This window comes from Sebastes umbrosus, chromosome 21 (genome assembly GCF_015220745.1).
Source record: "Sebastes umbrosus isolate fSebUmb1 chromosome 21, fSebUmb1.pri, whole genome shotgun sequence".
NCBI lineage: Eukaryota > Metazoa > Chordata > Actinopteri > Perciformes > Sebastidae > Sebastes > Sebastes umbrosus.
Genome location: NC_051289.1, coordinates 7,684,826 through 7,755,236, shown reverse-complemented (window position 1 = coordinate 7,755,236; position 70,411 = coordinate 7,684,826). Strand labels below are relative to the sequence as shown.

The window sequence follows — 70,411 nt, the reverse complement described above, 5'->3', positions numbered from 1 at the left end:
TAGGAATTTCCTGGGAAATATATGTAATTTAATACAAATTATAGGGAAAGTATGGATAATTTTCTTAGACAGTTATTTGTGTTTAATTAGCGTTTACAAAAGAGACTTTCTAGGAAATCACAAGAAACTGTGGGATCTGTAAAATAAAGTTTTACCAAATTAATTAAATTATCTCCATCTCAACCAACTACAGCAGTAAAATGTTTCACATTTATGCATCAACAGTAACAAGCAATCTAACATTTCTAATGCAAGAATCGTAATGGTTTATTTTACAGTGCAGTATTGCTACTTTTACTTCAGTAAAGGACATAAGTACTTCTTCCACTACTGCTCTACATTTCTATATAGTTGAAGATAAAAGTCTGTAATGAATAAAACTTTATTTTAAAGTTCACATCCTTGTCGCCGTTACACATATGAATGTGTTTCTTTTGATCCAGTGGACATACGACAAGGACATGATGAAAACGATTTTAACACCCATCAAATCTCCAGTCGGTGAATAGTTTTCATACTTTCATAATGTATTTAATAGTTACAGTTTGTATAGCTCTGCGCTTGTAGCTTGTAAAAGATATTATGGCTCTCCTTGTGTTGACCTTGAGCATCAGACTATTATTTCATGTGTTTTATACGACTCATTACATCACGTCCTCGGGTTCATTTCAAAGTGTATCTATATGTCTGCCACTTGAAATTCATAAGGTTGGAAAATGTAAATGAGTTAAGTCCTCAAAAAGAAACTTTTATCATGAATACATTTTTAAACATGAATCCTGACTTCACCACAAACTCATTTTGTTCCAACTTTCACACCAGCAGTCTATACTGCTTTATGTGAAGTATATAAAGTAGCCTACGGTATATGAAGGTGACTAAAGGTAAAGTGATTAAAGAAGATTATCTGCATTTTTTTTGGTCTTACGTTGGATCTTAATCATCTTAAACAGGCCTGAAAACTTTTCTAACTCCATTTTTTTTCTCCACTTTACTGCTTCTGTAGTTCCTCTGCTTTTGCAGCGCAGCCAAGTGGACATTTTCTATGTAAGAGGTCACAAGGTCGCAAGCAACAAAGGTTGGGAATCAGTCTACTGTAGTATTTTGTGTGTCAGTGGATCTGTTGTGGCAAGGAGAAGGATTGAAACAGTGAGTTAGAGTTATGGTAAACCTGCAGGATACCACAGAAATAAATGCAAAATGACCATAAATGATGCCGGGGTTGCACTCAGGGGTCCATCCTCTCTAGATCTCTCCGTGGTTACGGCCCTGCCCGTGTATAATAATGCGCTACTTAACCTAAAACATGACCAAACAGAAGCATCGCACCCCTTTTTTTTTGCCTGAAATGGCCGATTATGAGTTAAAAGCAGCAGATGAAAACTGAAATTGTTTCCCCTCCTGTCAGGTAGTTTGTAAGCAGCACATGGAAAACCCTTTGGCAAAGTGCAACTCTCACTGCTCATGGGTCATCGCAGCTTTAAGAGCTGGCGGGAAAATAGCCAGCCCTGCCCTCCATCATCCTCTCATCCTGCTGACCTCTATACGTATACGGTATAGTATACTTACAGCACACAGAGAACGGAGAGAGAAGAGGGGGAGAAAAGAGAATGATTGCATATCTGAAGGCACGGAGAGAGCAGATATGGATGGGAGAGGAGTGACATGGTCGGACACATCTTTGCTTTCTTATTAGTGAGGGTCTGCGCCGACACTTTGGGCCCTTTTTATGGGGCCATGATGAAACCCCTCTTCGCACATCTGCGGAAAATGGCCGGGGGAAATCACAGATGAGAATCACTCAAAGACAGGGAGATGTCAACAGGCACATAATGATAGCTGATGGCCCCAGAACACTCTCCCCTTCTCCCTCTCAGCCTTATACCTGCCCAAGTCGCACTATACTAGAAAACATAATTAGAGGTAAAACAGAGAGACGGAAGCTTTATCTCTGTGTTTTCTGTAAGCAATGCTCTTTGTTTTATACATCAGGGAGTCCCTTTTTTCCTCCTTCTCAATCTCTCTTTCACTTCATGGAGGAGGAGGAGGATGAGAAGGAGGAGGAGGAGGGCTCCCTCTGTGAGATGCCAAGGTGCTCCCAGTCCATTGTGCTGCTGGCTGTCAGGTTAAATTAGGGAGTACAGGCTCCGTGAGTGTAAAAAAATCAATACTTGATGGAAGATTGCTCCCCGGAAAATCTGTTTTGATTCCAGGATTAATTCTTGACCAAAGGCTCCAGCAAAATGACATGCCATTAGCCTGAAAATGAACACATTCTGCAGTGGAAATTGGATGGAAATGTGTCAGGTGATTGCCCCGGTTTGTTGTTTTGACTCTTTTGAGCGAGGGGGGACTGAAGGTGTGGCTGCCCATGAATGAGGCCTCCATTTCCAGAGCAGGAGACAACTCCACCGTGGCCTCGGAGTAGTCTCAAGGCCATTGTTGTCCGCCGCCTGCAAATGTCTTCCACCAGGCTAAAAGGCATGCGTTCCGCTTTCTCTCCTGTGTTTCCCATAAAGCATAAAGAATGAGGAAACCTGAAAATAAAACATCTCTCTACTCAACAGTGAGGGGGAAAAAGGGGGAGGTGAGGTGCATTATTGATGAGTGGATAATGTGTTTGTCATGACGGATGACATTTTCTTGTTTGAAAACTTAAACAGGAAGCTGTAAAGATGCACTGGACAGTGATTTGAAACAGCCGGTGCGTTCAGGCTGCACTAAGTGTTTCATGGAAGAAGAAAGAAAAACAACAACAGCAGACATGCTTTTTGACACTCTGACAATATGTTTCTGACCAAAACCTATACGATGTATTTATTCGTCAGTAATGTTAAATTAGATGTTTACAGAAAGAGAAAACATTTTTAAAACACAGATATCTCTTTATAAATAATATGCAAAAATGTCTCATTTTTATTGAGATTTTTTGTTTTCTTCCACAGAAACATTGAGTTAAATGCTACTTACTTAAATCATGAACAACCGTGTGAAATTAATGTCTAATTTGATTTGATCTGTCTCAACGCAACTTGCATAAACATATCACATATATGTGCAACTTTATTTTCCATTATTTTGAGGTGCAAATTGTCAACTTTTAAAGAAATAAGAAAAACAGCCTTGACATGCCGCCACTGTAAATTACATTTTGCTCCTAATTGACTTGCCTGGTTAAATAAAGGTTAAATACAATAATAAATAAGCTTTGAGACAATGCATTTTTTCAATAATTAATTTCAGACATTTTTAGGAGAATTGTCTGAGCCCAAATTTAATTCTTCAATTTATCAGAAATCCTATAAAAATCACAAAAATATACAGATACATGTTTTTCACTGAACAACGATACATTTTCTATTTTTTCATTTAAAAATTGTTCAAACTTTCCTTGGCATCGTGAAGTTAGAGTTTTTGCATCCATAGCCATCCAAATAGAGCCTAGAATTAAAATAATGTGTGTTTTATTATATTAATTGTTTAGCTCTCTATTTGATTAAAAACAAAAATTACAATATTGATAGTCACAGTGCTGTTAGACTGATAAATATAAAGAGTAAGACAGAAATAAAAGACATAAGGAGACAAAATCTGTGAGGTGACTAAACTAAAAAATAAAATAGGAAATATGTTTAGGGGTTAAATTGTTCTCCCATCACCTGTAAACACAGTTGATGCCTGAGGATGTTTGGTGGTTATGAGTACTCTCAGTTATCTGTGTAAACCTCAGTCAGTTTTACAGTGAGACACTAGCGCCCCCTGCAGGATTTAACATGTTATTATCTGATGGGTGACGTCACTAGATGGCAGTGTGCACCACAGCTTCACCAGCTTCACAATCTTTGGTTAAACACCACAGAAGAAGTGTGTGTTAAAGGAAAAGTAGCCTACACCCTTGGGAGGAAACATAAATAGTACAAAAAATGGCAAGACTTAAAAATGCATAATAACACAATCAAATAAAATAAGAACAAACATCTCATTTACATATTTAAATTGTATTGTGCATTGTGTTAATAGAAAAGCCTTTAATGAAATAGTTAGTTTTATGTCTTTTACTGATATTTTTTCAGGGATTTTAAATTTTTTTAACAAATGAATGTAAGAAAATGCAAAATGGATTATTTATCCATTTATCTCTGCTTCTGCCTGAGTCTGATATCATTCAATTGAATGTTATCAAGCTTCAAAGAGATCCATTTATGAATGTCAAACCAAAACATTTTTGGTATGGGAGCATGAAAAAATAATCAGAATCAGGTTTATATTGAAACATAAGGTTTGGTGTTTTGGTGCTTGACAATAAACACAGTAAGAGAAAATAAAGAGATAAATAGCAAAGTACTGCAAAAGTAAAAAACAAAACAAAAAATAAATATATATATATATATATATATATATATATATATATATATATATATACATATATATGTATATATATGTATATATATAATACTTTTCATATTTTTATGGTACATTTTTCCATTTTATATATAAAATGGAAAAATGTACCATAAAAAAAAAAAAAAAATATATATATATATATATATATATATATATATAAAATAGTTTTCATATTTTTATGGTAATTTTTTCCATTTTATATATATAAAATGAATTTACCATAAAAATATGAAAACTACTATAATGTTTTCAAGTTTTATTTTATGGTAATTTTTATATATATATATTCAAGTTTTATTTTATGGTAATTTTTATATATATATATTCAAGTTTTATTTTATGCTAATTTTAATATATATATATATAAAATAGTTTTCATATTTTTATGGTAATTTTTTCCATTTTATATATATAAAATGAATTTACCATAAAAATATGAAAACTACTATAATGTTTTCAAGTTTTATTTTATGGTAATTTTTTTTAGATATATATATTCAAGTTTTATTTTATGGTAATTTATATATATATATATGTATATATATACATAATAGTTTTCATATTTTTATGGTAATTTTTTCCATTTTATATATATAAAATAAATTTACCATAAAAATATGAAAACTACTATAATGTTTTCAAGTTTTATTTTATGGTAATTTTTTTTAGATATATATATTCAAGTTTTATTTTATGGTAATTTTTTTTAGATATATATATTCAAGTTTTATTTTATGGTAATTTTTATATATATATATATTCAAGTTTTATTTTATGGTAATTTTTATATATATATATATGTATATATATATATATATATAATAGTTTTCATATTTTTATGGTAATTTTTTTCCATTTTATATATATAAAATAAATTTACCATAAAAATATGAAAATTACTATAATGTTTTCAAGTTTTTAAGCTACCACGTCAATTAAACAAAAAGTATTAATGTCACTATTTCTATGTTGTTTTTTTATGTGTACCATCAAAGGGTGTATTTCCTCTCAGTCGCGAGCTGATGACGCAGTTTAGCTAGAAGTTTCTGCTGAGGCAACACATGAGTTTGTCTGTCAGAGTCGTTCAGCTGCTAGTGAAACATTACCAGTCTATTTTAATATCATAACAATAGCTCTCATGATGTCTTGGGTTAACGCAGCTACAAAGAGTGAAGATGTGTTCGACGAGGATGGAGACGAATTCAGTTTGATGGAAAAGGATTGGGCATCTAACAAGAAGAAGAGAACCAGGGTAAACAATAACTAACCTTTAACACGTGTTGTACTAACTCTGTTTCACTCCTAATGTTTACCTGAGTGGGTGTGTTGCAGTGGTAACTCTCAGTCTGTCATGTAGTGTTTGTATTCCTGTCATTAGTGTTGTGTAACAGAGTCGTAAAGCTGAGTTTAGCATGTGATGTGTGTTTCCTCTCCTGCCTGGTGCTGTGTTCAGGATGGGTTTGTGGATGGAGCTGATCACGGAGAGGATGCGGCGCTGCTGCCCGGATTCAACATCGGCTTCCATGAGGGAGCAGCTCAGACTGTAGCTACAGGAAGGCTCAAAGGAGTTGTGAGGTAAATCATCATATTATTTATCTCATAGGAAATATAGCTTCAGATTGCCATACATATACTCTAATTACATTTTCCTAAATTTAACTATAATTATTATTATTTATAATTATTCTAACTATAATTATTACCTTTAATCTGTGTCATACAGATATATAAATTAATTATTGATATAATTATCCTTATCAAAATATAAATTTATTATCAATCCAGAATACCAATTCATTACTTATAATATAACTTAATCACAATACCATTTCATTACTTACATATTTAAATAAATCATATTGACTATTTGTTATCTTTTCTTATATGTGCAAATTATTATTTAGAATATACAATTTATAATATACAATATGCACATGCAATACAACCTGCAATATATACATACATACACATACACATACATACACATATACATATATATATATATATATATATAAGCATATACATACACATATACATACATACACATATACATACATATATATATATATATATATATATATATATATATATATAAGCATATACATACACATATAAGCATATACATACACATATACATACACATATACACATACATACATCCACTGTCCTAAACTCTGATTGGGTTAGAACAGTGAATAAAACTGGGCTCCCAACATGATTACAGGTTTAAGAAATTATATATATTTGTTTGTTGTTTTGTTTATTTATTTTTGCACAATTTAAGACTATACAACATAACAAAAATAGATAATAAATGAATAATATACATTGAAAACAATGTGTTAATGTAGGGCCGGGCAGTTCCATATATTGTTTGATGTATATGTGTGTCACTTTTTAAATATTAAAAATCATTCTGCAGGATTTTGTTGTAATAAACAGCAACCATTTTTTTTTACCCATAATCATATATACAGTATATATTGGAAAAGGGTATTTTGTTATTCTTTTCTTTTTTTCTCCTGCCTCTCAATTTCTTTTTTTTTTTTTTAAAAACACTCTTTTATAAAACACTGTTTCAGTCTCTTTTTTTGCACAGAAACATCATGAGCCTCTTTTGTTCTGGTCATTATAGAAGACTCTTTTCTGTCCAGCTGTTGTCCGTCCCAGTCTCTTCTCTGTGCCATTGTATCTGACACTGTTGCCTCTTTGTGTCTCCGTCACAGTGCTATATCGTGCTGGTGCCAGATCCAGCATCCGGAAAGCCCCGTCCCGGCCTCGGTGACCGACCTCCTGCAGCGGGTTTCGAAGCATGAAGACGCAATCAGGGAGGGCATCAGGAGGGCTATGGAGGATCCTCCTCCCAGCGTGAGCTCCGTCTCTGAGAGCATGGAGGATCTTGAGGTGAAGCCGGTAGATCCAGGCTGCTGTGGAGGAGAGGGATGTAAAGAAACAGACTGCTGCAAGAAAGGAGAACCAGGCTGCTGTGGAGGAGAGGGAAGTAAAGAAACAGACTGCTGCAAGAAAGGAGAACCAGGCTGCTGTGGAGGAGAGGGAAGTAAAGAAACAGACTGCTGCAAGAAAGGAGAAAACATGGACCTGCCTGTGTCTCACCAGAAGCAAAAGCTCGGTTCTGGCTCCACTGACTGCTCCTCCTCCAGCTCAAGTGAGAGTCTAAGCCACCTCCTGCAGCTCTGCATGGATCTAGTTTCAGAGCTCGGACTACCACAGGAGCTGATCGGTCACATACAGGAGATGGAGAACATGTAGTGGTTGTAGATCAGAATCACAGCAGACAATATTCTGGTTTTACAGCAATGAAGTGCTTTTGATGTATATAATGTAAAATAAGATTTTGAGTTTCTAGTTTGTATAAGATGGTTGAAGAATGCTTGAAAATAAAAATGGTTTTGCTATATTTCACTGCATTTCTGTTCTCACATCTTTTGTTGCCCAACTAAATAAAAAAAATGTTCAAATAATCCCTATTTATTTTTGGCCATACATATATTTTTGCAATAAAGAATTGCCATTAATTTGTTCTAATATCTGGGTAATGTTTTGGCCCTTAGTAAAACAACAATAACTTCTTTAAATTCATATAAACAAAAGCATTGCCACAAAGGTAAGCTTGTACATATTTTCCCATAATTCAGAGTGGCAGAATATAACAAGAAAACCCACTGATTGGGTTAAAGGATTATGTCACCCTTAAAATGACCATCAGTATATAAATTACTCCCCACCTGTTACCTTGAATTTTCTTGAAGAAAGCGTTGTTTTTCTCTCATGCCTGTACGGAGAAGGAATAATAAAAAAACAGGGAAAAGTATTGATGAATTAAAGTAAATGGAGGTCAGGCAAAGAGTATAAAAGCAATATACAGGTTTAACAGCAACCAAACTATATTAAAACACTTCCGCCACTACTGTCTAATGCACAGACTAGCAGCAAGCATGAGCAAGCATGGGACTAGTGCAGGGGTCAGCTACCTTTACTATCAAAAGAGCCAAAACATTTGAGCATTGTGATGAAGGTAACACAATTTATACCCGATTAATCTACGAATTGTTTCAGTATTAAAGGTCCCATATTATAAAAAAGTAAGATTTTCATGTTTTTTTTATTATAAAGCAGGCTTAAGTCCTATATAAATACCGTGAAAGTATCGAAACACTCAATCCACAGGGAAATACACACAGCCCGTATTCAGAAACTCTGCATTTGAAACAAGCTGTCAGGATTTCTGTCCATTTGTGATGTCACGAATATACAATATTTAGACCCTTGACACAATTTTAAACGTAAAACATTCTAAATGTGTCCCAGTTTATTCCTGGTTGCAGTGTATGTGAATGTCATCAGCTGACAGGAAGTACACATGGAACCAAGCTGTTGACTAGCAACGCAATTCTGTTGCAATTCCGTCAAAATGCACTAAAACGGAGCATTTCAGACAGAGGTTAGATAGATAGATAGATAGATAGATAGATAGATAGTAACTTTATTGATCCCGAGGGAAATTCAAGTTTCCAGCATCACAGTCTCATAGTGCAAAACATGTTAGTAAAAAGGCAGTAAAAAAGTTAGTATTGCAAAGTACAAAAACATATACCAGATATAAAAATACAAGGAGATGACGAAAACTGTTAAAACTGAATATAGTGCAGGGCAGGGCTGGACTGCATGGCCATCTGGCATACTGGGCATTTTCCCTGTGGGCCAATGTATGTCTTTTTATTGGCCCATATAATAGGATATTCGGCCCATTTCTTTTCCCTAATTGACATTGGGCCGGCCCAATCGCTCTGTGCCAGGCGGCAACAGTGAGGAGGAGAGGGAGAGAGATGAGGGAGGGAGCTCTGTCTGTATAATCCTAAAAAAGAGACAGCAGGGGCAAACAAATGAATTATAACTGATGAATATTAGTTTATGCTAGATATCCACACTCAAAGTTTACGCCAGAGGGGCAAATTATTCCGTTTTCTTTCCTGAGATTTAAAGGTAAAATTAGAAGTTTAACATAAACATGTTGTTGCAGTGTACTTATTATTTTGTTATTTTCATTGTTTTAAAGTCACCAGAAGTCAGGAAACAAAGTCTCTGAAACTAAAACCCCCAGACCCCTAGCTTTGGTTTTGAAATCCTCTCTATTTTTGAGGTCTCAATGTTGGCGTGTACGCAAAACAACCACATTTGAAGGAATTTCTTCGAACAGAGCCTTCAACAAAACGTGGTACAGACAGCACAAATGGCCGATGATGGGGCCAGTCTGGGCCAAACTGCCAGGGCCGATTTTTTGTCCCAGTCCAGCCCTTGTGCAGGGTAACAGCTGTGATACAGGACTATTAAAAAAGTGAATATAGTGCAGAAGAGACTGTTAAAACTGAATATAGTGCAGGGTAACTCCAGGCATATTCAGGCCAACAGTATAAGGAAAATAAAGGTTTTTTTTTTTAACATTACAGCATGTAAACATGTTCTAGTAGAAACACAAAATACAAGTTTGAACCTGAAAATGAGCACAATATTGGACCTTTAATATTTTGCTATAATTATGTCAAAATCCTTAAGGGGTTAATAATGTGAAGTTGCTAGTTTCCGAGCAGCACCTGAACGCAGCACAACAACCCCTCTTTGGCGCACATGAGAATGACGTCATGCGCTCGGACCGAGCCGTGACCTGCTGCTCCGCTATGCTCGAGGTCCGTTACCGACACATGTTCACCGCGTTAAAACACCGCGAAACACCCGGTATCTACGAGATGTAACGCGTTAAACGGTGCCGGTTCAGTGAGTAGAGGAGGGGAACAGCGTGGCAGCAGTGATTCTCATGAGCTTTAGTCGGTATTTAGCAGCTTAATGTTTATATTTTAAGTTTACCTTCAAGCTAGCTTCAGCTAACAAGCAAAAGTGAAACTGAATCTGAGCGACGTTTTGAGCAGCTGGAGGAGTTTGAGTCACAATAAACCCAATCGAGGTAGGTTTTTATGTCTTTATTATTGTTATTAATATGAGGCAGCTGAATGTGCAATGTGCTGTCATTGTTGCTGCTTCCTTTTTATTATATTTACATTAACAATGTAGCTGTGATTGAAGCTACACCAGATGTGAGCTGTAATAATCTAATAGCAGGTGTTGCAACAGAGTCAGCTGTAATGTCAGTGCAAAAATACATTGTCTTCATATTTTATCACCTATTTTGATAGGTGTTACAAATTTTTTATTTATTTATTTTGCACAATTTAAGACTATACAACATGACCACATAATAATGATAACAAACAATTAGGACAAGATATATATAATAACAACAATAACTACAGTAAATATATAATTATAGTTACACCAGATTCAGCTGTAATGTCAGTGCAAAAATACATTGTCTTAATATTTTATATATTTTTTAATATATATATATATTATTTTGAACAATTTAAGACTATACAACATAACAAAGGTAAACCATCATATTATTTATCACATATGAAATATATCTTCAGATTATGGTTGGGTTAGGACAGTGGATAAAACACTTCCTTTTTATTGTATTTACATTAAACAATGGGGTGTTGTAGCTGTGATTGAAGCTAATTTTACACCAAATGTGTGCTGTAAAAATGTAAAGTAGCAGGTGTTAAACTATATTCAGCTGTAATGTCTGTGCAAAAATATCTTAATATTTGATCACCTATTTTGCTAAGTGTTACAATTTGTATTTGTTTTTTATTTATTTATTTATTTTGCACAATTTAAGACTATACAACATAACAAAAAAAATAAAAATAAATGAATAATATACAGTGGGGTGTTGTAGCTGTGATTGAAGCTAATTTTACACCAAATGTGTGCTGTAAAAATGTAAAGTAGCAGGTGTTAAACTATATTCAGCTGTAATGTCTGTGCAAAAATACATTGTCTTAATATGTTATCACCTATTTTGATAGGTGTTACAAATGTTTTATTTATTTATTTTGCACAATTTAAGACTATACAACATAACAAAGGTAAACCATCATATTATTTATCACATAAGAAATATATCTTCAGATTATGGTAATATACAGTGCAGGAAGAAGCAAAAAAAACACTGGGCTTATCTGAAACGTCCACCTAAAGACAGGATTAATATAAAGAAATAATATGACTGCATAATAGTGATAACAAACAGTTAGGTCAAGATATATGTCAGACCATTATTATTATTATTATTATTGTTATTATTATTATTATTATTATTATTATTATTATTATTAATATGCACCAAATGTGTGCTGTAAAAATGTAATAGCAGGTGTTACACCAGAATCAGCTGTAATGTCAGTGCAAAAGAAAAATATTATATTAGTATTTTATCACCTATTTTGATAGGTGTTATACATTTTTTTTTTTATTAATTAATTTTGCACAATTTAAGACTATACAACATAACAAAGGTAAACCATCATATTATTTATCACATATGAAATATATCTTCAGATTGGGTTAGGACTGTGGATACAACTGTGGATATAACTGTTGGGCTCCCAACAGGTTTAAGAAATTATATATATTTGTTTGTTGTTTTTGTTTTGCTTATTTATTTTGCACAATTTAAGACTATACAACATAACAAAAAAATAAAAATAAATTAATATAAAGAAATAATATGACTACATAATAGTGATAAACAATTAGGACAAGATATAAATAATAATTATTATTATTAATATGGGGAGTGACAGTTTTAACAGTTTTCTTCATCTCCTTGTATTTTTATATCTGGTATATTTTTTTGTACTTTGCACTACTAACTATTTTACTGCCTTTTTACTAACATGTTTTGCACTACGGAACTGTGATGCTGGAAACTTGAATTTCCCTCGGGATTAATAAAGTTACTATCTATCTATCTATCTATTTATCTAATAACAATAATAACAATACAGTAAATATATAAAAAAAAAGACAAGTGTGTGTGTGTTGCGTGGAAGTGTATCGTCAGTGTTTGTGAGGAGGATATTGATTTAAATTTCTATAAATAATAATTGTGTCCTCTTTGTGTTTAGATAGTGTCAGACATTTTTGATAGATGTTAACCAAATAAATGTGACCACATTTAGATACAGAGAGAGTAGTAACATCTATCATAATACAGTATGTGATTTATTGTAACACCTGTTGTATCACACAGTGGGGAGTGTTTTCTCTCATTCATTCAGTGATGTTGTACATTTGTGCTTGTAAGGTATCAACTCTATAACAAGACATGAACATGGTTGCTTCCTCTCTTTAGCAGCAGCTTGACCCCTCGTCATCATGGACTCCTGAAATCTTCAGGCTTCAGCGACTCATCCGGTCGCTTGCGGTTGTTTTTGTGGACCGGAGGTCACCGTTCAGACTACTGTCCTCCCGAGCAGAGGGAGCGAGCAGATGGGGAACAGTTGCTGTCGCGCTGAGAGTCCCTGTGGCAGTGCGGAGGAAAGAAGTGGTTTGCTGAAAGATGACTCGAAGGTCACGGTGCCCACAGGTGACACACTTGTGGTGGGGACCTGTGGTCCTGAAGGAGATGATGACATCAGGTGAGATAAACATTGCTGTATTGTATGATTGACAACATTACAACATGATCTGGTGACATGGTGTTTCCTCGAGCAAACTTCAGGGGAAAAATCAAAAAGTAATTTTATAATTGCAATTCAGCAGCGAGTTACGTCCTCAGAGGTATTTTCATGATCCCACAGATGTAGAGTAAACCTTTAATGTCCTAGAGGGGCGATTTTTGCTGACATACAGCGGCCAACAAATACAGAAAAATACGGCAGTGAATTAAACAAAAATTGATCCAAAAAAATACACACTGTCACTTCTGGCTTTGTCACTAATCGCCAGCCCCACTTTGAGAAAGTGGCTACTAAACAAAGCCAGAAACCAGGAGGACCCTCTGTTGCATCCACAGATGCTAACAGGCTAAATCACATTATGTTTAAAAAGCCAGTAACTAATGGAATAAAAGACCTCTAGAGAAGGAAACCCCCCAACAATGGAAACAATGACATCACTGCTGACGGAGCTAACAGTGCTTACCTGAGGGGGAACCTGAGGGTGGGTTACTCCTCTATATCTTTACATAGCAAATAGTTGTTCGCTGTTATTAATGCTCTGAATATCTCATAGACCAACTTTAAAAAAAAAAAAATTCAGACTGGGATCATAGCAAATCTTAGAACTGACTCAATAAAGGAAGTGAAGAACACTTTATACAAAGACTTGTCAGTGTTAAAACTAACTTTTTAAGGAAGCTTTCTTGTGCTGTCTGTTGGTTTTGACTCAGACAAATGTCAGATCATGAAATTTCCTTTAAAGATGTGACTCACTGCTGGATAACACGTTAAAAAAATTGAAAATCCCCCCCTAAGGTTTGCGTAGGTTGTGTTATATGACCAAAACTAAGAGTAACATAAGGTGGGCTAAGGTTACAAATAGGGCTGGGGACTTCCAGAGGTTCTTCCAGTGGTTGGTAGGGGTGTCACGGTCCTCCAAATTCATGATTCGATTTGACTTTCAATGTTAAGGTCACGAATGGATTCGATTTTCGATTTCAACATGCCGTTGTTAGACTATGGAGTCTTGATTCGTAAAGATCAACGGATCATTTGTTTTATGCCCTGAAAACAGTCATTTATACTTTCAAATTCTTCTTTAAAAAGAGAACTGAACTCCCCTTTTATTTAGAAAGTGTTTAAAAGATTAGACTACAATATAAATAGCTGCATTTTTTCAATATCGGTAGTGCAGGAAACTAACTAAAGATGACTGTTTTGATTATACATTTCCCACTTCCTCCCCACATTACAGAGATACTGTTGAAACATGTTGCTGCAAAATCTTATCTATGATATCTGCTCTGGGTTCCTGTTTATGAAAAGGTTATTACACAATATATCAAAACTGCAACTGAGTTAGGCATTGAATTTAGGGTTTGAAGGATGTTATTGTTGTATGATGTGACGTTGCTCATCCTCTCTCTGTGTTCTGTCACTCAGGAAAATACCTGATGAGGCCACTATAAAGGTGAAGGAGGCTGTGCAGGTGAAGCAGAGTCCCGAGGTCGCAGAGACGGAGCCCAATAACACTCAGGAGAATGGACCCTTGCAGAAGGAGGTCATACAAACAGCAGCACCTTCTCCCAACAAAGGGTCTGAACTCGAAGAAAACTCCACCAGAGTACAAGATGAAGATATGAAGGACCGTCCTGCAGACAGTGGACAAGCTGAGCTCCTGCAATGCACTTTAAACTCTCTGCAGAAACAAAACGCCACCGCTGATTGGGAGGTTTTTACAGCAACAAATGCGGCACCAGAAGAAGAAAATGCGGCACCAGAAGAAGAAAATCCAGCCTCATCGCTGGACAAAATCCCTGTCAGCAGCTCCCCAACAGCAGAGGCAGTTTGCCCTGAAAACCACACTGAGACAAACCCAACAAGAGAGCACATTACATTGGACACTGCTCATGATAATGAAGAAGAGGCCGGCTCCATAATCAGTATTGAAAAGGCTGTAGCCGAGCCACCAGTGGAGTTTGCTCAAAACAATGAAGTGTTATCCGTGCCAGACCCTCAGCTCACTGCGGCAGCTTGTCAGATGTCGTCCATCTCTGCGGTTGGTCAGGAGAACGACAAAGAGTCTGCGAGCTGGTGAGTCACATGGCTAGACAAACTGTGAGGTTTCTGTTTCTGCTGCTATTTTGGATGTTGGTTAAAAAAGCAAGCCATAATTTCACTCCGTTTGGCTAGTTCGGACTAGCCAAACGGAGTGAAATTCATACTTTTGGTTCGTTATCTATTTATTTTGGTTCGGTATCACAGTGCACAAAAAAAATGTAATTGCTGAGGGGCGTGTACAAAGGGGCAAGGCCGACGTTTTTCCGCTTTGACTCGGCACTTATCTACTGTGTGCACAAATCCCTTCTCCTCCAGTTTATCTTGAATGACTTTATAAACATCACTAGACTTTATTTAGCATATTCTGTACGTTCTCTTCGGCCCAGATGTCAAGCAAACATCAGACTTCTGCAGGAGTCCAGGTCCGTCCTCTCCCACTCATGTTCACCTGGCGTTTACCGGTGTCCAACTCAACAAATGCCTGCGCAGGCAGCCCATAATCCCCTGCGGTTTGATTCACATTCTGCAATTTGTTCGGATTATGTTCTCACTGCAATTGAACCGCACCAGAGGTCGCTTGGAAACGAGAGGTGGTCTCAGACCTTTTCCAAGCAAACTCTAGTTGTTTCTGTCTGCACCAGAGTACAATTACTGCGTTCACAACCGCCCAAACGAACCGCACCAGAGTTTGATGAAAACAGACTAAATGTTGGCTTGTGAAAGCGCCCTTAAAATGTTTTTAATGATCTGACAACTATAGACCAGTGGTTCCAAATCTGGCGGTTCAGTAGCAAGTTAAATATGAGGGGTTGGATGGACGATTCTCTTCTCTTCCTCGTAGCTTTAAAAGGATAAAAAAGACGAAAAACATTTCTACGACGCAAAAAGTTACTACTAGGAGTGTTTCCTCAGATTTTCCTCTCATCCTTTTCTAGTGAATTACTTGATAATTTTACCTCTTAAGTTCACTTAAACATATTAAAATGAAACAAATCAGAGAAGGAATAATTCATCTTTTGTTGAACTGGTTGCATCCTGAACCAGACAACATATCATGTGATTTTTCATGACCTCAAAAGATACCATGGTAGTATATTTATACTGGAAGGAGGAGGTGGCTGTTTCTGTATTTACAGTGTTTTTACTATGTCGCCCAGTCGTCTGAGTCAGGCTGGAAAACATGCAAGATGCAGTTATATCGTACGCAAATAGCTTTATTTTGCACCACTTTATATGGTAACGGGCATCGAGGGCAGTGTTGCAAAATCAATGAGCAGTGTGATCAAGTACTTTGATTTGTTGTGAATGAAATACACTGTCGCATAAATAGAAATTACAGTACAAAAATATTCATATCTCAAAACCCTGCTTCTGTACAATCCTGCTGTATACTTATTAATATCTTTCTCCTGTCATTCTGTGTCTAGTGCTGTGAAGGAGGATTCAGAGATTGGCAGTTCTTCAGTGTGCACGGAGGGCGGCGGTCCTGAAGTCATAAGAAGCCATGATGTCGGTGAGTCCTCTCCTGGGTCAGAGCCCTCGGGACTCAACCACAGTGGTGAGGAGCGAGACGCCGCCAACTATGTCAGGGAGCCAGAGGCCACAGCCCCGGCAGACGCCAGCGACAGGTCAGTGAGTTTGCAGATTGTGACATCAAAACAACACGCTTGTTTACATCAACTGTGTACTTGTGTTTTTGAGAGCCTTCCTGTGGCCACTAGGGGGCGCATAAACACCACAGCTGGTTGTATAAGCAAAATGATTTATTACACACCACTAGTATCCTTCTATGTTTCATGATATAAAATGTCATTTATGAGTTCAAGCAAAGTACCAAACATGTTTTCTCTCTCCAGCTCAAAGTCCGACCAGGATGCACAACCAGATGTTGAGTGCACAACTTCAAGCTCAAAGGAAGTCACTTCCTCGGAGGACATCAAACAGGATATTGCAGAGGAAATGATCCTGAAAGGACAGGACGAAGATGGAGATGTTCCCAAAGCGAAGGAGGACAATGAGATGAAGGAAGAGGCAGAGAACGCTCCAACAGAGGCCGAGGAGATTCAGGCTGGGAAAGATACTGAGATTCAGGAGGTAACTGGAGAAGAGGAGCATGATGTGAAGGCTGATGAGATACCCGTCACAGAGAGAGATGGCCTCGGTAACAGGTTTGTAATGATCATTTTTTTAGTTGCTTTATAGAGTGAACATCACATCATTGTTCAAAACTGTGTGGCTATGTAGACCATGTGTCTAATCTTCAGCTTTGAAAGATGTTAAGGCCCAGACATACCAAACCCACATCAAAAAACTAGCGGCGACGAATACTGACTGCTGCGTCGCCTCACGTCGCCTTTGTCTTGGCCAAAAAGTTGCACTCAAACACACCACAAAGACGACACCGAACAGACATCTACAGCACACGTTTTGTGCCTGCTTGAGAGGAAATAACTCTCCATACCAGCAGGTTACGGTAGTCTGTATTCGTCATTCAAAAAGGGAAACCGGAAGACCGAAGACGACGGATATACAAGCCGTTGTTATGATACAAACATGAAACAAAGCGGCGTTTGTTGACCATTTTCACACCACTCTCACTCACCACTTAGCTTCATTCCAGATGGCCGTGTCGCTGTGAAAATATCTCTGTATTGGAATGATCAGATGAGATGAAGATGAAAAATTAGAAGAGCCTTCTGTGTTTGCTTTCCTCACTTCCGTTTCTCTTCTCGTGCACTGATTCGTTTAACCTGAACAGCGAATCAGAGTGATTTCTCTCACCGACGAGCTCCGCAGCCGATTCAACATGCCGAATCGACCAAACAGCCTCTAACACGGGCAGACTAGAGCTGACGGTGAGGGACACACTGAAAAAACTGGGCTGACAGACGCTCGCCGACTGCTCGAAACTGGTGTGTCAGGGCCTTTACACATCATCCCCAAAGACATTGTTAAAAACGTGGTTGTGTTATTGTAATTTCTGCTTGCGCATAGTGGTACGCCACAAAGTCATTTATAAAAAAACATGAGAAAAATGTAGGTATTTTGGTGTTTGTTATCATGGTTTGGAAGAAAGTTAGGTTAAGGTTGTTTTATTGTCAACAAATCCCTTAAGATGACCAAAACCAACAATGTGTTAGTCTGTCTTTCCACACTTTCTGCGCCTGTGGCTCTCAGTGCCAAGTTCATTTTTTTGTTGCTAAGTTATTTCTTAAAATAGCTGGGCACTGAGGAGCAAACATTACTTAACTTAAGTAAATAGTGCATTCCATCAGGGACTATTTTCAGCTGCAGATTAATATCAATTTGGTGCACTTGTGAGTATTTGCAGCAGCAGGATGGTGTATCTGGGATTAACTCAAAATAAACTACTCTGTCCATGTTCATGAATTGAAGGAACATGTCACGCAGTGCAACAGTGTGGATCATTGATGGGTTTTAATAGTTTTGGGGCAACAATAGAGCTCTATGGCACAGAGGAAGAAGATATGTCAGGCTTTGTACACACAAAACCACTTGTCAGTAGGATCAATTCATTGTTGGTTTTGATCTTTTTTGAGTTGTTGACAATAAGAATAATACAAATCATAGCCAGCCTTATGCGTGAAGTATTGTACATAGAGTTCAGTCACTTAAGTGTTTTCTTTTTCCTTTTTTAGTGAAGAAGACCTGTACAGAGGAGCTGAGGAGCTGTCGGCATCACAAAAAAATAAACCAGAAACTACACGTAAGAACATCCAAATCACACATCTACACCGAACAACAATATACAGTGAATGCATCGAAAATATGCACACAAAAGACTTCTCTCAAATCTTGCCAAGATCATCCATCCACCTGACAGGTGTAGCGTATCAAGATGCTGATTAAGCAGCATCATTATTACACAGATGTTCCTTAGGCTGGTCACAATAAAAGGCCAGTCTATAATGTGCAGTTTTATCTTGAAAAAAGAGACTTATTAGGCACTGAACTATGGATTTGACATGAATAGCGCTACAGATATGTATTATTTGGTCACAGATACCCCAAACAACAAGGGGGGAGATGTGAGGCCGATTAGATTTACTGCCTAATTCTCGTAAATGACATTGGAGATGACTTATGGTTGTGAAATTAACCTTCCATGGGCAACAGCTCTGGTGGAAATTCCCGCCGTCAGCAAGTATTTAATACTATTGTCAACATGGGAGTGGGCAAATATGCTTGCTTTGTAAAGGGGAGACTCGTGGGTACCCATAGAACCCATTTTCATTCACATATCTTGAGGTCAGAGGTCAAGGGATCCCTTTGAAAATGGCAATGCCAGTTTTTCCTCGCCAAAATGTAGTGTAAGTTTGGAGCGTTTTTTAACCTCCTTCTCGACAAGTTAGTTTGACATGGTTGGTACTAATAGATTCTTTGGGTTTTCTAGTTTCATATGATGCCAGTATCTTCACTCTAGCTTTAACACTGAGCCCGATACAACCTAAAAAATCAAAAGTTGCATTGATCCGTTAAAGAAATTAGTGGTGTTAAAACAAATTTCCGTTTACGCGGTTATCATCACGTTAACTTTGACAGCCCTAAAAATAATACATACTATCGTATAGCAAAACCTGTTCTGCATGTAAAATGAAAATATGTCACCATGTTATTAGTCAGCTGGTTGCAGTAAACAATATCTGAAAGTTTTCCTCTCAGCACAAAAGTTATTCAGGAAAACGTTTAAAAATGCCAAAAATAATGTGGAGTCTGCACTTTGTCACGGTCAGCCAACGTTTCTGGTTACGTCTGGCATCTGGAACGCTTGGAGGTCGGAAGTCGGAAATTTCAACTGGGAAAAACCTCCGGGGTTGTCTGGAACGCAGCATTAGAGCGGCCTTTTATTGTGACTGGCCTGAGGAACACCTGTGTAATAATCTTGCTGTTTAATCAGCATCTTGATACGCGCCACACCTGTCAGATGGATGGATGATCTTGGCAAAGCAGAAGTGCTAACTAAGACGGATTTTAGCAAATTTGTGCACCACAATTGAGAGAAGTAAGTCTTTTGTGTGCATAGGAACAGTCTTTTATTTCAACTCGTGAAAAATGGGAGCAAAAACAAAAGCGTTTATATTTTTGTTCAGTATTGAAAATGCATCCGAGATTTCACACACTACTTTTGTTTTGTCATGTAAAATACAGACAATAGTCCCTTTTTGTTCCTCTCACTCTCCTCTCTCTTTCTCAGTCTTAAAGGTGGAGGACAGATGCAGTTTGGCGCCGGCGGTGGACATCCTGTCTTACAGTGAGAGAGAGTGGAAAGGAAACACTGCCAAAAGTGCTCTCATTAGAAAGGTCGGTGCCGGTAGCTCCTGGGAAGAAGTGTTTCAGATTAGTTTTTATGTATTTTTCCCACATGAATGGGCTAAGAGACTTCCTGTGGTGTCCCGTGTGTGCTGCTGCAGGGTTATAAAGAGATGTCCCAGAGCTTTGGCAGCGTGAGGAGAGTGAGAGGCGACAACTACTGCGCTCTCAGAGCCACGCTGTTCCAGGTGTTCTCCCACAGCACCCAGCTGCCCGCATGGCTGCAGGACGACGACGACATTAACATGGTAAATACTCACTTAACGAGATGGTATCAGTTGACCATTTGCTAAGCCCCATGCCCCTTAGTTACCGTTGCTATGCATGTCAAGCATTCTGTTCTGCCAGTGAGCCTTGAGCTCATTTGAACACAGCTGAAATCTCATCTCCGCATTTTAATTGCAGCTTCTGAAGCAACTGGAGGCCCAGGAAGGTCTGATAAGTCAGTGGACATTTCCTGGAGAGTGCGTCCAGGCAGAGGGGTCGGGAGATGCCACCCCGCAGCTAAAAGGCTACATGGAGCTTCTTCTGAATAAGGTACTAGCTGCGTATCTGCTCAGAACACATGCACACAGTGAGAACGTTTTTTAAAGACACAGCAGAGTAAACCACAGCACTTTATTTATGTCGTCTGAGGACACTGAGGGCATTGATACTCATCCACGGAGCTTTTTAGTTGTGATTGCTACCATATGTTAAAGGGAGGTAGTCTTCTAAATGCTGCACTGATCCGTCTCTGTGTCATTAACACAGCCTGGTAATACCGGACCCTCAACCTCAAAGAAACTGTTTCTACTGTTAAAACCACAGAACCTCTTTACTGTAACTGAATGAGGCCTCGAGCAGATTTTATGGTCAGTCACTGGAATTGTAGTGTTTACCTCACATGAAAGTCAGACCTCTTTTTGCTTTTGAGAGGTAACTGTGTGCTGGTTTTGTGGCTGACATTATGAATTCAATACGGTTGCACTGTGTTGTGTCATTCTGGTCTGTGCTGCTTCCACAAAGATTCCTTTTTTATTTGCACTAATGTGTGTGCAAGGAATGAGGAAAATGGATATCCAATAGAGTGCTGCAGGAATCCAGGAGTCCTAAAACCCGGAAATGAGTCGGCATTTTTGCTCTTCCAGCTCCCTCCTCTCGAAGTCAATGTTTTTTTTTTTAATGGGTTTCTGTCTAGATGCCTGAAATATGGTCTGTGGTTAACACAAGTTGAAGAGATTTTAATGTTTTGTTCTACGATATATAAAATACATCTGTAAATATCCCACTCGTGAATTTTGAAACCTTTACTTGTCTTCAAAAAGGCGGTTGCTAACAAGTGGCTAAATGAGACTTGGAGCCCTGTTCAGACCTGTCATTAACATGCGTCTTGGGTGATCTGATCAAAAGTGGACAGCTCTAAGTCCGCCTGTTCACACCTGGCATTAGAATGCGTCTCGAGTGACCACTTGTGATACGATCTCACTTCCCCTGCTCCATATGCAAATAAACGCTTAGTAAACACATGGCTAATACAGCCGACATTGTGACGTAATATTACTAAATTCTGGTACATTTGATTAACATCAAAATAAACACAGACGCATCTCAGACAGTATGATAATAATGCACTTCCCGTGCCTAGTCTGATAGTCTGTATGTATGTAGCCTATAGATAAGATATATTTAAATAAAATACAGTTGTACCGACAGAATACAGTAGAGCACAGAGGCCGTTTCCATGTGAGGCTTGCACCTGTCTGTCTGTTCACCTGAGGAAGCTCAGTGAGACCCCGCGGATCCAAGAGGGACATCAGCTGAATAGGCGGTCCTTCGATGTGGCCCAGGAAACATTGGCGTACACACTGCTAAAAGTATGTGGCCATATGTGGCCCGGACCACCTCTGAAGGTGGTCTGAGCGGTCGGATCTCAATGCATCTCGGGTGCATTCACACCCGTACTGTTCACTTGTGATCCGATCGGCCGGGACGGATGTTAACACAAGGTCTGAACAGGAGCCTACTAAACGTCATTACGCCGAACACTAGTATGCCTTTAGCTCAGTGGTGGTGACGTGAAGTCATGCGATTGTGGTGCAGCTTTTTACTTCTGGCGATTCTGCATTTATGCTTCAAAAATCATAAAAGCGGTGTTCAGTTGTGAAGATCATCTTGCTGAATCAAAGTATCATAAATGTTGGTTTGCCACAGAGCTCATTTTCTGGAATAATATTGGCGTTTTGTCGAGGAACCCAGTGCGATTCTAATATCCTGGTTGGTCTACAAAAATATGTCAACCCTGCAGCACGCTATAGGCCTTCAATAAATCCCAGTTTGGTGAAACCGATTTTTGTCTTATTTTGTTTGTCAGTTAAAAGTGAACAGACAACTGCAGCAAATCCTCACATTTATAAAGCTATAACCAGCAAATGTTTGGCATTTATACTTATAATATATAAATGACTTCAATGATTACATGCTCATCAAAAACAGTTATTGATTTAACTCCATCGATTTGTTTTCCAGTGGCGGGCAGCAGTGGACTGCTCCTCCGCTGCGGAGCGGCAGCAGCTGTGCGAGCGAGTGTTTCAGGGAGGAGAAGAGGAGCTGGGGCTGCTGGAGGCGCTCAAGCTGCTGATGCTGGGCAGAGCGGTGGAGCTGCACGGCTGCATGCAGGCCGGCGGAGACGTCCCGCTCTTCTGCTGGCTGCTGTTCGCCCGGGACTCGTCCGACTGCCCGCGCTCCTTCCTCTCCAACCACCTCAGCCACGTGGGCCTCAGCGCCGGGCTGGAGCAGGTAGGAGAAAAACGCAGACTCGCTTCAACAGGCATTTAAAGACATGATTTACTGGCTGCATACAGTAGCTTCCTGGCAGGTAGGGAGCATTTACATGAAAGTTTTTATGGAAAACAACAGACTGGAAACTAGCTGCTGGGATTTTCTCGGCCGTTTGAATCCATTTCCGCTGAATTAACGGTTGTCATGCTTGGTAACGAACAAAAACAACAACAAATGTTGGGTGTCACGAGAGCAGGGCGTGTAAGGTTCTTATAATCTGAGACCTACTTAGTGAAACATGCTGGTGCTTGTCCTGTTTTGAAGCTGTAACCTCTGGGCTGAGGACGCTACAGGAAAGACAAGCTGCTGTTTGCTTTTAATTGTTATTTTCACATTTTCAATAAAGGAAACCCCACCCATAGATATATGCTTTAGCAGCTGATGCATTGTAAGCCGGGCTTTTCTGTAACCGTGCTATTATCTCTCTGCCAGGTGGAGATGTTCTTGCTGGGCTACGCCTTGCAGTGCACCATTCAAGTTTACAGACTGTACAAGGCCGACACAGAGGAGTTTATCACCTACTACCCAGATGACCACAAAGATGACTGGCCCTCCGTGTGCCTCGTCACGGAGGACGATCGTCACTACAATGTGCCAGTTGTAGAAGCTGCAGAAGAAGAACTACACGAGCAGCTCGACTCGAGCTGATTGACTCTGCAGAGAAATCTCCTGCCATAAAAAAAAAAAAATAAAACACTCCTCAGGTCGATCAAGATGAATACATTTACGCCAATTAGAGGAATAGTTGGACGTTTTGGGACATTTGCTTTCTTGCTGAGAGTTTGACGTGAAGATCAATACCACTCATGTCTGTCCGTTAAACATGGAGCTACAGCGAGCGTCTGGTTAGCTTAGCTTAGCGCAAAGACTGCAAACAGGGGGAAACAGCTAGCCTGAGGCCCGGATCAGATAGAGTGCGTTTTGTTGAATACTCGATTCTGATTGGTCAATCACAGCGTTCTACGGTCTGTTATTTCTTTATAGCAGACCGTTGCTATGTTTAACAGACCGTTGCTATGGGCACAGTTCTGATGTCGGATTCCGACGGACCGGTTTTGTGTCAATTTATCGATTTCTTAAGTAAGTAGCTGTGTAATAAGCGGGATAATGTACGGCTAGCGGGTCATTGTTGTGAAATAAACCCCGTACGGTACGGAGCGTTCACACTAATCAAACCAACTGGACTTTGGTGTCACTTTGGCCCCGGATCCCTGATGATGTGAAAGCACCCAAAGAGACCCGGGATGCACCTCAAGGACTGTCTCCAGTCTTTGTGCTAAGCCAAGTTAACAGGCTGCTTGTATTGCTCCGTATTCAGCGCACAGACATTAGAGTGGTATCAATCTTCATATCTAACAAGAAAGCAAATTAACGTATTTCCTTTAAAAAAAACTAAATATGCTGATTTGAGACCCTGTACAAGATGTGGTTTACACACTTTTGTACACACTGTACTGTATACAGAGTTTTCTATTTGGCTATGTGTACATATATGTGCATCTGATATTGCGAGATCATCTCAGTTAAGTCCAAATTAGTTTGCAGGGTGTCAGTTTGACTTTCAGGTGGGAAAAAAAAGCCCAAATTTTCAACCTTTTTTTTTTTGTTTTTACATTTTTCTCTGTAAAATCCTGATCAAAACACAAGCTGCCAACAGCGCCAAAATGATTAGATGGGTGGTGTTTACACTGGAATTTGGGCACTTTAATTTAATATTAATTTATTTGTTTTCATTGTGTCAAAAAAAAAAAAAAAGCATTTTAAATCGAGTGAAATGAGTGAGCTTAGTCAAGTGAGGGTTTGGTGATTTATCAGGTTTAACAACAGCTCAGCTCCGATCGGAGGACTCGGAAGATGAATCGCAGCCTCTGTGTCAGAGGTGTGGTTTGTGATGTTGTGTGTCTGTGTGTGTGTGTGTCAAACTAAATGTGTAACATGTTGCCTTTAACCAAGCTGTTCTGAAGGGAAAAACGTGCCAATGTTGCTGCAAATACTGGCAACAGTCCCGACCACCAGCCACTGGATTCAGTCGTAAACGCTCGCTTGGTCCTCCATGTTGCCTTAGAACTAATGCACAATAAGGATGAATGTTGGTTATTAGTGATGAGAGGCCATTTTCTTGCCCTAATTCCAGAGCAGGCGAAGGTGATCTGTTAGCAGTTAAACATTGATTATTGCCGTCTGCAGGAATGTTTCTTTCTCTGTCAGATGTTTGGATGGCAATTTAGGTCAAACGTAAGTACAATTTTTGTAAATTTCTTTGATTTGTATCGGCTTGTTACAGCTTTTCCTAATTTTGAGAACAGAAAACATGAATTTGAACTGAAGTTTCGGAAGTTCGCTACAGAAAATGACACGTTACGTCTGTTTGGGGTCTCATAGACTCCATCTGTAAAACATGGTTGAATACAATGGATTTTCCTATGCTCTAAATCTGTGATTGGTGTGGACTGTACTTTATTTTAACCTGTTAAGAAGCTCCATCCTTTAGGAAAAAACGCCTAAAATAACTACCCAAAATTATATTATAAGCAATATCACCATTATAACAAAAATCCCATAGATAATGATGCAACTGAATGTATTCTACTACTCTTTACTACAACTAATTCAATAATAATTAAATTAGTGTAATGAAAATACACAATTAATGATACAATTCATAGAGATATACTCAGGCGTCCATGTTTCGTTCATGTATATTGTATACATACTGTTTACTTCAAAATATTCACATTTAAGAAGCTGGAATCAGAGAATTTTTTTTTGTTTTCTTAAAGAATTACTCAAAACCGATTATCAAAATAGTTGGTGATTAATTTAATAGTTGACAACTAATCGATTAATGGTTGTAGCTCTAGTAGTAGGATAACAAACTGTACATTTGTTTTGTCTGTCAATTACTTTTTGGCAAGCAAAACAAATGTGTTCATGCATAGCACCATATAAACAGGAAATAGTTCCTTATTTGGTGTAATAACTTATGGTTATTTCCGTATTTTGTCACCTTCATCAAATGTGCAAAACTGGTTTGTGTTAAAGACGGGGAGGATACTGAGTTATTTTATAGGTAGGTTATTTTCAAATTCCTATATTTATGCATACAGCAGTGGGGTCTGGGAATGTGTATTTCAAGCAAAACATATGATTTGGTAATCACTGGGAACTAGTCAATCATTTCTCAAAAATCAACAATTTTTTTTATAATTTAATGACTATTTGGGACCCCAAACAATGAGTTCCTTAAAGCCAATGTCAACAAAACAAGGGTTAATAATAAAGCAATTTATTTGCCAAATAAGAATGCCTATACAGTATATACAGTACGTACGACAGTCTGAATACTACCAGGAAAATGCTTGGCAAAACAAAGTAGATGGACTCCCAGACTGCATGGAAAGTGAACAATCATAACTGTATTCTGTAACACACGCAATGATATAACGAGGGATTCCTGACCCCTCTGGGCAATTAAATATACACATTGCATTACCTATAGAAAACAACAATAATCTGTACACCGTTGTATGTAAAATACGATTGCACAACCCAACAAGTCCCACAACATGTCTATATTTGAATTCAAGCAAGGCCCTTGCCGCTTAGTCTTGATAAAATAACATAAAATAATGAACTCTGTATTTTTGGCAACTCCACTAGCACTCGACAGACGTTTTTTCATCCTCGCTGCTGAGGAGGAAGAGTTCTCCCGCGTCGTTTTCCCTTGTTTACCAGTAAACACATGATGGTTGTTAATACACCGGCTTGAATTGATGATGCAAAAACTATGAGAACTGAAGAAAAGGTCGGAAGACATCACGGTATTTACACTGATGGATGAACACTTGGAGGTGCATGGCTTTCTTTACAGTGTGCGTTTTTTTAGTGGTGTGCGGGTCGACGTGACGGAGACCTCGTTACTCTTATTCAAAGTCTGTCGGGGGAGAACCTCTGAAACCAAACAATACTCGGGTCCTCTCTCTCTCCTCTCCAGCACTGTAACACTCCTCTTCAGCAAAGTCCCACATGGAGTGTCGGCTTCACCAGTTCACTCCTCCTGCTCCTCCTCCTCCTCCTGGAGCTCCTCGATGGCGTCCATCTGCGTCCTGGAGCACACCTCGCTCATCGGGGCGGCGTCCTCGCCCTCCACCACCAGCTCATTGGACATCTCGTTGTTTTTCTGCAGAAACGGCGAGAAAGAAACCAGTATAACTGGGTGAGTAATCCAGTCCTCACATGTACATGATAGTATAAAGAGCATGCAGAGCCTCCTGAAACCAATAACATCATATGCTTCTGGTTATCTGCACTAACTACAAACTGGAAACACAAATTGGAATATTAGAAGAGTTGTACGTGAGCACAGTAGGCTCTTTCTGAAAATGGTTAAGTGGGAACATAGAAACACGTGACTGTTCAGATCATAAATGGAGTATATTGTTCTGCATCATGTGCAAATCTCCCGTCAATGAGGGAGTAATATGTGTCAGTATGGAAGTACAGATATGAAGGATGTTTGAATCACTCTTGGTATTACAGGAATAGTTCAACATAATACATTTTATATCTGCGAGTTAGATGAGAAGATCCATGAGATATCTGTCCGTTAAATATGAAGCTACAACCAGCAGCCAGTTAGCCTAGCACAAAGACTGGAAACAAGTGGAAGCAGCTAGCATGGCTCGGTCCAAAGGTAACAAAAGTTTCTTTCTTTAAAAGGAATAAAGTCAAGCTGTTGCCAACAACACTCTATTCCCTTGACCTCTGACCTCAAGATATGTGAATGAAAATGGGTTCTATGGGTACCCACGAGTCTCCCCTTTACAGACATGCACTTTATGATAATCACATGCTGTTTGGGGCAAGTCATAGTCAAGTCAGCACACTGACACACTGACAGCTGTTGTTGCCTGTTGGGCTGCAGTTTACCATGTTATGATTTGAGCATATTTTTTATGCTAAATGCAGTACCTGTGAGGGTTTAATTGATTTCCAATAATAAATATATACATACATTTGCATAAAGCAGCAGATTGACCCACTCCCATGTTGATAAGAGTATTAAATACTTGACAAATCTCCCTTTAAGGTACATTTTGAACAGATAAAAAATGTGCAATTCATTTGTGATCAGTTACTTCCATATTCAAACTAAACACAATGCTCATAATAAGTGAGCAACACGCTGATGGGATTTGCAGAAAGCAACAGAATAAGGTGTGCACTCTCATGTTTGCAATGACCTCAACGCAGGTGTTCTCACCTGTTGTCGATAAACATAGCACGCTGCTATGGCAACCATTGTCGACTCTCCTATGAAACCGGCCAGGAGGGAACCAACCCCGAGCGTGGCCCCGTGAACCCTGAAATACAAAGGATCATAATGACGCATTATTTTACAAGTAAGGAAGTGAATCATCCTTCTGTTCCTGTTTCCAGGAGTAAAAAAGGAATCAGAATATAAAAAGCATTCTACAGAATAACCCACCATACTGTGTGAAATGGCACAGTAAGCCTGAGTCACAGTGCTGACCTCTGTGACCCTGACACTGTTCTCTGAAGTGTTGACTTACCCCATATAAGGCAGCACAACTAGACTGGTGATGAGGACAATGATGCGGAGAACCGAGCTGGGGGCCAGCACAAAGGTCTTTTTCAGGGTCATGAGCCATCCAGTCAAATGAGCCCGAACAGTCACTGAAAACAGACACAAAGTGGAAACATCACCCCACTGGTCCGAGCTACGCCTCGACTAAACCCGCAGCAGGAAGGAAAAAGCAGCTTGAAAAACATCTAATGGAGTGTCTTACCCGGCAGCGGAAAGAAGGAGAAGATTCGTAGCGGGACCACACAAAGCTCAGCGAAGGCGAACTCCACCCCGATGATATCAACCAGGATCTTCTCTGATATGTGCGGAGTCCAAAACATCACGAAGCAAAGCTGGACACAGAAATGAACAAAAGCAAATTAATTTCTGCGTTCGCTGCACCACAATAGAGTCGCCCGGCGCTCCTCATTAGATTTCATTAGTTCATTAACTCAAGGGGGTATCAGATTGAATGTGGGAGCTTTGAAGCTCACATTAAACAAGCGAGCGAGCAAACACACGACAGACAATGTTATTGTTTCTGGAAGCAGTCGCCAAGGCACGTGCAACATTATACCAAAGCATCTCAGAGCTGTTACCGTATTATAAGCACGTATTAAACAGAAGTATAAACCTGTCTGATCTGAACATGAATGATACATCCATTTATTTAAAATTGTATTAAAATCCAAACTTGGAACGAGCACCAAGGGGCCTAGAGATCCATAAAAGGTGTTTTTCCAGAATATTCATTCAAAGCAAACGCAAATCTAACAGCTATGCAAAAAACTACTTAATATTAAAAACCTCCAGACTTTCCAGCAGTCCTCGCTCATTTCTACCTCTTTCTCAGGCCAGTCTGTTGTCAATAAAGCTGATTTCATCCCTGTCTTTGCAGTCCAGTCACATATTATACTCACTAGCCCACTGAAACTTGGATACGTCCGAAAAACACTGCTACTCCAATCATGCTTTCTGTTCTGGAGGTAAAACACGCATTTCTAATTTCCGACAAATGCAAATTCACCCAAATTATCCCCTCTATTTAAAACCGTTCCTTGTTTGAATACCACCAGCTGCGGTCAGAATCTCTTTCATTGTTATTTACTCTTCAACAGGACAGTTGTGCAATTTTGTTGATGAGTTGGACATACTGTTGTCTTCCATCCCTGAACACTGGCTTCAGGTACCTTCCCCACAATGTTTAAGCAGACTCAGGTTACCCATGTTTAGGGCTGCACGATTATGGCCAAAATGATAACCACGATCAATATTGAGATCAAGATTATTTAGAGATTTTAGGGACAACAGAGCGCTGCTTTCACTTCCATGTTATGCTCCATTCCAACTGTCAAAAACTCTAAATTGTTTTAATTTCCCCTCTCTAATATATATTTTATATAGCTGTGAAAACATCTCATTCAAACAGCTGCATTTATTCAAGATTTTCGCCAAAAACTACAATTTACAAGATTACATTTGAACGCATCATGATAGTTATTATTTACCATTGTCCAATGTTTATTTTTACTGAGTAGAGCTTAAACGCACCATAATGTGCTAGCAGTGAGCAGCATCATGGGACTAAATTACAAAATAATAAGAGTCTGATTTAGTTATTTGTACCAAATGTTTTTAGGGTTGTTCCTCCACGGCTTATTTTGGACTTGCAGTTGTGACAAATTGCGAGCTTTGTCTTCTTCACTCACACTGAAGAACTTCCAAACAGACGACATGTTGTGTGTTTGCCGTCGTAAAAAAAATGTGTTTATTTAACGTGTCTCTATGATTTCATACATATGTTGTTCTTTTCTTTGTGAATTTTCAGTACAAAGTAGTACAAAAGTTAACATCGCTAATTCTTCCCGCCGGTTGTCCGCCATGTTTGTTTACACTAAAGTCACATTTGATCGCGAGAGATTTCGCGAGATTTCCGGTTTGGTGAATCAGGAATTTTGTTGTTCATGAATGTCATCTGTTATTGAAAAAAACCTGTTAAATTTAACCTAACACGTCGTTATGTGTGGGGTCTCTCACATTTTCTAGTGAGGGCCAGCCTTAAGACGAAATTGGATTATACCTAATTTGTACGTCACTTTAGACAAAAGTGTCTGCCAAATGAATAAATGTTAAATTGTCTTATGCTGCTGACAATATTCTGAATACACTGAAGCACATATCTCCCAGACTAATGCCATAAACCTTTCACCATCTCACTCTCTACGCTTAGAGAATTTAACATGGAGTAGGAAATGATGAATTGCTCAAAAGCCTTTGATGTGGTTTTGTGGTTTTTGATCCCCTCAACCAAAATATAGGAAAAGATTACCTGTACCTGATGATATCATTTGCTATCGCCTTACCGTCTATCATTACTTTAGCGAGATGGAGGCACATAACTAATTTGTTTGGCTCAAGCGAAACCGCCGTCTCCCCCTGACTCAGCTGTGGTTTGTCTAAACAAGGTGAGACATCCACGCTCGCTGCCTCGACAGTCTGTTTTCATAAAGTTGCAGAACGGTTCGTTCTCAAATACCCGTTTGTCTGCCTCCATGTGCAATCAGAACAAGCCCCGGCATGAGAGCTGTCAGATTGTGTTTTCAACCCCCACACACACACACACACACACACACACACACACACAGCTCTGGAATCCCACATCTGGAGTGCAACCCTCCTCCTCCTCCTTCTCCTCCTCCTCCTCCTCCTCCCCCTTAAAAACCCAACCTTGGCCACAAACTTCCTGTTTTTCTTATTCGGGCTGTTATGCCAACTAACTGGGGCAAAGGTTCCTTTTTTACTTAACCTTGATTCACTTCGCAAATATGATCGGAGCGCCTGGATCATGCAGTGGCATAATTATGCAACATTTTGCTGAAAAACAAAATCACAGAGCAGCAGCAGCAGCAGCAGCAGCGTACATACTGTAGTGTGACTGCAGTGCTCATTACTAAGCAGAAAAAGTACACCTGCAAGGGGCTTTAGGAAAGTGTTAACTGATATGTTTTACGTGAATGCCTATTTTAATAAGCTCGTAAAGCTTGGGTGGGAGTGTTGAGGGTGAAACAAAAGGCCCTTAGCCTCTTCACAAATTCCACCCTAATGTGTCTCCCTCTCTCTGCAACCTGAAACCACAACAGGGCGGCAAAGGAAAAGTACATTCAGTACGCCTGCCACTAAGCTGTGAACCCCCATCACTCTGAGCATTAGTGCACCAGCATAATTAACTTAGGACCGTTTTAAGTTTAGCCTTGACTCTGAGAAAGCAAGTCAAGTTCAGAGATTATTTAGTGGAGCAACTTTGACAGAAGTACATTTGGCAAAGCTCTGCAGGAACTGTGTCACAACATGTTTCTGCAGGCACTGAACTAGTTTTGTCAGTCCTGGAAGTGAACCCTGACCGTACAGTACAGTGTCTCTCAATCTGTGGTGCAGCAGGATTAGAAAAAGGTAAACATAGCAGAGATGTTTTGGGGAAAACGTTCTGCCCGTTGGAGATGTGTTTTTATCAGCATGGGCAGAAATAGATTTTACGACCCCAGAGAACAAGCCATAATACATATATTTTCAACAAGTTGTTGAAAATACATGGTTAAGCGGTATAATCAGGTATTTCTAATGTATTTTTGAAAGAACTTGCTTTGCATATGAGGTAGTTGTAGGACGCCATGGTAGGAAAACTGACACCAACTGTAGGAGAGGTCAAATCTCAATGAAGGACACCACAGACTGTAAACAAATACTCTACAAGTGTATAACTGCCTATTATGAAAGTGAATAGTGGAACTCCATGCTGGCTGTATCAACTACCAGGGAGGGTCCATATGCTTGAATAACTGTGTCTACATTACAGCAATGACTGAAAGGAAACTGGATGACTTCAGTAAACCTTAAGCAACATTTTAATGCATTGTTTAGCTAATAAACTGTCAGAATATAGTCAGCATTTTCTCTATAATTTATAATGATATGACAAAGAGAAAAGATGCAAATCCTCACATCTGAGAAGGTCGAGCCAAACGCCTAATCAGTCATCAACCCTCTAACACCAAATATCCGCTGCTGCCGTTATAGATTATAATTTACAGCCTTCAATGCACATTTTTGCACATTTGTAGATTATACTTTATAGTCTCTAATGCACACTTTTAGGTTATAATGTACAGTCTTTAATGCACATTTTTTAGATTATAATTTACAGTTTTTAAAGCACATTTTTAATACTTTAGTCTTTATTGTACACTTTTAGATAATAATGTACAGTCCTTAATGCATATTTTTAGATTATAATGTACAGTCTTTAATGCATATTTTTTATATTATAATTTAGTCTTTAATGCACATTTTTTATATTATAATTTACAGTCTTTAATGCACATTTTTTATACCTTACAGTCTTTATTGTACATTTTTATATTATAATTTACAGTCTTTAATGCACATTTTTTATACTTTAGTCTTTATTGTACATTTTTAGATTATAATTTACAGTCTTTAATTCAGTTTTGTGTAATATGCACATATCATCTGTCACTGTATGTACATATTGTACTATGTCCACACCTGTCACTGTAAATATAAATCCTACACACTGTACATACAGTATATAGATATATATAGTATCTTCACATGTACATACTGTACATAATCACCAGTCCATGTATATCTAGCCAGTTTTTATTTCTTTGCACTATTTGTATTGTTTAAAACTTCCAGAACACTTGACTTGTATATAGACATTTTATTTTTATTTTTGTATTATTTTTTATTTTTGGTGACTGTTGTTCCTAGCTGTTATTTATATTCTGTGTAAGTTCATTGAGAGAGCTGCATCAAAATCAAGAGTCAAAATGTATAAAACTATAAAAATGTTTGGCAGTTTTGTTTAATTGTTGCAGATTCATTTTTCCGTCATTTGATTAATCGTTTCACCTCTAAAACCGCATTCATTTTTCCTCAAAAATTCCAGCCAGACGTTCAGGATTGTTTCCACACAGAGCATGAAAACCAACTGCTAACCACACCTTCTTTCTGAGATAATTCCTGCCATATTCTGAGAGTAAAAGTAAGCGCCTTAAAAAAAGAAGCTCATCTTACCGTGAGTGACAGAGCCAGACAGCAGAATGTAAACTTTTTAATATGTGTCTTGGTGACGGGGGTGCCAGCGTTCAGCTTGTTGCTGGGATTGTTCTGTTGATGAGAAATGAGAAATATTAGTGGCGTAAACTGTTCCCACTGTAGCAAACACCAGTAATGTGGGAGTGTGGATTACCTTGTCGAAGGCGGGGTACACTGCTCTCAGCTCAGTTAACCAACCGTAGGGCATGTGACCTACGGGGTATGTGGCCGTGAGGACAGCCACCGCCTGGAACCACAAAGCAATAAGTCACCAGCACGCCACCACTTTAATGTCGAAAATACCATCGTTAAATTAATGACAGCTGTCCAACAATAGCAGGCATGGAAGCAACACGTGCGTCTCTCACTTTCCCAGCGGCATGTGGCTTTTTTTTTTTCACAAGTTTACGATTGGATAACAGCCTGGAGCTCGTCATTGTGCCCCGAACAACAACAACGGGCAGTGTCAGGCTTTACGCAGGAACAGTAGCGCCATGTAGGAATGTTTTCACTCAGTGTAATCATGCCCTGAGTTCCACATGAACATGGTGAATCACCCAAACCACTGGCAGCCAGTGTTGTCAATGATTTCCAGTTGGTTCTGGTAAACAGCTTTGTATTGTCTCTAGTAGTTTAGGGTCTCTGTGAGCCAGAAAGCTCCAGAGGGAGTTTGTTAGCATCTGGCTTTTCATCTGCAATAACTTGAGGGAAAGCTGTAAAGTCCCTCGTAATGATGTCGAACCAACAGCCTATAATTATACTACTATTACTATCAAGTCATTTCTGTCAGCTTTATAAATAACATCCAGATTAAATGTAAAAAAAAAAAAAAAGAGTTGGTCACTTTAACAAATTGCAGGAAAATGCTTTCTAGAAGGAGAGTTCAGATACGTTTAGTGAATTTAAATTACCTCTGTGGCATCAGCGGTCCCCTTGAGGTCGCGAGACACAAAGAGGTTGACGATGGGTCGGCTGATGCGCTGAGTGGCCAGGATGAGGGCCAGGGGCCACCAGAAACTCAGCATCTTCTTGATAGTGGCATCGCCCTGCAGGGAGCAAAGACATATCCCAGAAAATAAATCACTCTTGTTTTAGAAAAATCCTTATTTTATCATTACAAAATTCAACTAACTCCATCATCCTTTGAGTTCAGGTAAAAAGGTCAATACACTTTTTATTTTTCTCCTTTAACAAAAACTAAAAATTTGAACAATAAAAATTAGGGCTGGAACACATCTATTTCCCGATTCAATACTATCAGGATACTTCGGTGCCAGTTCAACATGTATTGCGATTTTTAGGTATTGTGATTCAATATTACGATTTATTGCACTAGACCATGGGAAAAAAGTTTAATCAAACACTTCTAGGGGCTTTTTACTTTGGAAAAATATTTAATTTAATACAGTAAAATGTTTGATTTTCAGCATGTATGTAGACAGAGATGTCCTGAAGTCAAATACATCAGTCTTGTCAGGGATTATTTATTAATTATTTTTCCAGCAACCCAAAAATCAAAGAATAAAGACATTTCCCTCACAAATTAGTAGTTTCTTTTAGTTTATAAGGGACATGTAATGTTTTATACTTTCGGTGAATATAATCCAATCAGTCTTATTTCCACATATGTATTTTCTATATACAGTTCCATTTGTTAACACATTATTTTGAAAAACGGACGTAGTCACGCGTGTATACTTCCGCTAACTTTGCCAAGTCCATCGCTAGCTCACGTTAGCTTCGTTCTCTTTATACATCCATGGTCAGCTCCATCGGGGCAGTTTGAGTGCATTAAACATAAATGTCAGTATATTGGTGCTCTACAGTTGTAGCGTCGGCCCATTTGAACACGGAGAAGAGAGTGACGTCTGGCTTGTCTGCATGTTACCGCAATGCGATAACTTTTCATGTCTATGACAGAGTTAGCATGCAGCTTTAGCCATGATGTCTAGCTCTGCTTTTCCTGGTAATGTGTGAAACCCAAAGTGTTTCCATACTTTACTGTATGTGTAGTGTTTACCACTTTGGATTTAATTGGTCGTTTTCAGCTCACCTCGGCCCGCTGCGGTTTGTTTTGGTGACGTATACGGAACGGATATGACGTCACGTTACTCAGACTACAACAATAAAAGCGGTAACTTCCTCCTACCTCTGCATAAACTCAAATGAAGCAAATATATCGATTCTGGCAATAAAGAAATCAATTTCAAAATTGCGATACATTAGTGAATCAATTTTTTCCCCCCACCCCTAACAAAAAGACAGCACTTACGCCCACATCCAGTCCGCTAGAGTCCGGGATGTTGTCGTGAATGTTACAGTAGTAACCCAGACCGACGATGCTGAAGCGGACCAAGGCACCCATATACAGGGAGAGGATGGGGATGAGTAGAGGCTCCACACACTCCAGGTTACTGTGGAGGAGAATGGCCACGAACACAATCTGCAGGAAACAAAAAACAGCGACGATTAATATCAACCAACTAACTCTCTTTTCTGCATTAAATTAAAAATACTAAATCTTGTTACCTGGGCCACAACATCAGAGATGGAGGCTGAGCCTACTATGACGCTGTACTTGTGCTTGAGAAGTATCCCTGCATGGATCCACGCCTTCAAAAACAGAACAATGGGCAGCGTTATCCCAAAACAAATGCTCTATTTTGGACATTTTCTCAACCACAGCTGGATGACAAGGCTATAGAGAGTTTAAAGCAGCAAACATTATCACTTTAAACCAGCATGGATGGAGGATTAAAAACCAGCTATTTCTAGGTCAGGTGTGTTTAAATCTACTACTATAGTGTGGAATAATCCTTCTATACTGTGCCACTCACCATTGCATCCAATAAAGGGAATGCAGCCAGGTATAAGAAAGCCTTTCTTGTCTTGCGCCCCACAGATTCATCCACATGGTGGAGCTTATTAATGATGTAGTATCCTAAATCTGTGTAAGCTACAGAGAAAAAAAGAGGAAGTGAGTAGAGGTTATCTGTTTTGAGCAGCAGCAGATTGTGATCTTCCCCAGAATGACAGTAATGAAAAAGAAGGTTTGCCACAAAACACCAAAAAACGTCTGCGGTTTAAGCGCAGCGTGTCATCCCGCGTGTGCACAAACAACCCCCTTTAAAACACACACCTATCAAGATGTGAAGGATGAAGGCGATGGCTCCGGCCGTCACCATGCATAACACCGCCTTCCTCCGGTCCCTCCTGCTGTTGACAAACACCAAACCCACATTTTTGAAGTCGCTCATGGGTCCGGTGAAGAACTTCATCAGGGAGTAGGCCAGGCCGTAGCTGGCCAGCATTTCGATCGCATCCTCTTTGACTGTGGCTATGCCCCTGTTGAGGGCCTGGAAAAGAGATCACGGAGAGGGTTAAGGTGTCAGGTGGAATGAGAGAGAGGGGTTAGAGAAGTTCAGTATGGCAGCGTGACCAGCCCACATGACCATGACTTAAAGGTCCCATATTGTAAAAAGTGAGATTTACATGTCTTTTATATTATAAAATAGGTTTAAGTGATATATAAATACTGTGAAAGTACCAAAACAGGCCAGATAATAATGCATACAGTGCACTTTCATAGACTAAGCTACTGGAGTAGCAGCCTCTTCTGCACTATATTCAGTTTTTTAATAGTCATGTAACACAGCTGTTACCCTGCACTATATTCAGTTTTAACAGTTTTCTTCATCTCCTTGTATTTTTATAGCTGGTATATTTTTTTGTACTTTGTACTTTGCACTACTAACTTTTTTACTGCCTTTTTACTAACATATTTTTGCACTATGGAACTGTGATGCTGGAAACTTGAATTCCCTCAGGATCAATAAAGTTATTATCTATCTATCTATCTATCTATCTATCTATCTATCTATCTATCTATAAATAACACTCAACCCACGGAGAAATACACACAGTCCGTTTTCAGAAACTGTGCGTTTGAAAAAAGCCGTTAGGATTTCTGTCCCTTTGTGATGTCACAAATCTACAATATTTAGACCATTTCACAGTTTTAAACGTAAACATACTAACTGTGTCCCAGTTTATTTCCTGGTTGCAGTGTATGTGAATGACATCAGCTGACAGGATGTAAACATGGACCCCAAGCTGTTTCCTAGCAACGCAATCCCGTTGCCATTCCGTTGAAATGCGCTAAAACGGAGCGTTACAGACAGAGCGTGAAAACAGGTATAAACAGACAGACAGTATGAGGAAAATAATGTGTTTTTTGAACATTAAAGGGACTGTTTGTAACTTCTTACATGTATAAATTACCCGGGTCGGTGTTCCATGCACGCTCGCCTGTGGCTACGCTGTTCAGACAAGACTCCAACACAAACTACACGGAAGCACCAAAGTTATATCTAGTGAAGCCCGTCTTGCTAACCAGTGTTGGCTGCGGTCGGAGTACGCGGGGGAGACCGTAGCTTTGGTCTCCAGAGCCGGAGTCTCTGCTGTACTCTGCTCCTCTGCTCCTCTGCCTGCCTGCCTTCACTCAACTCGCTCCACCTCACGTGCATGCGCGCACACTACACACTGCAGAAGACTTCGTAGCTCTGAGATTATCTAGTGAATAGATATCTAGTGAATAGCGCAAACGTACAGTGGACGTTTGCGCAGAAATAAATGCTGCAGCTCCTCCAGACCAACAGAGGTTTCCCGTGTCTTGTGAAGTGACGGGGCTCCGCGGAGAGAAACGTTATCGTCTCCGACCGGGGGCCGGTGTCTCCCGTTCTCTCCGGCCGCGGTCGGGAGGCTGAAGCAGGAAAAGCCAACACTAGGATCAGCAGTGATTCATGGAGAGACCTTCGTCTGGCCAGCTATAACTTTACTGCCAAGCAGGTGAAATACAGAGTGATATTGTGGTTTTAGCTGACGTGTGTCGCCTCACTGTTTTGAGCGATGCTCGTTCATGTCTATGTAGAGCGAGCACAAGCGCGAGCAACAGGACGCTGACTTCCGTTGACTTAGCGGCCACAGGTGTCGCTGTTAACAAGCATTTCTGATTCTTACAAACAGTCCCTTTAAAGCATGTAAACATGTTCTAGCAGAAACCCAAAAATACAAGCATGAACCTGAAGCATGAGATGTCTCCTTTAACTTTATCTCTATAACCAGATGGCTCTCCACAACCAGCCTTGCATTGAATAATGTGCTTTACAGTCACAATAAAAAATAGACCTTTGATGTGCACAATCATAATGTCTGGACAGGAAACACTCCATTCACATACTTCCCCCTTTTTTTGCAGGACAGTGTGTACTATATTTAAACCAGCTAAACAGAGACATTACATAAGCTTAATCCTAACATCTACCCAGCCACAATGTGTGTTCCTTTTAACTCTCGCACTATCTGCTGTGGTTGAGAGAGAGGACAGGAAATGGGACTGAAAGGATCCACCATGATATCCATAAACAAGGCCTCTTTAAATTCAGATTTTCCTGATTATTAAAATATAAAATCATGCCAAACCCAGCCCCAATGTGTGTCTTTTTAACTCCATCTGCTCTGGTGTCTCTCTGGTAGGAAATGGGACTTATATATGAAAGGAAATATACATAATCCATATAAACAAGGCCTGTAAATTCTGATTTACTGATTATTTTCTGCATATAAAATGTCAAATCATGCTTGTTTTGTTTAGGGAGAGGCTTGATAATAAGATATAAAACCCGCAGTAGCTCAATGACAGTGACAGAAGTGATAAAAACAGAATAAACAAGAGGCCTTTTACCTCCTTAAATAATGTATATATACTGGCTGTCTTCACTAGCTAGCTAACACAAGCCAACCGTCGCCAACCGTCGCCAACTGACAAACATTTAAAAATATTTAAAAACAGCCGTTAACAGCGCGAGCAAAACAGCCGTTAACACTGAGAGCATAAAAGCCGTTAGTTACCTGTTCGCCGAGGTCGATGGCAACGTTGGTGATCGCCAGAGGCACCAGAAAGCGGATGAGAGGCCAGTAAGGAGTGAGAGATGGAAACTCCACCATAGTACAAGCCGGGAGGACAGAGCGAGGGGCATCTGCCTCGGTCTTGATTGATTAAAAAGGAAAATTACAGGCGAAAAAGGGGAGAAAAAGGGAGGATATAAGCGTCTGGAGCGCTTCACAATGCGTCGATGCTGCTGCTGCTGAACGGAGGCGAAGGTCAACGGAAATCTCACACAGGCGCATCTTCCTCGCAAATCATCATCACAAAAAGGGGGTGGGGGTGGAGGGAGACGCAAGCGGACATAAAAAAAAACAGCGCCGAATTTGAGAGAGGAAGCGTCTCAAGGTTTCTGCCGGGTCAGATTTTGGATAAAAGCGATAATTGGATTAGTTTAGCTCCGTTTTTTGACTGCGCCGCATTTGACTGCGCTCCGGTTGTTGTCGACCTTCTCCCCGAGGCTGGAACACAACTGCTGCCCGCACGTGGGGCCAGGCATCCCGGCCGTGACATCATCAAGCAAGTCTAAACCTGGCTGGTATTATTATCACAGCCTGCACACACACACACACACATGACTGCATTAATGTGTGTTTACATTAGAGCAGGAGCAGAGAAACTGTGTTTTTCTGAGTACGAATTGCTTCAGCTGGCATGTAATGGTGGATAAGCTAATTATTTTTTGGACAAAAAAAAATCTGTACGTACAATGCACTAAATATGGTAAAATTTGAATGGAGTCTGGTACAAAGATGGTCAGCTGGATTCAATGGACCTAAATGTTACAAATATATCTTAACAATAACAGGAGAATAGTTTGATCTCATACAAGTCGTTTTTTGTTTACATCCTGTGAGGACAGAAATGATATGTAGAATAAACAAATAAATGGTATGATATGGCAATATCTAGTGAAATACTGACCCCTGGTGGAAAAAGCAAATTAGTTCCAAGACATGTCTACTTTTATTTATTTTAATGTTTTTTTAACAGGAGCATAGAAATATAGTGCTGTTCTGAGTACGAATTGCTTCAGCTGGTATATAGTGGTGGATAAGCAAATCATTTTTTGGAATATTTTTTTCTGTATGTACAAGGCACTAAATATGGGAACATTTGAATGGAGTCTGGTACAAAGATGGTCATCTGGATTTACATGGTGATAAACCCCCATGGAGAGGAGAATAGTTTGATCCCATACAAGTTGTTTTATGTTTACATCCTGTGAGGACAGAAAGTATATGTAGAATAAACAAATTAACCTTGATATGGCAATATTTAGTGAAATACTGACCCCTGGTGGACAAAGCAGATTAGTTCCAAGACATGTCTACTTTTATTTATTTTTAATGTTTTTTAACAACACATCACATTTGTTTTTGTTGTTTATTTGCATTTTAAAAAATATATATTCTATTTTAAGAAATTATATAGTTATTTGTTCTGAATGCGTATTGCTTCAGCTGGCATGTAATGGTGGATAAGAAAATAATTTTTTGGAATATTTTTTTCTGTATGTACAAGGCACTAAATATGGGAAAATTTGACTGGAGTCTGGTGCAAAGAGCTTCAGCTGGATTTACATGGTGACAACCCCCCCATACACCTAAATGTTACAAATATATCTTAGAATAGTTTGATCCCACACAAGTTGTTTTATGTTTACATAAAAAAAGGACAGAAATTATATGTAGAATAAACAAATAAACCATGATATGGCAATATCTAGTGAAATACTGACCCTGGTGGACAAAGCAAGACAAATTAGTTCCAAGACATGTCTACTTTTATTTATTTTAATGTTTTTTAGCAACACATTTGTTTTTGCTTTTATTTGCATTTTTAAAATTTGTATTGTATTTTAAGAAATTATATAGTTACAGCGCATACGACAAAATAGAATAAAATAAAAAATAAGATAGAATAAACCTGGCTGTTATTATTATTATTATTATTATTATTATTATTATTATATCAGCCTGCACACACACAGGACTGCATAATGTGTGTTTACATTAGAGCAGGGGCATAGAAACACTGTTGTTTTGAGTACGAATTTCTTCAGCTGGTATATAGTGGTGGATAAGCAAATATTTTTTGGGAATATTTTTTTCTGTGCGTACATGGCACTAAATATGGGAAAATTTGAGTGGACTCTGGTGCAAAGATGAGTCAGATGGATTAACATGGTGATAAACCCCCCATATACCTAAATGTTACAAATATATCTTAGAATAGTTTGATCCCATACAAGTTTTTTTATGTTTACATCCCTTGGGGACAAACATTATATGTATAATAAATAAATAAACCCTGATATGGCAATATTTAGTGAAATACTGACCCCCGGTGGACAAAGCAAATTAGTTCTAAGACATTTCTACTTTTATTTATTTTAATGTTTTTTTTAACAACACATCACATTTGTTTTTGTTTTTTATTTGCATTTTTAAAAATTGTATTATTTTTTAAGAAATTATATAGTTACAGAGCATATGACAAAATAGAATAAAATAAAAATAAGATAGAATAAAATAATAATCAATGAAACAGAGAAGAAAAACATAATATTAATTTAAAAAATATTTATTTTTGTTTTTTATTTGTATTTTAAGAAATTGTATAGTTACAGAGCAAACAACAAAATAGAATAAAATAAAAAACAAGATATAATAAAAATAATAATCAATGAAACAGAGAATAAAACATAATATTAATAAAAAAAATACATTGCATTTGTTTTTTAAGAAATTGTAGTTACGGAGCATACAACAAAATAGAATAAAATAAAAATAAGATAAAATAATAATCAATGAAACAGAGGAGAAAATGTAATATTAATAATAAAAAAACACATCACATTTGTTTTTGTTTTTTATTTGCATTTTAAGAAAGTATATAGATACAGAGCATACGACAAAATAAATAAAATACAGATAAGATAATAAAATAATTATCAATGAAACAGGAGGAAAACATAATAATATTAATAACAATAATAATATTAATAATAATAATAATAATAATAACACAATATTTGAGAAAAAGTCAACAAAATTGTAGATAAGCATGCACATCAGTTGCAGTTAACTGATAAAATGTAAATTTTATGAATTTATTTATTTTATGGGCTGAAAGTATGTGTGTGAGATCAGAGTCTATAAAGACAAACAAAACAACCGTGTACTCTCTTAAATGGACTGAATTTTACCTTAATATATGTGTAAACTGATACATATAGTTACTTTTGTTTATGTCTCATAGCAAGTGAGTGTGTGTAAAATAGAAGAGCGGTTATGCCGATAGAGACAATTTGATTCTAATCAATTAATAATCCGTCATTATTTAGACTTTTTAATCAACCAGGAATGTTAACAAACTGTTTCTTGCAAACACATGTCGGTCAAAGACAAACGTACTCATATTAATGGGGACTTGATGTATGTATGTACGCACTTGTGGTCCTGCCAGGTGTGCAAAAGTTCTGCTCTTTAAAATTCCTTATATGTGAAAACTTGACAATAAACCTGATTCTGATTCTGGTGCTTAACAGAAAAATAAAATGCTGTTTCACTCATCAGAAACTGATTTAATTGTGAAAGATATAAATTGCAGATTGCATTTATGTTGTGCAACCTTTGTTTGAGCATAGAACTTCATTTTGACCTTGGAAACAGTAGTTTGACTAAAATAATAATAAAAAAAATCTGTACTCAAGGTCAGTTTACTGCAGTAGCAGAAGTTTTCTACCTGAGAAGAATCCTAAAGAATAGTTATTTAGCCATTAATGTCAGACTTGAAATACACTGCATTCTCTGCAGTCTCCCTTTCACGCACACATAAATAATGTCTATTTACAGTTAATATCAAGTGGAAACATGCTACTGTTGTAAGAGCTGTTTTGAATAATGTTCAGTCAAAACACAGAGTTGTTTGTGTGTGTGTTTGGCGCCTGAGGGAGCTTTGGTAGTGATTTTAACAGTTGACACAACCTTTGATAGCAGACATGCCTCTCCTCTGCAGCTCTAACTGAAGTCAGATGTTTACTAAAGAGCTTGTACCTGCAGGTACACTTTGTGTGTTAAATCCTAAAGCTACAATATAAATCCTTTTATAATGTCAGGATTTCATTACGTCTAACTCAATAATAGAGGACTTTGTGGTTTTCTTTTGAAAGTCAATCATTGACTTTTACAAGCAGGTTTTTAGTGCAGCGTACATCCAACTGTGTGTACTACTGCTCATTTTGTGTTATTAAATCATGGAGCGGTGCCCAGGTATCCTCGTATAAATGTCTTTGAGTGTGTATGTTGCAACAGTCGGGGCCCCACATATATATCTGTATCAATCATAATGTCATGTAGTTCAGAAGAGTTGTTTTTATTCTTACAGTAGCCGCAGGTGGTGTCGACTCAAGATCACTGGTATTGGCATGAACGTGCTCATTTTACTATACATGTTCCACGACTTTGAAAATCGTGTTTACAAGTTTCCCAGATTATAAAAACCATCTTGTAAAAATATATTCTATTGTGTGTGTTTTATGGAGTAGGAAGCCGTCTTTTTCACAAGTTTGCTTTTTTCATTTGCTTTTAACATTTACTACAATGAAGACATTTTGTGTTTTATGGTGCTCTGACTTCAGGAAGCATATTTGGCTGCCAAACATTTAGCAGGCATTACAAATTATCCAGTAATTTAAGTATTGGCAGCCAGAGATTAAAAATATAGATGTTACTAAATTTTGTCAAGACCTTGCAAGGTTTTTAAGAAAATTATTAGTGTGAAATAACTTAAGAATTTCAAATGAAAACATGGTAGTATACACATTAGTTGAATCTTCAAATAAATGCTGTGCAAAACTATAAATAGTAGCCACAGTATGGTGTGATGTAATATAAGTGGGATTTATATCTGTTAATGAATGACAAATGTAGGCGAGGCAACTTTATTTATACAGCACATTTCAAACACAGTGATAATTGATTTACGTAGTCAAAGAAAAGCATTATAATTACATAAAAAAGTAAGCAATAAAACAGAATAAAATAAACTGAGATAGAATAAAATTAGATTTTTGAAAAAATTATGAAATTAGATCAAATTAAATTAAAAAATACTAATGGAAAACAGCAGAAATACAGTTAGAGTGCAGTAATAAGTAAGTGCAGTAGAGAAACCAGTCAATCAAAGGAACAAGAGAACAGCAGAGTTGTTAAATGTTGAGTTTTTATATGTAGATTTTCAGGTGATACAACTCGCCCTCTAGTGGAAATTTAGGGGGGCAACAGCTGTCAGCAACAGTACCTGAGAATACACCTGATTCAGTCATAAACAGTTCAGTTTAAAGTACATCAACAGCTAAACCCTGAAAACTACCCACCCTCCACAAAGTGAACAGTATAACTTCGTCCTCATCAGAGACATTTTATTCAGCACCGATGTGACCTGATGATTTGTCAAAGTCCCAATAGATTACATCCTTAAGTATGCTCTTGTGTACCCAAATGATATGTGCAACACTATGAAATACTACAAATTATTTACTTTTTCATCCTCCTACGTATTAAGTTTTTATTGAATGTAAAAAACTTCCTGCACAATAATCCCTTTAACCAATGTTTCTTTATTAATATATTTTTTAATGTCATCAATGGATTCCCCCTCATTTTATCCCCCTTTTTTGTTCTTTGAACTTATTTATATGTTATTGTTGTTGTTTGTATTTGATTTATCAATAAAGTTGGGAAACAAAAGTTGAGTAGGGGACTTTCTGCTTCTGTTACGACCTTTATGTTCGGTAACTCATGTCTCTAAAAGTGAGTTAAGTGCTACCTATATGAATGTGATCAGTTGTTTCTTAAATGATGTTGCACGACACAATAATATGCAAAAACCTTTATTTCAGTGTCATCTAATAATAAGTGAGAAATAATGTGTAGAATGAAAAACATGGCTTTTAAACACAGATCATGAGCTTCATTTAAGGAGTGGAAACCTCCTCTTGGATTTTCCAACTTCAGGAAAAATATTCAAATTTAGCATCAAATAAAGCAGCTGATGTTGAGTTGTCACAGAAGGAGCGTATCATTGTACCTTAGTCATGTACTAAACTACAGAGAGAGAGGAACTGGCAGATGTTAGTCAAAGAATGATGATATGTGAGTAAACAATGTGGAGGTTGTCTTTCAATTTAGCAGTATATCACTCACCTGCTGATTTACTCTTCTCTCCTCCCCTTAAGCTTTGTGATGGAGGGTCATCATCTCCTGACGTCTGGCTCTGGACCCCAAATCAAAAACAAAACATCACAAATCCCGACAGCTGTCATCTTCATCCCACCAATTAACAACACAACGACTGCCCTACCTCACCACAACCTGACCTGTGCCTCTCCACAGAGCACACCTGCACCACAACTCCAGATACAGTAAGGCAGCAAAGTCCAGTGCTCTTTGTAGTAATATATTATCTATACTTGCTATTTTATCTATCATTCAGTGTAAGGGAACTATTAAGGAAACTAAAAATGGTTTTAAGTTACAATACTGCGGTTTAATAGAATTTCCTATTTTTGTTATACTACATTTGAAAGTCTGCCATGACCCTGTTGACCTCTGGGAGGAGCCACCTGTGCTGTCTGGAGTTAAACGAGTCTCATGTGAACTCAATCTGCCTTCAATCAGTGCTCCTATCAGCTTGTCAGGAAGGAGGCTAAATAACTTTCCAAACTTATGCTAAATTTTGGCGAGGAAAAACTGGCATGGTCATTTTGAAAGGGGTCCCTTGACCTCTGACCTCAAGATATGTGAATGAAAATGGGTTCTATGAGTACTCATGAGTTTCCCCTTTACAAACATGCCCACAAGGGTTCAATATGGGTTAAAGGTTATCAGTCTGATAATGCCACATGTTTGTTTAGTTCCATTTATGACGAATACATGGAACTGATCTCTTATGTTATACGTCTTTCTCGGAATAATCTTGTGTTATCAATACACACCCGCCACTACAAGAGGAAGTTCATGTAAAAATAACGTTCCCATTCTAGTGAATTCCGCTGGCTCCTTCCGGTGCCTCATATATCCGATACTTGATGCCCCTACAGACTCCAGCCCTGTCCAGTTAAGTTCCACCTAAAACAACTATCATTGTTATAGAAAGCATGACAAATTCCATCCTATATCTATATCTATATCTATATCTATATTTATATCTATATCTATATCTCAGAAAGTATCAGGCATTTATATGGGAAACAGAATTATTTTAAGTATTAGTCACAATAAACAGGTTTACATATGCTACCATACTACCATTACTACAGTGGGCACAATAATAATTTGAGACCAATGCATGTGAGACAATAAAATTATAAATATGTAATAAAATAGAATTAAAAGCTATAATAACATTACTACTAAAACAGTGTGAAGTAAAAACTAGATTAATAAAATAAATACATATAATATATGTATATACTGTATATATACAATTTATACAAATTAAATATAATAAAATAAGTGATTATGAAATTACAATAACATATAATAAAATTATACAATTAAATACAAGAAGATAAGTGATTATTAAAATAACAATAAAATAAAATTATACAAATTAAATATAATAAAATTAGTGAATAATAAAGTAACAATAAAATAAAATTATACAAATTAAATAAAACAAGTGATTATAAAATTACAATAACATAAAATAAAATTATACAAATTAAATGCAATAAGATAAGTGATTAATAAAATAAATTATACAAATTAAATATAATAAAATAAGTGATTAATAAAGTAACAATAAAATACAATTTTACAAATTAAATATAATAAAATAAGTGATTAATAAAGTAACAATAAAATAAAATTATACAAAATAAATATAATAAAATAAGTGATTAATAAAATAACAATAAAGTATTTTAAAATTGTACAACTTAAATACAATAAAATAATAAGATAACCATTGTTAATCAAAGGCCTAGCTGAATAGGTAGGTTTTAAGTTTACATTTAAAGGTTGGGGTAAGGTGGTGTCTTGCTGCACATGTGCATGTTTAAAGACAAAATCAATGAAAATGTGACCATAAAAAAGAACAGTTGGCTGGATTCTTCCAGGTAGATAGTGGAGAATAAATTAAGTATTTATCTATAGCGACTCTCTCTTTTATTTTGACCAGATTTAGTCTTAGATTTGGCAGGAAATCTTCTTTGCACAAATCAAATCTTAACACCCAAATGCCAAAATGTGAGTCTGTTGCTATGAACACACTGCAGGTCAGGTCCTGTGGCTGTTATACAGGCTGTGTCAATAACTGCCTGTTGTCACTGTCAATAATTAATGACACAATTAGCTCTTGAGACAGATCTGCCATGCTCTCACTGTCGACTGCTTAGTTGGCAGCCTCCATCTCAGCGACTAAGCTTAACAGCTATTGATTTCTTGCCTGATATAGCGAGGCATCGTGCTGAATGTGTCCTGACTGTATGAGACGCAGCACATCCTCTATTCATCTATATATGTGTCTGCTGACGATGTGTAAGCCTTTCAGTGTATGAATGAATTTAACATGCTGCCATGGGACTGATGCAATAAGTCAGCATCCTCTCCTCCTCTTCTGTTCCATGGCACACAGAAGAGGAAACGACTGGCGTGGCGGGGCTCGTATAGTTTGCTGAATGTGCTGTATGTTTGAGGCCACAGGACGCAGGACGTTGGATTTGTGGTCAGAAATACGGGAAGTTCAGGGAGGAGGCGAAAGAAGGGCAACAGGTGGTGCTCAAAATCAGACTCATTCAGCAGTTATATATCGAAATGAGTTCAATGGAAAAGAGATAGTAGATCACGTGCTGGATATAAAGATCGATTTAAAGGAACAATGTGTAGCATTTAGGGGCATCTATTGGCAGAAATGGAATATAATATTAATAAGTATGTTTTCATTAGTGTATAATCAACTGAAAATAAGAATAGTTGTGTTTTCATTACCTTAGAATGATACGTTTATATCTACATCGTCCTCTTTAAAGAGTCCGTCATGTTTCTACAGTAGCCCAGAACGGACAAACCAAACACTGGCTCTAGAGAGGGACATGTTTCGGTTGGTTGCAATCTGCAACCTCACCGCTAGACGCCACCAGATCCTAAACACTGCACCTTTAATAAAAAAAAAAGGTAATATATATATATCCACTCTACACACTAAAACTATTGCAAATATTCCTTTGGCAAAATCTTCTAGTTTTTCTTACATTTCAAGGGTCTAATCTTCAGATTCTAGAGGTGTTAAATACGTCCTTTCTGTGAGAATACTTGCTTTCTCTTTGAATGTGACTTTGGTGTAATTTTCTCATTTACTGTTCCCCTACACTCAATTATATCCCCCTGTAGTGAGCAGAGATTGCAGGCCCTTATGAATGATTATTTTGCACCATTACTGGAAGGTGTAATGTCATAACTCTTAACTGTTTACACCTATCAAAGAAGAAGCATTGCTTTTTTTTAGCAAAATGTTAATACACTTTTGTACTTTTGGAATATACGTGGCTGTCAGGAAATGAACAAAGGTACTATTCACAGTTCGGCAAACAAACATAATTAAAATCAGAAATCGTGGCATCATGTGTATCCACATAGAGAGGAGTCTCAAAAAAGAGATGAACAAAAATACCTTAAAAGAGACAGATGTTAGTTTGGGCCAAATTCACAATTAAATCGGTATTGAAAACGTCTGTCTTTGCATGAGGTTTTGCTGTAATTTTTTCCCATTCTGTACACTATCATTAACGTGTCTTGCCAAGAAGCATTGCTTTGCATTGTGGAACTTTTTGAGGGCACTGTATATGCATAAATAACACTTGATTATAACGATGTAAAGTAAATTTAGTGCACTAGGAAGCAAATAGGGAGTGATTTCTGACTCATTGTGTTCCTCTCATGTAGAATGTGATTGTGATTAATCGATGAGTCGATCATCAGAAAATGAATCACTGACGATTTTGATTGTAGATGAATAATTAAAGTTGTTTTACAGCTTCTCAAGTGTGGGAATTTGCTGCTTTTCTGTTTTTGATTGTTTTTTCATTGAAAACTGAACATCTTGTAGTTTGGGCCTGTTGGTTGGCTGGACAAAACAATTTGAAGGGACATTTTTCATTCTTCTGTGACATTTTTTTAGACTAAACAAATATTTGATTAATTGAGAATATAATCAACCGATCTTCTTATTTATTCCTTATTTAACAAGTTTATTGATACAGCATCGCTCACAGACACCAGTCGAAAAGTGATTCACAGTAAAATTAAAATAAATAGAATAAAATTAAATAAAATAGAATAATAAAATAAAATAAACATGTCTTATATAAAAGCAGCCCGATCTCCTTTGAGTGTGAAATGTGCATCGAATTGTGTAGTTTTTGGTGCATTGTGGTTGTTTTACTGCTAAGGTGGGTCATCTCAAACAGTTTACAGTTAGCAGAACAATTTGGTTTCTGAAGTCATTTAGCCATTCAATGTTCAGAATGAATGACACTGTCAATCCACCTTAATGGCCTACTTTGATCCTTATAATATAGATTTATACAGCACTTACATTCAACTGATGTATGACATGTTATAGCACTTTTTTGCAATATTTATCATTCGCCAAACTAAATAGGAATTTCTGCCCTTGACATAAAATATAAATAAAACCTCTGTATGTTTCTGTGTCAATCAGAAGTGGTAGAACCAGTTCTACTGAGCACCTTCAGCCTCCACTTATCAGAGGAAGCGATGCCAGCAGCTCTCAAAGCTTCCCTCTGTGTCCCCAGACGCTCTGAAAACACAGTAACACAAGAAACATCCGGAGCCGATAAACACAATGACCACAACACATGAGTCTGGTGGTTTATGATCGCTATCCTGCACACAGCATCCTAAAGTGAGGAAAGGAGAGAAGGGAGGGAAAGGAGGAAGGAATGAGTACAGATGTTATTTCAGTTTGGGTTTTCTTTTCCAACTTCCTCTGGACTTGATAACAAGAGAAATCTCTCTTCTCTCATTTCCTATCCTCTTGTCTCCTTCTCTCTGCTCTCCTCCATTTGTTCACTCAACTATTGATTCATTTTTTCCTCTGACGCCTCAAAAAGTGGACACTTATGTGCCAATGAGACATTAGTGAACCACATCCCTCAGTGACACTCCTTATAATAATACTAATAATCTCAATTAGTCTTAAAGGAGTTAAGAGTTAAAGGGACCAGGTCTCAAAAAAGTGAAAATTTAAAGAGAAATATTGTGCATTAATCTGAAATTTTATGTCAGGTTTTTTATGATTCCATAAATTTTTTTCTTTATTTTTTTTCTAATGATGGAAAATGATTTTGTATATAGTAACGTAACTAACTAACCAACTTCACTGTAACTGCAATGGCAGTTACTGCCCTTTTTCCAGAGGAAAACAGTAATGTTGCAGGTATACTGCATGTGTTTTGTTTAAATGTGAGGTATAGCCTTGTCATTTTATATACTGTATGTTTTATATATGTATTATATATGGCCTTTATTTAAACAGGTGTTGTGGTTGAGATCAAGACCTAAAAACATACAGAATAAAACACAGACATATATCTAGGGCGTAGTTTTTGTTTCAGAAGTAAAATTTGTTTTTATTCTAAAGAATTTGGTTGTCATGCTTTCTATAATAATGATGCTCTACCAAAAAGAATGCAAAATATTAAAGCATAAACTCATATAGTCACCTATAAGTTCCTTGATTTTTTTTTTTTTTTAAATTTTATCCAACAATGTTTCCTTGATATCTTATGTCCAACAACGTAAAATTCGAACTACTATTTTCAACATCTGGTTGATGAAAATTGGAAATGACGTCCTTGAATTAAACAATTACGAGTGACATTTAGAATCATTACTTAATAATCTTTAAGTACATAATTTAAGGGCATGAATGTGCCAAATAAATGCATTTTAAAATAAGTTTTTAAGCTCATAAAACTGTAAAAATGAATGGTGATTTTGCTTATAAAGGATAGGTTCATATGTTGTTGTTTTTTATATCTATCTATCTTACTCTCTTGTACATTGAAAGGCTATAAATAGATTCCTTTTAAAGGTGATTTTCAATATAAGTGATGGGGGACAAAATCCACAGTCTGTGTTTTCTCGTGTTTTAAAACAGAGTTGGAAAAAAAATTAGAAAAAAATATAATTTAACTCACAATTATTGTTGGTTATACAGGTCGTAAGATGTCTGACAAATAAAAATATATATATATGTAAACATTTAGATAAATTAACTTTCTCAGAATTATAAAAGATCATATGACCTATCACTACAAAATATTAGTTTTCTTTCTTAAATCTTTGATTATTAATAGCACAACCTACTTTGTGAAAAGGCTGCATACTTAGTTCATTAATGCTTTTCCAGAACTCTATTTTTTAATGAAGTGACCCAGTAACCCCAATAAAAAGCTCCACTAACCCACTGCAGCACTGTTGTGTTACTGAGCCATTTTTAGTGTTACACCCAACAATCTTTAATCTGCTTTCAGCACAATAATCCCCCTAGTTCATGGATGCTTTGTGGACTTTATGTTGACCTCCATGGTTTGACCCTGCACCCACCTGGCTGCTGTCCACACCCACAAACACTGTGACCAGCAGAGGGCGCTCAAAGCCCATCCAATCCTCCCTCCACCTCCATCTACATCTCCATCTCCATCCAACTGCGGTACCCATCTGATTCCTTTAATTGCTTCCTTCCTGTAGTTAATTGGTGCCAATCTGTCCAGCCTCAAAAAAAAAAAAAAAACACAGGATCACTAACCATTTCTTATTGGTGCATTTTCATTTTAAATGCATTTACATCACAAACTGCAATTATTGCTTGTGCTATTGAGTGGGTTCACCTGTTTTCAGAGCTGTGTCAGTGTCTGCAGACACATTGAGGTAAGCTCCTGCACAAATCGTGCAAAAACAAATTATTTATTGCCTTTCTGCAGACAGACAACTGGGATTTAAAAAAAGAGCAAAGTTTGTGCACAAAAGCAGGTAAATTATTCCACTTTTATGCTGCAAATGTCACTTAGAAATGAGAGCAAAACAGATTTCATGTCAAAAACAAAATGTGTTATTTATTGCATTTCTGCAGACAGACAACTGGGATTTAAAAAAAAGGAAAGTTTGTGCACAAAAGCAGGTAAAATAATCCACTTTTAGGCTGCAAATGTCACTTAGAAATGACAGCAAAACAGATTTCATGTCAAAAACAAAATGTTATTTATTGCATTTCTGCAGACAGACAACTGGGATTTAAAAAAAAAAGCAAAGTTTTTGCACAAAAGCAGGTCAATTATTCCACTTTTAGACTGCAAATATCACTTAGAAATGACAGCAAAACAGATTCCATGTTTGGTATTATTTTAGGCGGGATAGCAGCACAATAAGTCATCCTAATTACCTCCTACTACTACTTTGCATTAGTATTTTTTGCATGTCTCCAGTCAATGGGAGCACTACTCTACTATAACCCCTCCCACTTCTTGTCCTCTACACAAACTAGTCCCAGCGTGCAGAGAAAACACACCATTTAGCGACTAAATGCATCAATAAAAGCGTTTTTTTTTTTAGTGCAAATCATTATTAATGTTGTGCATGGATTATTTGTGGTGATAAAAGCTGGTATTTAACTCGAGGCGTGTGATATTTTCAAGGCCGGCGAGTGTTTCGCGGGAAAAAAGCACTGCGCGGAAGGATACAGCGGAGGAGCTGTGCGGTGTGTGTGTGTGCTGCGGTGGTTTTTATTGCAGCCGGCGGAGCTCTCAGCTGTGATTCTCACGCTGCTGATGACAGACTGTACGTCGTTCACCGGGTCTGCTGGTGCAAATACTCCATGCATGCTTCTTCACAGCCGCCACTGAAACCATCACTGGAAGGATTTAATGTTACTGTCGTGTTGGAATAACTTTCCTGCCCTTTTTTGTGCGCCTTTTGGGTCGATTTCGCCCCAAATTCGTCCGCCGACACGTTCAAATCTACAAGGTAAGGAGAGTTTCTGGAAGCTTTGCATGACACCCTTCCAAAAAAAAATGTCAGTAAGTGAAGGTGGGGTTTCCCCCCTTTATTCTTGCACTTAATTTATCCCAGGTTAGCACCTGCTGCTGCTGCAGCATGCATGCATGCATGCAAGGTTGATGCATGCATGCAAAAGGCGTTCACACTCCCATGTTGTGAAGTGACCATGTGATGTTGCTCACACCTCCACACTAGGTACATTCTAATAAATTAATAATTATAATAAACAAATAGTGCAAAGAAATAAAAAACTGGCTGGATATACATGGACTGGTTGTTATGTACAGTATGTACATGTAAGAGATGTTTATATACTGTGTATGTAAAGTGAGTAGAATTTATATTTACAATGACAGGTATGTACAATATGTACATAAAGTGACAGATGATATGTGCACATTACACAAATGTGCATTAAAGTCTGTAAATTATAAAAAAATGTGCATTAAAGACTGTAAATTACAAAAAAATTGCATTAAAGACTGTAAATTATAATCTAAAAATGTGCATTAAAAACTGTACATTATAATCTAAAAATGTGCATTAAAAATGGTACATTATAATCTAAAAATGTGCATTAAAGACTAAAGTATAAAAAATGTGCATTAAAGACTGTACATTATAATCTAAAAATGTGCATTAAAGACTGTAAAGTATAAAAAATGTGCATTAAAGACTACATTATAATCTAAAAATGTGCATTAAAGACTGTAAAGTATAAAAAATGTGCATTAAAGACTGTACATTCTAATCTAAAAATGTGCCACACCTCCTGCACATCTTCCTCACACCTCCACTCCTCCTGCAACATCTAATGGGTGTTTTTTTCTTCCATACAGCTTCACAATAAGGAGACACAAAATGCCTCTGAGTTCAAGTTTGTCGAGTAAAAACTACGACTACGACTACGACTCCCTGCAGCCTTACTTCTACTATGACAACGAGGAGGAGGATTTCTACCCGCAGCAGCTGCAGCCTCCGGCTCCCAGTGAAGACATCTGGAAGAAGTTCGAGCTGCTGCCGACTCCACCTCTCTCTCCGAGCCGCCGGCCGAGCCTCTCCAGCCTCTTCCCGTCCACGGCGGACCAGCTGGAGATGGTGACCGAGTTCCTGGGCGACGACGCGGTCAACCAGAGCATCATCTGCGACGCGGACTACTCGCAGACCTTCCTCAAGTCCATAATCATCCAGGACTGCATGTGGAGCGGCTTCTCTGCTGCGGCCAAGCTGGAGAAGGTGGTGTCCGAGCGGCTCGCCACGCTGCACGCAGCCAGGAAGGAGTCGTCGTCTGCCGCTGCGTGTGCGGCGTCTGCAGCGGTGGTGGCTGCGGAGTGCGAGTCGGAGCATGCAGGTGCAGCCGCCTGGAGGCTGAACAGCAGCTACCTGCAGGACCTGAACACATCCGCAGCGGAGTGCATTGATCCGTCTGTGGTTTTCCCCTACCCCATAGCAGCAGAGACGCCCAAGCAGAGCGCAGGGACGCCAAATAGTAAGGATTTGGGGCTGGACACGCCACCAAACAGTGGGAGCAGCAGCAGCAGCTGTAGTGACTCAGGTAAACTCATCATGCACTCAGCTTTCTCTGTGTGCAATTAGGAATATCTCCTGCACAGATTGCATGCACTATTTTGACTAAAAGGATGCAGACTTTTGTTTTAATTCATGTTTGTAGTCCATGCACTCACCTCTCTCTGTGCAATTAGGAATATCTCCTTGCTGAGTGTGCACAGATTGCATGCACTATTTTGACTAAAAGGAGGCCAACTTTTGTTTTAATTCATGCAAGAAGGTAGAGAGACATGCTGCCTCTTCCTCACATGACATGCTGTGATTATAGAGGCTGCATGTTAAGCAATCAACTGATGATGTGGAAGGAGAAATTGCATCCTCTCTCTTCCCCTCTGTGGCATGCACTGTGTGTGTGAGTTGCAACCTTGATGCTGATTGTTTGATTTTTGTGTGTGTTGCAGAAGATGATGATGAGGAGGAAGAGGAGGAGGAGGACCAGGAAGAAGAAGAAGAAGAGGAGGAGGAGATCGATGTGGTGACAGTGGAGAAGAGGCAGGCGGTGAAGCGGTGCGACCCCAGCCCGGCAGAGACCAGCAGGCATCCCAGCCCGCTCGTGCTGAAGAGGTGCCACGTCTCCACCCACCAGCACAATTACGCCGCCCATCCATCCATGAGGCACGAGCAGCCGGCTGTCAAGAGGCTGAAGCTGGAGAGCAGCACTAGTGGAGGAGGAGGAGGCAGCGGAGGAGGAGGAGGAGGAGGAGGAGGAGGAGGTGGCGGCCACAGCAGGGTCCTCAAACAGATCAGCAGCAACCGCAAGTGCTCGAGCCCGCGGACGTCTGACACGGAGGACTACGACAAGAGAAGGACTCATAACGTACTGGAGCGCCAGAGGAGGAACGAGCTCAAGTTGAGCTTCTTCGCCCTGCGGGACGAGATCCCCGAGGTGGCCAACAACGAGAAGGCGGCCAAAGTGGTGATCCTGAAGAAGGCCACAGAGTGCATTTACAGCATGCAGACAGACGAACAGAGACTCCTCTCACTCAAAGAACAGCTGAGGAGGAGAAGTGAACTTTTAAAGCAGAGACTGGCACAGCTGCAGAGCCCTCGTGCTTAAAGTTTGATAAGACTTTTTTGGCCTTTTGTTTTTTATGCAAGTTCAAGACTTAGGGTGTACAGTTGTTGTTGCATGCAAATGCAAAAGCGGATTAAGTTGTTTGGAATCTTGTTTGATTTCAATGTTGAAACTGCCTCAATTGAAGTTATGGGTGGATTAAATATTTAAAAGTTTATTTTTATTAATAAAATATAAAAAAAAAAAATGGGGCTACCCGTGTTGAGGGCCCAAACTAAAATATAAATTTTTATGTTTTGTATATAATTAATATTTCCTAAGAAAATGTATTTTTGGATCTCAATTGTCTGGATGTTCAGACCCAGTGTTTGGTTTTTTCCATTATGTTCCTAGATTCTTTTTGAAATATAAAAAAAATGTTTCTTCTTGAATTTGTGTCCTTGTTCTTGCAGTACACAAACACTCATTTCATCACAGTATAGACACACATTAATATGGGCTGGGGGGTACATGTTGCAGTAGTAGGAGATAAGACTCATAAATGATTGCATGATTTGAATAAAGTGACTCTGACATGCTCATGTTTCATGTAATGATGCTCAGACAAGTCCCTCCTCTTCCTGTGACCACTTCAGGTAAACTTAAAGTACATTAACGGTAAAAAATGACTCATATTCTCACATGAAGATGCTGATCTATAGTTCATGGTCATAAAGAAGACACGGTAAGATCGTAACATGACCTGTGATTTATGCATTAGAAGCATTTAAACTATCACTATATGGCACATTTAACCTAAATGAGTGCTTTTTATTGAAGATATTCTAATATCACTGATGCTAAAATGAACAAATTTCACCAAAGAAATGTCATAATAACACCTACATCTGTTTTATGGACAGAAGAGGGAATAACAGATACCTGAATTGGACCTGTTGTGCACCAAAAATTGATGCACAAAAACATAATTTCCTACATTATTGTAAGTGCATTGAAAGCTACTTCACATTCCTTATATGGCTAAACATACTTGGGCAATGATTATGATCAAATAATGCCTTAATTTCATTTCTCAGATCAGATTTAAGTCATATAATTCACATATTTCTGCCTGTGCAGACAATATACGCACTCCAAATGTGTGTTTTCTTTTTACAATAATTCTTAAATTAAGATATCAGACAAATACAACTACATCTTAGAGGAGATATTAAAAGAAATATATCAATAATAGGCAATAAAAACACTATATAGAATAATAACTTCCCACATACAGTGAAGTCTCTACCTTAAGTATAATAAATAATATATAATGATAACATACCTGTTGTGTTTTATGCATAATAAATAATATATAATGATATATAATATTACCTGTATTATTATTGTTTATATTGGGTCAGGTTTTTTTTTTCGACCAGCTTTCCAAGTCTGGCCGTGACGTCACGCGCCGTATCCCGAGCGCTCCCCTGAGCGCGTGGTCCTGGTCGCGAGCACATGGAAGTGAGGTCGAGATTTGTGTCTGTGAGTCGCGCGACTGATCATCAGAATAAAAAGAGGAATATAAAAGCGATAAAAGCTGCAAGACTTGAAGCGGTAAGAGCTCTTTAAGTGTCTCCTGTCGAATGCATTCATCAGTTTATAAACTAATTGTTTAATTATAGTGATTAATAGAGCTGATGATATGAAGTTAAAGCTCTTTATCTTTCAGTGTAAACTTGATTTAAAGGGAGTCGCATGTGTGGATGTGAACGACTTTGCAGAATGAATGTAAAACTATTGTTATCTCAGGACAAGTGTTATATTTCCGTCTCTATTGTGTCTGTCCAACTCCTGCTAAATACTGCTGGAGATGTTTGCATGCATGCTCCTGTTTGTCTCTTTGTGTGTTTTTATATTGTAGCTACACTACTATCTACTTTCCTTTTTATTCTCCACGGAGTACAAAGTGTAGAGCTGCTTCCAGCATTTGTTTTATCTCTGCTGTCAGTACAGTGATCATAACAAACACATGATGATAAAAGGCATGTGTGATAGCATCAGGTATAGTGCTCACAGCTCCCTTATTCTGAATTTATGAGCTTGTTTTATGTGCAGCTTTGTTTGTGTGCAACAAAAAGAAGATTCTATATATATATTTTTTTTTGCATGCATATAAAAGCAGAGAGGTAGAGCCACACTGAGACATGCGGGAGGACCTTAAAAAAGATGGGATTAGTAGTGCAGTGGGTTCATTGTGTGGTGCTTTCTGGGTGGGCAGGATGGTGTATTGTGAGAGAGTTTGTGCTGTAACTGGCTGACCTGAGTTCAAGCCTCCATGACAACGTGCATCCACCCTGCTGAAGTTTTTGTCCAAGAAAAACACTGAAACCCTGTGTGGAGGTGATGTCATTTTGGCAAAGAAAAAAAAAGAATCTGCAGGGAGGCATTTTACGTTAAAACTGGGCTCGAATGTTTTGTACGTGTCTTGGTTACAAATAACCGCTGCTTTTTAAACCTCATTTCTGTGGCTGTGATTCACTGGAGTTTACCCCAGTTCTCACTCTGATGGTTAAATGTCTTCTCACCTGCGAAACACCCACAGAAATCATCATGCTTCCTGGGTCATGCAGGGTCTCTGGAGAGCCTTTGCTTTTTTTTTGCATGGGACACCGACCCGGGTGATTTATACGTGTAAGAAGTTACCAACAGTCCCTTTAAAGTATTAAAAATAAGGTACTCAATGGAGTAAAATCTGGAGAGCCCTTTCTTTTTTTGTTTGCAGAATGATTGCTTGCATAGATTATCGATTACCAACTGCTCCTTTAATATTTCATACTTAATAATTACATGAATTGACTTCAACTTTTCACATTCATACTGGCTCAGCAGCATCAGGTAGAATAACTATTCTACTGTACCTGATGTATAATCAAGGTGGCTGAAACTAGTCCCAGTTTTTGCCTCTAATGCAGTGGTAGAACGTAACTAAGTACGTTTACTTGAGCACAAATTCGAGGTACTTGTACTTTGCTTGCGTATATTCTTGTAATGCCGCTTTCTACTTCTACTCCACTATATCTCAGAGGGAAATATTGTACTTCATTAAAGTTACTTGACAACTTTAGTTACTTTACAAATTAAGATTTTTGCAAACAAAACATACAAAGAGCCTCTATTAAACTGAATATATACAAGTTGAGCTGAAAAGATTAGTCAATTAATACAAAAAAAAAGACAAAAATTGTATGGTTCCAGCTTCACAGATGTGATTTTCTGTTTTTCCTTTAATTAAATTGAATTAAATTATTGAAATTTATTTTAAATAGGTTTGCAAATCGATTCAAATATTAAATTGCGATTAATTGCAAATTAATTGCACATTTTTTATCTGTTCAAAATGTACCTTAAAGCCAGATTTGTCAAGTATTTAATACTCTCTTGTTTCTCTTGTAACTGAGTACTTTACAGGGGCGGCTGTGGCTCAGAGGGTAGAGCAGGTTGTCCACCAATTGGTGGTTCGATCTCCGGCTGCTCCGGGTCACATGTCGATGTGTCCTTGAGCAAGACACTTAACCCCAAATTGCTCCCGAAGGCATAGCCATCGGTGTGTGAATGAGTATTGAGATTAGATCCTGATAGGCAAAGTTGGCACTTTAGCAGCCTCTGCCATCAGTGTATGAATGTGTGTGTGAATGGGTGAAGGCTGACGTGTAGTGTAAAGCGCTTTGAGTGGTCGGAAGACTAGAAAAGCGCTATATAAAGGCCAGTCCATTTACCATTTACAGTGTGGTATTATTTATGGTATTGGTGGTACTTTGACTCAGTTGTGTAGTGGAGGGTTCTAGCAGGTTGCAACCACCTATCAGTCAAAAAGCCATTGAAATATAGGAGAGTATGCCCACATCCTTCTCAGGAACGTACCCATCGACCTAGTAGTACACCCACCTCATCATCGACCACTACACCACTGCTTTTACTACAGTTAAGGATCCGAAAACTTCCTCCCCCACTGCTCTCATGTATTTGTGTCACAGGGCGAAGTAACCGTCTGTCTTAAAGATAAATAAGCATAGATACAAACAACACTTATCACTGCTCTGACGGTATTTCCAGAATCCTCAAACACTCTTTTAACCATGTGGATAGAAAATATTTTCAACTGCTGCACAATAAAAAAAAAGATGATTAACTTGTAACTATTATTTTCATTGATATTTTTTCGATTAGTTGTTTGGTCTATAAAATGTCAGAAAATGGTGAAAAATGTAGATCAGTGTTTCCCAAAGCCCAAGATGACGTCCTCAAATGTCTTGTTTTGTCCAAAGATATTCAGTTAAGTGTTATAGAGGAGTAAAGAAACCAGAAAATATTCACATTTAAGAAGCTGGAAACAGAGAATTTTTACATTTTTTTCTTAAAAAATTGACTTAAAGCGATTAATTGATTATCAAAATAGTTGTTAATTTAATAGTTGTCAGAAAGTAGTTCAAAAAGGAACATCACAATCACAAATGTCTTGTTTTGTGTGACCAACAGTCCAAAACACAAAGATATTCAAGTTACAGTGATGTAAAACTGAGAAAAGAAGCTGGAAACAGCAAAATATTTGGCATTTTTTGCTTAATAAATGATGATTAAGTGCAGATTTGGGCTCTAAATGTTGTACTTATATCATGTAAAAACCATATTTAACATTTAAACATGAAATAGCAGTGACAGTGAGTCTTCTGAGAGAGATATTGATGAATACAGTTGAGTCACGTCCATACGTATTTGCTATTCCTCGAGTAAGGAAGGGAATTTTCCTTTCTGCGTTGCTATGATTACATCAGCTCTCGGCTCGTCTGATACTTGTACTCCTCGTTGGAGTGGTACCACAGTAAATGTTGTGTATCTTAGAGATCTGTGTGTTTTCCAGTCAGACTTATTACTCTGAGCCAAACTCCGCTGCCTCGCCACAACGACTGCATACATACTTCTCAGATACTTTAGAGGCCCAGGAATACATGGAGGTCTGCTCTTATGTAATCTGTGCTTTTCAGAGCTGGAATAGATTAAAGCGGTTCATACTCCTGAAGTCAAGACTCGCCAGCCAGACTTTTCTTTCTCTCTGGCCGCGTCTCACTTTACAGCATCATTATTATCACATGACATCACTTTCCTCTTTCGGACTACGCTGCCTCATTTGCATGCTCTGTTTCTGTCTCTGAGCTGTCAGTGTGTTTTTTATTAGCGGTGTCCGACCTGTGTTGGGCTGCCAGAGTCTCGCGCCTGCACAGTGTTTTTATTTCACCACGTGAGAGTATCTCCAGGAGTATGTTGCTGAGGAATGTGACACGTGTGCTCTTGAATGCAACACCACCACATATTTAACGTGGAGCCGAAGTTTGATTTTTTGTGTGTCAGGAAATATCCACTACTGTGCATATCTTCACATTTTTCAAACCTTTTTTTTGGACATATGTGTTGAATTAGCATGTAGCTTCAAACCTCTGGGTTCTGTGGTGCCTAGCGACTGCAGTGTGTGTAGTGTAAAAACACTGATACAAGCACACATAGCACTGGTTAGCAATTTAAGCTGCCTGTCCCTTTTACAACATTCAACATTTGGGAGGACACATCGTGCTATTAAGTTTGTATTGCACTGGGAAAGTGGAGGCTAGTTAGCCTAGTTCGCTAACATTAGCATTGATTCCCCACTAAACGTTACTTTTCGTTTATTTCAAAGCCTGCCCTCACACACACCATAGACTGTATATAAGAAGTGTCCATGACGTCACCTATTGGTTTGTGGATTGCCGTTTTGAAGCCTCGAGTTCGGCATTTTTGCTGTCGCCATCTTGGTTTCCTGCAACCAGAAGTGACACCAAAGGGTGGAGCTAAGTGCAACCGAACATTTTTAGGCAACCAAAAAGGTTATAATTAACTTTCATGAAGTGAAACCACACGGTGAAAGTTCTAAGACGAAAACACGGACAACTCCCAGACTGGACAACGCCGTGGTTGCGACCTGTCAATCACAAGGTAGCCATGCCCTAAAGCATCCTCTGCTTTATGGTCTATTTGACTCTAAATGGGACCATAATTTACTAAATGAACATCATGCTGTATTGAAGAAGACTTGAAACTAGCGATTGAGACCATAAACTCATGTTTACAATGTTTACTGAGGTAATAAATCAAGTGAGAAGTAGGCTCATTTTCTCATAGACTTCTATACAATCAGACTTCTTTTTGCAACCAGAGGAGTCGCCCCCTGCTGTTTATTAGAAAAATTAAAGTTTAAGACACTTCAGCGTTGGCTTGACTTTTCAGATCCGGAGGTTGCCGCCTGGTTTGCTGTCTCGCTTGAATAGGTCCAGCTGTGGTGATGGCAAATGACCAGCTAACGATGTTGGCACCTATAAACCTGCTAACTGCAAATGTACTTGAGATCAGTAGCTGACTTGTATGTTTTTCTCAGATTTAAATAAGTAAGCAGACCTTTGTCCTATATGGAGCCTCAGAAAGAGAGTATTTGGAGCAGTATAGTGTGGGGCGCTCCTCACAGCCATGTCTGGCTGTTATGTAACCGTATTAGTCCCTCTGGTGAATGATGTCATCGGCTAACCTCACATGCTTTTTAAATATACAACTTGATAAAGAAAATGTACACATTCAAAAACTCCAATTTAAAAACTCATTTAAAACTTTTCTTCCAACTTAGCACTCAGTAAAACCCGCTTTACCTTTCCTCTATAAAGGTGTAGCTTTTCACTTTCATAACCTCATACTGTAGAAGTCAACTTTCAGATGCAGCACTGAATACTGGAGCTGCTCAGCCCTGTTTTTCTATTTGCATGCAGGGGACGTCAGTGCATAGCAGAGTGTGTTGTCATGTGCAATATTGTACCGACGGTCCTCATCAAAGCTGGACGCTGTCGCTGGATTAGAGCTAATTCTCCTACAGGAGTTCCCCGTCAGACCTCCATAGAGGAGGCCAGCAGGAGGGCAGCGTGCTGAAGCCAAGTCCTGGTGGAGGAGAAGGAACGCTGCAGTATATAGATACAGTTGAAGGAAGTTCAAATGTGACATAATTATCCTTGGTATTTAGCTGTAACTGATTTTATTCCCGTGTTTAATTCACGTCACATGAGAGAGAGGCGTATAGAGTATATGTATATAAAGCAAGGAATCTGTGGCATGTGTGAAATCGTACGTTCCTGTTAGATTTGTGCGCGATAATAATGTTTGTTTTGGTATTCAGCAGTAGGACATAGCTGAGATGTTTAGAGCTGAAATAATTGCCGGATTAATTAATCAGTCAATAGAAAGAAAATGGATTGACAACCATGGGAAAAAGTGACAAATATTTGTTGGTTCCAGCCTCTTAAATTTGAAGATTTCCTGCTTTTTCTCTGTTTTGTACATCATTATAAAGAAAAACGTTTGGTTTTAGAGCAATTTGAAGATGCCACCTTGTGCTCTGGGAAGATTTTTTACATATTTATACATTAAATAATAAGAATAATCATTAGCTATATCCCTACACTCTTTAAGATGGACTGGCTTGGCGTCATAGTTTGGATTCATGGCTCTGGTTGCACATTAAAAATACCATGAATACCAAGTTTGTATTTTGGGACTAAACATGAGAGTCTGTAGTGTTGAGTTTCAAGAGACAGGCGGTGTGCAGCAGGAGTAGAAGTGTGCCCATGTTAAAGAGGAATAGAAAAAAAAGATCCAAGGACTCACCAATCCGTGTCCGTGCGCATTAACATCTCCCTCCAGAAAAGGAAGTATGTCAATCAGTCACGCTGATGTCCAGCCTTGAGTCGCTCCGTACCAGTGAATGAAACTGATGTCATGTGACCTTCTTTATGCATCCGGACTGAACTCAATGTTCCTGCAGTTTTAAAACTGAATACATGACTAGAAAATGACCTGATATCGTCACAGTCGCTTTTTCTTTTATAAATATTCATGCTGTAAAGCAATTAGTTGAGGGACTGCTCTCGTGCTATTCTGCCCCTTTAGCCACACCAGCGGTCTGACTTTGGTCCAGACTGAATTATCTCAACAAATATTGCCTTTCACAGAGATTTATGATGCACAGATCAATCCTAAAGACGTTCAGAGTTATACTGTATTGGATGGATTCACATGAACTTTGCTATCATGTCCTCCTGCAGGATTAACTGTATTAACTTTGGGGATCCTCTTGACTTTTCCTCGAGCGCCATCATCAGGTAAAAATCACAATACTACAGTTTATCACTAAAGAGCTACAAAATTAATGACATCCAGCCTCCGCTGTACTTTGTGTTTAGTAGTTTTTATAGTCCCGTTCACAGCTGAATGAAGCACCCCCAGGGTATACTGTAAATACAGCGGCAAGCTTCGAGACAAACTTCCCTCTCTCCGGTGGAAACAGGAATTGTCTTTTTGTAACCATGGTTTCGTATCATCGTAGCATCTTTCAGACGCGGCAACCTACTGTAAGCCTATGGAGAGAAATAAAACTCCAAAGCTTCCTAGGTGGCATTTCTTTGGTTGCTTTTGTAAATATCTTCTCATATATCTACAGGGACTGTTGCAAAAACTAACACTCCACCTCGTCTACCATGCTGTAGACTAGACAATGGTAGGCTATATTTGATCCTAAATGCAATGTATTTATAAGTTGTTAAAGGAACAGTGTGTAGCATTTCGGAGGATCCATTAGTAGAAATAGAAAAGAGTATTCATAACTGTTTTCATTAGTGTATAATCACCTGAAACTAAGAATCGTTGTGTTTTCGTTAGCTTAGAATGAGCCCTTCATATCTACATAGGGAGCGGGTTCTCTTCACGGAGTCCGCCATGTTGCTCCGACAGGTTTGTACAGTAGCCCAGAACGGACAAACCAAACACTGGCTCTGGAGAGAGCCTTTCATGTTTTTTCGTTACCTGAAGGCCACCGTAGTTGTCCGACACGCTCGTGAAAATGCGGTAACGTGAGCCAGAGAGTGCAAAACTGTGGTACCGCCAGCTGCCATCTGACTTCTGTTGCTCCTAAATTAGTGTTATTATGGTAAGGATGGCCTGTGAGTGATTGGGCGTTACCACATTTTTGCACTCTGCGGCTCACATTTTCGCCGTCTTGGAAAGGGAAGAGTGAGCAGAGGGGAACTCAATTGGTTGCAATCTGCAACCACACCGTTAGATGCCACCAAATTCTACACACTGTCCTTTTAACGTCTGTATTACAATATTGAATGTTTATCTTAGTTTGAGCAGTTTACATATAAATGTTTGTACAGGTAGTCGCACTATAGTCAAACTATTTGTACGGAGCGTCTTCGGTGACGAACACAAGACGGCATAATCCGCTTCCCACTAATTGGTTTAGGATGGCACTATGGCGGACCCTCCACGCCAAAGTGCAAACAGAGTGGAAGTGGGTAGTGGGGGGCCTCAGTCTCAGAGTTACCTCACCCTCATTTGGAGCAGAAACAAACTTTAACCATAAGCATGCCACGTAAAAGAAAAACCATCTGCTAACTATCAGACATCTAAAACGCTCCTCACAGAACCAGAACTACAACATTTCTATTAAAACGTTGTCAGGTTTTTTATTGATTTTTGTGGTTGAAATAAACTAGTCCACATCTGTTTTTACTAAGAGAACGCAGTCTAGCGTGTACTTTAAAAAAAAAATATTGTCAAATAAAAATACCTTTACGCTGTGGAGGACTTAGTTAGCTCTCAATAATTAGTCTCATTATTATGTGTGTGTCTTTAAAAACTTCTTAAACTTTAGCTCCAAAGACATGACTTCATCTTTAACCTCTTGAACCCAACGTGAATTCCCCCATGTTTATTCACAGAAAAATGAGAATAATCCCACATATTCTGTTCCATTGAAGCTTTGTCACACTGATATTAATACACAGACCCATGACACTGAGTTTTATGGCCAATACATCAAATGGAAAATTGTACATGCCGTGTGTTTTCTCCGTGTAATTCACTGAATGGATTTAATGGATTTCATCGCATGACATCTTTCTTGCTTCCTCTGCTCGCTCACAAGTAGCCCGGCACAGTTTACGCCACCGATTGACACACCGCTATAAACACGCAGGAGGTCGCCCATCAATCATAAGAGAGAGAGAGAGGAAACGTGATCCCCAGCTGCTGTCAGACAGGTAGACGTCTGGTCGCTCACACCAAACAGTCACACTCAAACGGTGGCGAGGAGGGAAACATCAAACCTTGCTCCACTTCCCGGGTTCTCCGGGTGAGATGAGTCACACTCGGCAAACAACGTGTTTGATTTTGCTGTCTGTTCACCTCAGCCATGGAGAGAGAGAGAGAGAGACACAAACTGTTTGACTGACCTACATACTGTGTTTATGTGTCCTGCTGCAGCCGCCGTGCTAGTGGAAGGACTTTGAGTTTGAAAGGAAACATGCCCACACGTTTAATAATCATTGTTGAGCTGACAGAGCGGAGGAGGAGCGAGAGACGGATGGGCAACTTTTGTTTGCCCGCGGCGGTGAAGGGTAAAGCCCACATGTGTTGATGCTGATGCATGCCAACTCTTTGCACATACAATGAGTAATCTGACATGTTACCAGAATTACAACATAAGCCCTTTTCATACGTGGAAGCTGTTACGTTGGTGGCTTTTTTGGCATTCAATGGCTCTTTGTTCCCTACCTGGGATGAATCTGAGGTCATGAGACGGTTACCAGGGCTGAACATAAGAAAAAAAAACAAAAATTTGCCTCACAAAATGACATAGACAAATGAGGTCAGGATGATCCTGCATGTTCTTGCCAGAAACCTTTGGATCTGTACTGACATGAATGTGGAAGCTGCATGTTTTGATGCAGTGCCAGTATATCCAACAACCACACCTGTCACAGCTTTGTACAGTTGGTTGGATTAAGAGTAGGACTATCATCTTCATGTGAGATAAATGTCACATAAATCGCAACCAAAAAAACGGAGATTGGTGCAGCTGGTTGTGGTGAGTCAACTTGGACAGATCTCTTAAATCTGTACATATTTTGTATCGACGTTAAAAAATATGCAGCTATTTTTGCAGCTTTCATCTTGATATTTCGCTTGTTATACTTTTTAGGGCAAAACAACAAACAGAAAGTAAAGCCAGACTTATGAATGAAGTGAAACAAAGTGGCAATGCAGTCTGATTATCAAGCTATCATTTATTTGCTGTCATGCTGTTGCCTATGTAATGCGTTTTGCTGCATATTCATATAATAAGCAGTTGGCATGATGCAGAAAAAATTAATTTGATTTCCCTCTTTGCATGGGAAAAATGAATGGAAACACATTTTTATAGACTGATCCAACATGACAGGAACATCAGACACAAACTTAAAGCTCAATCATTGATGTTTGTGGTTCATTAAAGTGATATTAATGTCTTAATGCATAAAAAATGAAATTTTGTTGCTGCAGGTTTTTACATTAATCTAACAGCATTCGTTACGAATGCTACGGCCACCTCACTTTTATTTATCAAGCTTTATTTGCAGTATTTTTGGTGTCAATATCAGCTCTTTTTCTGCCTATAATTCCAGGCTGATTCATCCTTATTTATTACAAAGAGAAGCCGACAGTACAACACAGGATCACATGTTACCAGCAGAGTTCACAGCGCAGTTTAATGATCATTAAAGCACCGTTGATGAAATATTAATGGTGTCTTGTCAGTGCCAACTCTCTCCATCACTCGTCAGGGGTTGGAGGTCAGGCTGCCGTCTGTCTGGCAGAATTCATCAGACTGATTAAAAGGTTAATGTGGCTTCACTCCTGCAGCGAGACCGGCGTGGTTGTATTCGTCGTATTAAGTGCAGAGGTGAGATCCTCGGGTTGCAGGTCGTTCCATCTTTAGGTGGGAACGGCTTTCTCACCTTTCCTCTGTCTTCTCCTCTTTGTTGTGTTAGTCAAAGCGGGCTGGTGAGAAAGTGTGAAGCAGGCGGCTGTCGTTACGGTGCGTTTAGGTGTCACAGGACATCCTCTGACACCTGGTCTCAGGCCGCCTCGGGTTGTGTCACTCAGGATCTCCAGTTGTCTGTCTGGATGAATAGAGGCAGGAGAGCTGAGGGAGTATGCAAAGTAACGCATCGTCTCATGACAGAGGACACACATTATAGAGGTTTGTGTTTACAGTGACATTTAACGCTTTTGTGCATCGCCTCCAAATGAAATCGCTGGATTGATTCGAATTTGAAGCATTTTAAAGTACATTGACTTCACACTTGACGGAGCTCAGCGGGTCTGCCGGGGGAGCCTTGAACACACTGATCCCGCTCCCTTTTGATGTGCTGACTGTCTGTCCCCGGGGTGGTTTTGATTGCCTCTTTACTCCCCTCCTATGTAAGTCAATAGGAGCCAGCTTGCCATCTGTGGGAATTGATACCTCTGCTGAATCATACTATTAAAGTGCTCCTCCATCTTCCTTTCCACTGTCTCTGCCCGCACCCTCTCACACCGACCTCCCCTCCCCCTCTCCCTCCCTCTTTCTGAGGGGACACGTCTTATCTTACTGCTGGAGATGCATGAGACGCGTTTGCCAACTGGGGCTAAGGCCGCGTTCATGACTGAAAATAGACTAGTGCATTACCAGGAGGTGCTGGTACTGGTGAGAAGATGAAATACGGACATCATAGTCTATTTTTAATGATACACCCATGCCTTTTAATGCTTATAAGATGCCTCTCCACTGAGGTTTAGAGAACTAAAAGACAGGATTTGTACAACTCTGGAAAGTTATCACGGGGCAATCCTTATATCACTACTTTCTTATTATTCAATATAATCATATCATTAGCCCAGTCACCAGAAAAAAATTGCAAGTTTCTGCAAACCACGGGATACATTGGTTTCTGAACCCCAAAATTATGTTTTATAAATACATCAGCCTCATATCACTCTTGCATAAACGCTCAGTGCCACGTGGTTAACGTTATGAAACGATTGGTTAGGTTTAGGCAACAAAACTACTCGATTAAGGTTAGAAAAAAGATCATGTTTGTGTTAAAACAGTAACATAACAACTTAACAATGCAACGTAACAACGTAGCGTGAAAATGCAACGTAACAACGTACTGTAACAATGTACTGTAACAACGCAGTGTAACAATGTAACGTAACGTAACAGCGTAACGTAACAGCATAACGTAACAGCGTAACGTAACAACGTAACTAGTGCAAAAAATAAATTAGCAGACTTTCTTACGTAACATTACTTAACAAGTCAATACTGACTTTTGGTTTCACACGGGACACAAGCAACACAAGCACCACCCGCCCTTAGTGGACTTTCGCGCTTGTTATACTCGTTATTATACCGCATAAATTTCAATATGCCGTTATACTACGTCACTTGCTCTAACCGAATGCAAAAACGTCGACATTCAGCGTATCGGTGTCTTGCAGAAACGTCTTATGCCAACATTTTTTTTCAAACAAAAATGCCAAATATTCTCAGTTTCCAGCATCTCAGATGTGAGGATTCGCTGCTGTTCTTCGTCACATATGATCTTAAAATAAATATCTTTTGGTTATTTGGACAACATTAGACATTTGAAGTAGTTACCTACAAGGGCTGTGGGAAATTATTCTGGCATTTTTCACAGTTTTCATTTTAAAGAAAAATCAATTAATTGATTAATCGAGACAATGATTCCTAAAGTACTGTATCTCTAATTTATCTTTGTAGTTGGATAATTTTTTCTGGCCCCTTTTATCCTCTAAGGCAGTAGATACCAACCTATTTGGCTTATAACCCCTTTAACATGAAACAATGTCTACTTCGAACCCTTTTCACCGGTTGCAACCAGTTCAAGCGACTTTATTTTATTTTTAGACGAACCGAACAACTAGAAAAATGGCCAGAAATTAGAGGAAAGT

The 70,411-nt window shown here is 38.6% G+C and overlaps 4 protein-coding genes and 2 long non-coding RNA genes across 9 annotated transcripts in view; 5 read left to right on the top strand and 1 right to left on the bottom strand.

Annotated features, from left to right (window-relative positions):
• Window positions 1–5,410: 5,410 nt before the first annotated feature.
• Window positions 5,411–7,832, top strand: otulina (OTU deubiquitinase with linear linkage specificity a). 2 transcript variants are annotated; one of them, XM_037756644.1, is made up of 4 exons: window positions 5,411–5,656; window positions 5,858–5,979; window positions 7,131–7,432; window positions 7,490–7,832. In XM_037756644.1, exons 1-4 carry the CDS (start codon window positions 5,543–5,545, stop codon window positions 7,672–7,674), a joined length of 723 nt encoding a protein of 240 aa, XP_037612572.1. In that variant the 5' UTR covers window positions 5,411–5,542; the 3' UTR covers window positions 7,675–7,832. The 2 variants fall into 2 exon arrangements, with proteins under 2 accessions (XP_037612572.1, XP_037612571.1); XM_037756643.1 differs by having other exon boundaries at window positions 7,131–7,832.
• A 2,223-nt stretch (window positions 7,833–10,055) lies between these two features.
• Window positions 10,056–25,635, top strand: LOC119480434. 2 transcript variants are annotated; one of them, XM_037756635.1, is made up of 11 exons: window positions 10,056–10,384; window positions 12,683–12,965; window positions 14,430–15,080; window positions 16,475–16,675; window positions 16,904–17,215; window positions 18,707–18,774; window positions 20,263–20,369; window positions 20,480–20,626; window positions 20,784–20,915; window positions 22,887–23,156; window positions 23,631–25,635. In XM_037756635.1, the coding sequence occupies exons 2-11, from the start codon at window positions 12,817–12,819 to the stop codon at window positions 23,844–23,846; spliced, it is 2,253 nt and encodes a 750-aa protein (XP_037612563.1). In that variant the 5' UTR covers window positions 10,056–10,384; window positions 12,683–12,816; the 3' UTR covers window positions 23,847–25,635. The 2 variants fall into 2 exon arrangements, with proteins under 2 accessions (XP_037612563.1, XP_037612562.1); XM_037756634.1 differs by having other exon boundaries at window positions 12,680–12,965.
• A 758-nt stretch (window positions 25,636–26,393) lies between these two features.
• ankha (ANKH inorganic pyrophosphate transport regulator a) lies at window positions 26,394–40,308 on the bottom strand. Its single transcript, XM_037756639.1, has 12 exons — window positions 39,814–40,308; window positions 37,043–37,259; window positions 36,741–36,859; window positions 36,433–36,516; window positions 36,176–36,346; window positions 34,815–34,949; window positions 34,058–34,150; window positions 33,883–33,975; window positions 29,009–29,138; window positions 28,772–28,895; window positions 28,462–28,561; window positions 26,394–27,378 (listed from the first exon to the last, which is right to left on the bottom strand). Exons 1-12 carry the CDS (start codon window positions 39,907–39,909, stop codon window positions 27,247–27,249), a joined length of 1,494 nt encoding a protein of 497 aa, XP_037612567.1. The 5' UTR covers window positions 39,910–40,308; the 3' UTR covers window positions 26,394–27,246.
• LOC119480440 lies at window positions 40,250–48,844 on the top strand. The gene is made up of 3 exons (XR_005204926.1): window positions 40,250–40,385; window positions 46,092–46,277; window positions 48,494–48,844. It is a non-coding gene; the product is annotated as an uncharacterized LOC119480440 (long non-coding RNA).
• A 3,813-nt stretch (window positions 48,845–52,657) lies between these two features.
• myca (MYC proto-oncogene, bHLH transcription factor a) lies at window positions 52,658–56,952 on the top strand. Of its 2 annotated transcripts, none has more exons than XM_037756641.1 (3): window positions 52,658–52,812; window positions 54,777–55,492; window positions 55,908–56,952. In XM_037756641.1, the coding sequence occupies exons 2-3, from the start codon at window positions 54,799–54,801 to the stop codon at window positions 56,561–56,563; spliced, it is 1,350 nt and encodes a 449-aa protein (XP_037612569.1). In that variant the 5' UTR covers window positions 52,658–52,812; window positions 54,777–54,798; the 3' UTR covers window positions 56,564–56,952. The 2 variants fall into 2 exon arrangements, with proteins under 2 accessions (XP_037612569.1, XP_037612568.1); XM_037756640.1 differs by lacking the exon at window positions 52,658–52,812 and adding an exon at window positions 53,518–53,904.
• A 12,517-nt stretch (window positions 56,953–69,469) lies between these two features.
• LOC119480441 overlaps window positions 69,470–70,411 on the top strand; it is a 14,371-nt gene continuing 13,429 nt past the window's right edge. Inside the window, exon 1 of the long non-coding RNA XR_005204928.1 lies at window positions 69,470–69,511. This is a non-coding gene — a long non-coding RNA (uncharacterized LOC119480441). The remainder of the gene's footprint in view (window positions 69,512–70,411) is intronic.

Bases quoted from the DNA above. Each gene is read 5' to 3' on its own strand.
- otulina (XM_037756643.1), top strand. From the start codon at position 5,543: ATGATGTCTTGGGTTAACGCAGCTACAAAGAGTGAAGATGTGTTCGAC. The intron at 5,657-5,857 runs GTAAACAATAAC...TGCTGTGTTCAG, and splicing joins ACAAGAAGAAGAGAACCAGG to GATGGGTTTGTGGATGGAGC. The intron at 5,980-7,130 runs GTAAATCATCAT...TCTCCGTCACAG, and splicing joins AGGCTCAAAGGAGTTGTGAG to TGCTATATCGTGCTGGTGCC.
- LOC119480434 (XM_037756635.1), top strand. From the start codon at position 12,817: ATGGGGAACAGTTGCTGTCGCGCTGAGAGTCCCTGTGGCAGTGCGGAG. The intron at 12,966-14,429 runs GTGAGATAAACA...TCTGTCACTCAG, and splicing joins GAAGGAGATGATGACATCAG to GAAAATACCTGATGAGGCCA. The intron at 20,370-20,479 runs GTCGGTGCCGGT...GTGCTGCTGCAG, and splicing joins AAAGTGCTCTCATTAGAAAG to GGTTATAAAGAGATGTCCCA.
- ankha (XM_037756639.1), bottom strand. From the start codon at position 39,909: ATGGTGGAGTTTCCATCTCTCACTCCTTACTGGCCTCTCATCCGCTTT. The intron at 36,517-36,740 runs GTGAGTGGCACA...CTGTTTTTGAAG, and splicing joins TCCCTTTATTGGATGCAATG to GCGTGGATCCATGCAGGGAT. The intron at 34,950-36,175 runs GTAAGTGCTGTC...TGCTCCCTGCAG, and splicing joins CTAGCGGACTGGATGTGGGC to GGCGATGCCACTATCAAGAA.
- myca (XM_037756641.1), top strand. From the start codon at position 54,799: ATGCCTCTGAGTTCAAGTTTGTCGAGTAAAAACTACGACTACGACTAC. The intron at 55,493-55,907 runs GTAAACTCATCA...TGTGTGTTGCAG, and splicing joins CAGCAGCTGTAGTGACTCAG to AAGATGATGATGAGGAGGAA.